The sequence below is a fragment of the Amborella trichopoda genome, chromosome 13 (genome assembly GCF_054954075.1).
Source record: "Amborella trichopoda isolate Santa Cruz 75 chromosome 13, AtrichopodaSantaCruz75HAP2 v2.0, whole genome shotgun sequence".
Classification (NCBI taxonomy): domain Eukaryota; kingdom Viridiplantae; phylum Streptophyta; class Magnoliopsida; order Amborellales; family Amborellaceae; genus Amborella; species Amborella trichopoda.
In genome coordinates, this window is record NC_142348.1 from 13,807,137 (window position 1) to 13,879,225 (window position 72,089).

General features: G+C 34.9%; 2 protein-coding genes across 6 annotated transcripts; one reads left to right on the top strand and one right to left on the bottom strand.

The window, feature by feature from the left end:
- Positions 1 to 12,337: 12,337 nt before the first annotated feature.
- Positions 12,338 to 26,414, top strand: LOC18435166 (uncharacterized). Of its 5 annotated transcripts, none has more exons than XR_002281035.2 (11): positions 12,338 to 12,627; positions 12,692 to 12,826; positions 13,297 to 13,413; positions 14,306 to 14,434; positions 22,829 to 23,005; positions 23,136 to 23,276; positions 23,406 to 23,591; positions 23,850 to 23,921; positions 24,017 to 24,199; positions 25,804 to 25,920; positions 26,015 to 26,414. XR_002281035.2 is itself a non-coding variant. In XM_006845217.4 (9 exons), the coding sequence occupies exons 1-9, from the start codon at positions 12,499 to 12,501 to the stop codon at positions 24,170 to 24,172; spliced, it is 1,242 nt and encodes a 413-aa protein (XP_006845280.1). In that variant the 5' UTR covers positions 12,338 to 12,498; the 3' UTR covers positions 24,173 to 24,547. The 5 variants fall into 5 exon arrangements, 1 of the variants encoding a protein (XP_006845280.1); XR_002281034.2 differs by having other exon boundaries at positions 25,804 to 25,900; XR_016047016.1 differs by having other exon boundaries at positions 22,829 to 22,899; positions 25,804 to 25,900.
- A 1,840-nt stretch (positions 26,415 to 28,254) lies between these two features.
- Positions 28,255 to 32,516, bottom strand: LOC18435165 (beta-glucosidase 44). The gene is made up of 11 exons (XM_006845216.4): positions 31,963 to 32,516; positions 31,677 to 31,735; positions 31,458 to 31,533; positions 31,243 to 31,314; positions 31,033 to 31,120; positions 30,397 to 30,661; positions 30,194 to 30,309; positions 29,729 to 29,946; positions 29,497 to 29,528; positions 29,034 to 29,136; positions 28,255 to 28,780 (listed from the first exon to the last, which is right to left on the bottom strand). Exons 1-11 carry the CDS (start codon positions 32,309 to 32,311, stop codon positions 28,503 to 28,505), a joined length of 1,656 nt encoding a protein of 551 aa, XP_006845279.2. The 5' UTR covers positions 32,312 to 32,516; the 3' UTR covers positions 28,255 to 28,502.
- Between the last annotated feature and the right edge of the window lie 39,573 nt (positions 32,517 to 72,089).

Sequence of the window (72,089 nt, forward strand, 5' to 3'; positions counted from 1 at the left end):
ACATAACTTTCATCTATAATTTTTGACAATCTTTGTTTTCTTACTTTCCTATAATTGGAAAAATATACGATCTGGTTATTTACTTTTTAATTTTTAATTTCAAAAGGTCACAATCGAATGCAATCATTAGATGTGAAATTAGGCCGTTGGGAATATGCAATTAACCATATGCTCAAATTTCAACATGTCTTTCCTTAGACATTATGAACTCTAGCCACCTGTTTTCAAAATCTGATGGCTTGGAGGGATTATAACCTTGATGTATGATGATAAATGATCTTACAGTGTACAATTGTTTTATAAATATTGTTTCACTTTCCCTCTATCATCAAATAAATAAGGGTCCGGTTTGTATAGACCCAAGCTCTAAACAATCAAAATAAAAAGTACTTTCAAATAGTATTGAGAAATGTAGTTTCAATACTGGGAATCTTTGTGATAGCTTTAAAATTTTTTTTCATATTTAATTATAAAATTTAAAGGTTAAAAAATATTCTACATCTAACATATCTATGAAAATCTTGAAAACTGACGATCCAAAAATACGTTACAAAATACACTATTTTCAAAACTTGAAATCTATTTTTTTTCCTCATGTCTATGCATCTTGATGTCGAGATAATCAATTTTCGGATATTTGGGCATCAAAATGTGAAAGTTTTGAGGTGGGTTCTAATTGGATTGTTTAGAGCCTCGGCTCTATATTAACTTTCCAATAAATAATCTTCCTCAAAAAAAAAAAAATCCAATAAATAATGAGCAAGTGCTAACAATTAACAAATCACTTGTAATAACTCTTCCCTCTCAACCTACGTAGTGATTAGTTCTAGCAATCAGATCACTTGTAATAACTCTTACCTGTCATCTGACATGGTGATTTCCTCACTACAAACCAGCCCAAAAATGTATTTGATTCCAAGCATTTCTGCCCAAAGAAGCAACGTATTTCTCTTGGTAGTTTCAGACCCCTTCTCCTCCTCCTATTCCCCGCGATTCGACCTCCTCTGCTTTCTTGAATGCCAAGTTTGATTAGAAATAGGCCAAATAATCCTCATGTTATCATAGCCGATCTCCCTAGTTACAACAAATAGGATGTGAAGATTGAGTTAGATGATGGCAAAGGTGTTCAATTGCAGCGAGAAAGGAGGTGGAAAGGGAAAACAATAAGAGGGCAAAGGGTAGAGTGAAGCCAAGGCAAGTCCATGGGGCAACTTGGACCCTTGAATATGTTGATGAAGTGAAGGCAGATCTAGAGAATGGGGTTTTCACTGTAGCGGTTCCTAAATTGAAGCTCCAAAACTTGATGTTAAATCCATTGAAATTTCAGGTTGGGTTTCTGAGTTTTCTACTATAGAGGGTTGGGATCTAGAGTTTGTAAACTGAGAAATAATACTTTAGTGCTGACAAGGGGGTCTGGGATATGAATGTGGTTAGAACATCAGCAATCATGGGATATAGAAAAGGCAAAAGTGGATCTCCATGTTAATCCATCTTCATGCTTTTTAAAAAACCCCTAGGCTACTTCTTGATCATAACAAAGAAATGGGCATTAAAAATACAACCTTTGATCCAACTGTACGATTTCTGTCCAAACCCCCTAGTTGCCTCCTCAAAAAAAATAGGAAAATTAAAAATTTTCTAAATTGTCATTGTTAAGGGTTGGGACGGATGACTAATGAAAGAATATTTAAGTAATTTAACCCCTAAGATGCTCCAATCGAATAACGAAAATACTCCTATTTGTTCAAGTTTACAAATAAAGAATATACTATTTAAGGTTACAAATAAAAAGCACACTATTCAAGATTAGTAATAAGAAACAACTAGACATATTTTTGTCATTTGGTACCCAAATGCCTTGTGTGTATTAAACAATATGATACCCCTAATGGTTCCCCATTAGCAACCTTGAACAATGTATTCTTTTTTATAATCTTGAAAAAGCTGGAGTGTTTTTTATTTAGTTGGGTTTCTTGGGAAGTCAAATTACTATATCCCTAATTGTTGATCCTGCAAGAGCAATTTGAAATTTTTTAGTTTTTTTTATTGAAGAGATACCTAGAGATAAAATAAAAAGGTAACCCAGATAAAATAAAAAGGTAACCCCTCAAATGTTAATTTGAATCACTTTATGGATGACCTCTATGATGATTTTGTAAGGGTTTCAACCCCGTTTGGAAATCATTTGATCGTTTGATGTTGAAATCATTGGGTCCTGTTATATGGTACTTTTCACACACTTGTATCCCGACTACGAATAAGGAATGAGCCAGTTACAACCTGGTCCCGTGGGTACCAAAAACGCCTGCAGACCACGGAAGTACTGTATAAATAAGCCTATTTTTGGGGTGAACTCGAAAAGGTGTCAGATCAGCCTAAAAAAGTATGCGAGGGTAGCATTTGACCCCTTAAAAACACCCACAAAGTTTCATCTTGATTGGATAAAGCAAAAACAGATCAGAATGGAATTTACTTGGCAAAGCCAATTCCTATCATGCTTAAAATATACTTTATAATTAGATCCCTATTACTGAGGCCTCTGACGATCGTCAGACCACCGCCATTGGATCCAGAATGTCTGAAAAGCCCAGATACCAATTTTCAGCTCATTTGGACCTTCTAGGACCACTCTAGGCCTAACTTACCATAAATGGGTAGATTTTATACTATTTCGATGTAGCCTCGGTGAATCAGTTTCCATTTATGAGAACTGTGATATTCAATTTCAAGATTGTCTTACGATGACCATAACTTTCTCGTTTAAGGCCAATTGATATCAAAATTTGGTATGTTAAAGAGTTCGTCGAGCCACTTGTTTTGGTATATGGCACACCTCGTGACAATACCTGAAATGGGAGAATTTCGAGAGATAAGTTGAGTTTTGAAACTCATGTGTTGTAGATTTTTGAAGAGAGACATCACATTATTCAAGAAGCCATATCTTGAAGCTCTGACACCGGATCATCGCAAATGTGGGTTCGTTGCGACTGCATTTCAGAGAGTTTTGTTTTGAAGTAAAATTTTCACATGATCGGATATTGAAAGAAATCTAATTTAGAGTTTAAAAAAGGTAAGTTTTCCATTCGTCAGAATCCCATTTTCCAGCAACCTCCCCAATTTGGAAAATGCTTAAATGGTAACCAAATCATATGATTTTAGTCGCAAAACAATCTTGACAGATTTCCTTTCGATTTATGATAAAAAAGAAGACCGAAGACATGGTGAATCATCCTACATCGATGCTCGAAATCAAAAGTTCATGAGTTTGGCTGGATTTTGGAATCGACATCGAAACTCTGATTCAAGCTCAATAATGGGTATCAAAACAAGAGTGATGATACAAGCATCGGTGCTGTTTGATCACCCGAATTGTCGACAAAAGAGTCCCGAAATTGCCCTGAGGCATGGCAATGGTATGATGCCCCTCAAAGAGGGATGTTGTTTATTTTCCAAAATGTACTTGGGAGTAAAATGATCATGTTTGCCAAAAACAGGATTTTATTTCTAATTCATTAAATATATATTTTTAAATAATTTTGCTATGTTTTGGACATCCCCCTTTGTTTCAAGGGTGCCCTATATAATTTCTCTACAAAATTTTTGTAATCTAGTTTTGGAAGATTAATCAAAATTTTAGCTATTACCTTTCAAGCTCTTGCTTGTGGCTTACTTCCAAACTCAAGAGTTAAGAGAGAGGAGAGAAAAACATTTTGCAAGGGCGAGAATACCCTTGGTACCCTCAACTCCCAAACCCTTAATTTCTAAACCTCTTACTCCCTACTCCCTAGATCACCATAGCCTAAACTATTCCCTACTCTCTAGACCACCCTAGCCTAAATCATTCCCTACTCCCTAAACCATTCCCTACTCCCTAGACTATCCAAGCCTATACCACTTCCTACTTCCTAGACCACTCTAGCCTAAACCATAATATAATCTCATACATCAACTTGAACCATACACCCAACTTACTCTAATCTTATACATTACCTTGAACCATACACCTAACCTAGACCACCAAAACCTAACCTTCACCTCTCTTAAGGACTATCAAGAAGCATTGGACCGAGCCTAACGCCTGGACTCAAGCCCTTGGCTTGACTCTAGGTACCTAGTCCACTCTCTCTCCTCTTCTCTTTTTTTCTCTATTATCTCTCTCTTATCTTCTCTTCTCTCTCTCCTCTCTCTCTCTCTCGGGACAATGATAGGGCCACTACTCTTTTCTTTCTCTTGTCTTCTCTTCCTCTTTCTCTCTCTCCCCTCCCTCATGGGACAGCAGCAGGTCCGCTGCCCCCTTCTCTCTCCCACTCTCTTCCTCTCCTTCTCTCTCTCTCCCCTCCCTCACAAGACATCGGCAGAGTTGCTGCCCGCTTTTCTCTCTTCCTCTCCTTCTGTCTCTCTCCCCTCGCTCACAAGACATCGGCAGAGTTGCTGCCCGCTTTTCTCTCTTCCTCTCTGTCTCTCCCCCCGCTCTCTCTTTTTCTCTTCTCTCTCTCCCTCTCTCTCTTTCTCTCTCCCCTCCCTCATGGGTTACGGGACAACGACAGGGCTGCTGCTCCCTTTTGTCTCTCTTGTCTTATCCCTCTCTCTCTCTCTCTCTTTCTCTCTCTCTCTTCTCTCTTTCACTCTCCCCTCCATCTACATGGGACAGTGGCACAATCGCTGCCCCCTTCTTTCTCTCTCGTCTTCGCTTCTTCTCTCTCTCTCTCACTCTCTCTCTCTCTCTCGGTCCCCTACTCTTTCTTCCTCTCTTATCTTCTTCTCTTCTCCTTCTCTTCTTTCTATCTCTCTCTTTAACTCCCCCATTTCTTATCTTCTTCTTCCTTCTCTTTTCCCTTCCTCACTTTCTTTTCTCACACATCATTCTTCTCTCTTATTTTCTATAAATCTACTCCACTCATAGTTTATCAATCTCTCTAAACTTGGACAACTTGTGAGGTTCCTAGGAGGTGAGTTTTGATAGTCTAGAGCTACAGACCGCACTCTCCCTTTTGCAAAAGTGAGTTCTCGATAGCCAGGTCTATAAACTTCACTATCGTAGAATTCTCCGGGTTGTTCTTCTCTTCATTCTCTTCTCTGCTCATCTTCTTATCAGTAACTCATTAGGGGATATATACAGAAGTGAGCTTCTGATAGGCTACATCTACAGACTGCTCTCTCCCTTTGCGGAAGTGAGTTCTCGATAGACTAGTACTACATACCGCACTCTCCTGAACCCCTGGGATACTTGTAGCCTCTAACCCAATATCTTTATTGTTTCTGGTTATACTGCTTGTAAGTGGTGACGTCGGAAGGTTGCCTATTTTTTCTAGTCAAACTTCTTCTTGTTTTCTGTTGTCTTTCCCCTCTATCCCTTTGAACCTGTCAACCCATAACTCGATCCCTACCCCTCAAAATCTCCCATATTTGATTACCAACAAGTCAAGGTGAATCTCTTAGAAGCCATAAACAAGCGTGATTACAGTGTTGTGCAACTAAGCTAGGGAGCCGAATTCAAACTACATTGTAAAGACAGTCGGAGGGCTTTTTAAGTGATCTAAGAGGGCGAATCGCCTGGACACATCCCCAGAACCCAAAACAGCAAGATAGGTTCTCGAACCCTCATTTGTCGATTAAAATCTCTCTCTTTGTTGGTTCCTATCTTCACTTCACACACACGCACACACACATGTGTGTTGGGCACATGGTTGTTCGAGAGAGAATTCCTCCGACCGGTTCACCCAAATCCGGCCAACTCGGAACAATAAGAACTCAGGCTCAACCAAATCCCTTTGATGATTTCGTAGGGGTTTCAATCCCTTCAATGATATTCTTCCTTAGTATAAACCAATGTTTCGGGTCTCCAGAGCAGTGGGGTGGATCATGCATCCTACAAATTTGTGATCAACTGTTGCATTAGCGATTTAGATCGTCCGAATTGGTGATTTAAAAAAATATTAAAAACAAATAAAAAGTAAAAAATAGGACTTCATGGGGTGGGGATCAAGAGGAAATTAAGAAAGGGAAAAGTTCATATAAGCTTGCAACCTTAAATGTAGAATTAAAGGTGCACCGCAAAAAAAGGTTGTTTGGATGTTAGAAAACCCTCTAATTGATCATCTTGATATCAAGATGTATGACTGTGAAAAGAAAAAAAGATTTAGAGTCTGCCAAATAATGTATTTTGCAACACATCATCTAGACTAATCATTTTCAAGATTTTTATGTATTTATAGATCTACTTGATTTGAACTATTTTTAGAGTTTAAAATTTTGCAATTAGAGGTGAAAATAGATTATCAAGCCATCTTAAGAATTTTTTATATTAAAATTATATTTTTGATAAAATTGAGGATACGACTTAATTTGATTGTTTAAGGTTATAACCTTATACAAATCACATCCTCAAAGAATTTTGTATATTAAAATTACATTTATGATAAAATTGAGGATACGACTTAATTTGACTGTTTAAGGTTGCAACCTTATATAAACCACACCCATTAAGAAAAAGGTGTGGTTTTTATAAGGTTGCAATATTAAACAATCCAATTAATGCGTGCCTTCAAATTTTATCATAACATGTAATTTTGATATAAAAAAATTTTAGGATTATCTAAAAATCCATTTTTACATCTAATTATAAAATTTTAGAGTTAAAAAATGGTTAAAATCAAGTAGATCTATAAACATATGAAAATCTTAAAAATAGGCGGTCTAGATAATGTGTTGCAAGATGTACTAGTTTTGGGACTCAAAATCTTTTTGTTTTTCATATTCATGCATCTCAATGTTGAGATGATCAATTAGAAGGTTTTTCAACGTTAAAACAACTTTCTATGATGGATTTTTGAGACGCATATGTAATTCTACATTTTAAGATTGCAACCAGTGGTTTAAAAAGCCGATTGGTGACCCAGATCGGGCACCTCAGAAACCCATCCGGATCTGTGAATCTGCGATCCGGATCTGGAATAAGCCGAATCGGTCGGATTAAGCCTTAAAAAAAATCTAAAAAAATTATTAAAATTCATTATAAATGCTATTTTTTAGGAATTCGATAAGAAATGAGAGTACTCCATTAAGAATTTTCATTTCTTTGCATGAATATGAGATTATTGATATGTTCTTTCCCTACATGAACTACTATTTACCATTTAATTTACATCACACAAAAGGATAAACACAGAATTATCATGGATTAAGTATATCATCATACATGGATTACAATAAAGCATACAATTCGTAACAAACGATCTAAAAATAAATGACAAACGATGTCGTTCTTCATCTTGGTCACGCTGGTGCCATTGATTGAATTCGCATGACAATTCATTGACTCGTTCTAAAAACGAATCATCCAAATTAGTGGGCACCTGACTATACCCAAATCCCTGAGTGTTAGTGTTTTGTTGTGGTCCTAATCCAAAATCCTCGAAGCTTGTCCATCCTTCATGCTCACCTACACTGTCGTACTCATCCCTACCATCTTGCTATTGGGATTCGATATGTGAATAATTTGGCTGGGATTGGGTGGCCTCAAAATCATCATCTCCCTCATTTTCCCTTAGACCCCTTCCCACTCTCCCTCATTAGGTGCAATATCACCGACATCTCCGCTAAATTGTGGATATGTTGGTGGGCTGCTTCCTCTTTCATGCTGCTCATCACCTTCTTCAAGATCTTCCTCACCGATAGCCTCGTTCTCTTGTGCAACACTGGCTCCTTTTCTTCTACTACCCATTGTTCTACTGTGTCTGTGACAAATATTGTGTTTAAGTCTATCGGTCTATAGTCTTCAAGCTTCATTTTTATTTATTGCTCTCGGAGGTTTAAGTTGTAATTAACATAGACTAGTTTATGAAGCTTCTCTGAAGCGAGTTGATTCTTCCTAGTAGTGTGCAACCATTAGAACATACTCCAATTTCGCTCACACCTAGTAGCAGAAGTTGTCTGGGAGAGCACCTTGATTGCTATCCTCTTTAGGTGAGGTGCATCACTACCATATATCTCCCACCATTCAGCTGGATTAAAATGCAAAAAGCATTGTAAGGGTAAGAACAATTCATAAGATTAAATATATGAATGAACAAAATATTAGTTTGGGGATAACCTGGATCTATCTTAGTTCGAGACTTCCTGGCAAGTCTAGTTTCGAAGGATCCTATAACATCCTTTTACATAACAAGATAAAACAAAATATTTCGTTTTAATGTATTATTCCTCACAAATATAACAACTTAATCAAGTTCTTACCCAAATATTAAATAATACCTCTTGTATTGTTGCTACCTGGTTTCGATGGCTTTTCTTCAACTTGGCAATAATGTATCTAACCTCTTCTATAACCTTTGTGGGGATGTTCAGGTGTCAAATAGAAAAATTTTGGGTTAAAGTAATAACCTAGAAAATATATAGATAGAGAAAGGTCATTTAAAATTTCATAAAAAAATAATTTAAAATTAAACATTCTAATGATACAAATATATATTTACCTGCATAATGAATTGGACGTCCAAATTTGGTGTTCCACCTTCTTTCTATAATCTCGATCACTTTACTAGCAAAACTACACTTCTCCCCAATAGCTGATTTAGCCCTCTCGATACCTTCGTAAAGGATGCCTATGGTAGCTTTCTTGTTAGCATCCACTATTCTTAACACCGTGACCAAAGGGGCAGTGACCTCAACGACAGTGGAACATCGATAACAGAACCTCCTATTTGAGACTATGCCGTCCACTTTTAGCCTGGTACTGGACTTCGAGAGGCAGTCATTTAACTACTTTTCATTGGTAAATAATCTCTTTAATGCACCTTCAGATTCCCGAATGGAGTTCACATCCAAGTAATCTGTCGCAAAGCGGGTTATGGCAGGCTTGATTATCTCTTTTTTCTTAGACTGTTATCTGAACAAAAATAAAATTTTAGAGTGGTTATATATAAATCTTGACACCAACTCCGCTTCCTGTAGAGTCTCCTTCACAATTTTGATTTCATCGATCTCCTCTAACATAAGATCGATGTTGTGTGTAGCACACGGGGTCTATACTAGATGATTCCTCTTATTCATCAACTTGCTGCCTGCAGAAACACATGCACGCGCATTGTCTGTAATAAACTGGACTACATGCTTATCTCCTGCGTCCTCCACTATCCGATCATATAGTCGTACCAAGAAGTTTGTATCATTCTTTATCCTTGATACATTTTTGCTAGACAAAAAAGCTGTACCTTTTGGGGAATAGGCCAAGAAGTTAAAAAACTCCTTTTCACTAACTTTATTCAACCAATCATCACTCATGAGAGTAATGCATGTTCTTGACCAACTCTGTTTATATTCTTCAATCCACTTTTTAACTTCCTCCACATCTTCATCCAAGATTGGCCCATTGAGCTCATATGCCGTCGGGGGTTTTATCTTGGACCTGACTCTCTGGATTGCATTGACTATAGGTAAAAAATATGGGCTATTGACTGCATCAAAGGGGATCCCTTTGTCGTAGAACTATTTACCAACATATCTGCCCAACATGTTATTCGTACCTTTCACCATGCCTTTAAGGGTTATCTGTTGCGACTTAGGCTTTGAGAGAAATATGTCTATACGACTATGACCTGCAATATTGACACTCTTAGATAAGTTAGAAACAAACGTGTAATTCCTCTTGATACATATTACCACCAACCCCTCCATACATATTTGAGCTGGGCCCGCCATGCATGTTCGAGTTGGGCCCGCCATGCATGTTTGAGCTAGGCCCACCATGCATGCCCATGTCATAACCACCAGGTATTCTAAACCCGCGTTCCCTCTAGTATGTTTCCTGTAAACTCATTCTTGTAGCCATCTCCAAGTTATTATTATATTGCTCTTATGGATCATTCCTGCTTGATGGCGTATATAAACTAGCTATCTCCTCATCCATCCTCTGCTTTGTAATTTTTTTACCTTTGGTATCTTTGAAAAATGCCACCATCTGCTTTCTTACATTACTAGGGACACTATTGCACGTAGAAACATCTTCCTTAACCCTTGCCAAGTGTTGCTTGAACCTATGTACCCCATTACTTATCACTCTTTGGCAGTAATTACAAGTAATTTTGTCTTTTTTGTTGGGATCAAGTCTGACCCCATGTTGCCATGCAGGGTCTTCCACAGATCTTGTCATGGTTCAACTGTTTTAATATGTAAAGGGTTAAAAATTAACCTGACAGTTCAACATGAAAAATAATCACCATGTATAGTGATAATATGTAAGGGTAGTTCATGAAGTTATATTTGTTGTTAATGCAAAATACTTTTATTGACAAAAATATTTTAGTTCCTACTAGAAAAAAAAATTTACTTTGATATAGTATCAATAAAAAATATATTTACAATGTTATAGTAATTCACAATGCCAGTACATATGGACTTGTCACAAATCTTCATTTCGGCAAATATGAATTAGTTCCTATTGAGAAAAAAAGTATTTATGCAATATTATAGATAAAAAAAAATCTGTATAAGTCACACTTAGAATAAAGAAAAAAATTACAATAATATAGTCATCCATAATGCCACTACACGTATATTTGACACAAAAAACATTTACAATGATATAGTCATTCACAATGCCACATATAAAATTTACATTGATATAGTGGGCACAATCCCAACTCAATTGAAATGACCACAAATAGTCGTACATCTCAATTACAAATATGCAAGATAATATAATAAAAAATGCAAGCTCTAAATATGGCTACAACTCAATTATCAAGAATATATATACATTTATGTATCAACATACATTTTTTGTATTAAAAATTTAATAATAAAATTGAAAAATGCAAGATAATATAATTATTATACATGCCACGATTTTTTGACTTTAATTCCTCATGATAATACAGTTTAACAAGATGTATTTTTTGCATTAAAAATTTAAAAATTTAAAACTACATTTTTAATGCAAAACTGCATTAAAAATATAATACAGTTTAACAACATGTTAATGTATTTTTTTGCATTAACAACAGATTAAAAAATGCAGTTTTGCATTAAAAATATAATAACATGTATTTTTTTGCATAAATAATCTATCAACATGTAATTTTTTGCACTAAAAATTTAACAATAAAAATTAAAAATACTGTTTAATTCCTCATGATAATCAAAACCTGGTCACGATTTTCACAATTTTTTGGAAAATCATGATTTTTCAAAAAATTGATAATGAATTTTTTTTTTTTTTAAAAAAACGCAGTTCTTCACAGACCCACCTAACATCAGTCATTACAACTCAAAAGTCGGCCTCAAATCAAATAAATTATATCAAATTGAATACATGTTTTGATAAACAACACTATAAGGAATCAAAGCCCTATAATATTAACACATTATTATCAAAAAATTAAATAAAATCGACTGAATTGGGGACAAAAAAAAAAAAACACAGTTCTTCATAGACATCAGTCGTTCAATTTAAAAAATAAGCTCAAATTGAACAAATTAGATCAAATTGAATACATGTGATGATAAACAACACTATAAGGAATCAAAACGCTATAAATTTAACACATTATTTATAAAATATTAAGTAAAATTGATAGAATGACGGAAAAAAAAAAAAAAAACCGCAATCCATTTTTTCTTAATAGACATCAGTCTTTTTTTCTCAACAGACATCAGTCTTTTTTTCTCAAAAATCAGTCGCAAATTGAATAAATAAAATCAAATTGAATACATGTGATGACAAACAACACTATAAGGAATCAAAACCCTATAAATTTAACACATTATTTGTAAAATATTGAGTAAATTTGATAGAATGGACGGAAAAAAAAAAAAAAACGCAGTTCTTACCTGTTTTCCGTACACCCGTGGCTTCAAATTCAAATTTGTTATGTAATCGTCCAAAATACTCACAAATTATGAACAAAAACTTCTGAACAACACTCTTACGATCAATAACCCTTAGATTATACAAAAAATAATGCTCTCTTTTGTTTGAAATTAGAGAAATGGCGAAACCCTAAAACTCACGTTTCGTTCTTCACATATCCAAAATTTTGTGATTAAAATTGGTGATTTTTACTGCCTTTTATTGACTTGAATGGCTGAAATATTTAAATTAAAACCTACAAGATTCGATTTTAAAGCTGAAAAAGATAAAAAATGATAAGAAAATGACAAAAAACCATGAAAATCGTTAAAAACACTGTGTAGCGCGTATTCTTGGGTGAATTACTATTGAGAACCGGCCTGCAACGGCGATTCACTATTGAAAATCGCCCAACTCTCTCAAGTTACGCCGAGGTTTTCAAACCCTCAATGTAACCTTATTTAATGAAAATATTGTTTAATCTTACAAAAGAGAGAAAAAAAACTTGAGTAAAGGGTGGTTCCTAAGGGAAACCATTGGTGGATGCAGGACCATGCCGTCCTACTTCCAGTTCAATCTCGACCGATGGCACATCCGGATTGGGAATCGCCTACTTTTAAAACACACCATGAACTCAAGATTACCCTCTAATGGCGGCTGTATCCTTGAGCTGCCCCTTCCTTCCCTCTGCAACTTCTTTACTCTCACATTGTAAGAGGAGGAATGTATTACCGACAAAACCAATTGTTCAATCCTACTTGCCCCCTTCGCCTTCAAAGGTCTGTCTTGAGTCTCTTCTTGAAAGTCTCTCTCGCTTTGCTAATGAGTTTGTGCAATGTGCAGTTTTACAGGCCTTACGCAAGCGTGCTGATAGTTCCCACTGGGGTTGGTGCCTCCATCGGTGGCTATGCTGGAGATGCTTTGCCTGTTGCTCGAGCTCTCTCTTCCATTGTCGACACTCTCATCTCACACCCCAATGTTAGTGATCGCTTTTATTGATCACATGTCTCATCTGTGTTTTCGCCCCCCCACACCCTCTCTCTATTATCTCGTCTCAAACCTCATTTTTCAGTCATTTCTTTCTCTCTTCTCATTTCTCACCCCCCATTCCCCAATTTAGTTCTCTGCCATAAATTTAAGGACCAAGCTTTAGTTTCCCAAAATTTCAGCACAAGTTCATTCAAATTCATCTTTTTTTAATAATTTCAAATGTTGGGTTACTTCTCTAAAACATTAACAAGGGAAACTCAGCTGTTTTTGTTTGAGTTTTTGTTTTCTTAGGAGCCAACGCTATGCATCACAGGGGCGATCTTGCATAAGAGAATAACAAAAGTCATAGTTTTTGGTTTTCCATTTCCTTTTGGCTTTTGGGTTAAACATTCGAATTTGTTGAACTTTTTTAGAGAGATTAATCAAATTAATTAGTTATTTTATTATTTGAAAATCAGGTGTTAAATGCTGCGATGCTGTACTGGCCAATGCCAAACACTCTGTATGTTGAAGGGTATGCACTCGACAGATTTGCAGAAGGGATCTGGGCACTTCAACCTGTTCTTCAAAACAAGGTAAGGATAATAATATTAATATTAAATATAAAGGCAGTAGTATTAGCGTCAGTGGCACTAGGCTTGTCAATGGGCCAGGCGTCTTTTCATTTTTTTTCCTGTGTTGTATTTGGCCCGGCTTGGCTAGGCCCGACCCCAGCCTTGGCTCTGCCCTGACAGGGCTAGGGCTGGGATTGCGCTATGGCCTTTTCAACTAGGTTTGGGTGGGGTCAGGCAGGCCCTATTAAGATAAGGACCCTGCTAGGTTCGAGGTTGGCCCGACCCAGCCCTAGTAACTCCTATTGTAAATTTTAATGTGTAATAGTGCAATTACTATTCCCAAAAGATATTCTATTCCGCGGGAGTAGAATTAATTTTAGGACTCTAGTTTTGGGGATGTTACCTCTTCAACCTATAGATTATTAACTAATAAGAAAAGATTTCCTAATTTTACCCTATATGCACATGAAAAAAATAATGTCTCGAGATTGAATAGAGACCATCCAATTTATAAATGGTACGATTTAAGTGTTAGAAAAACTCAAATTTCAAATTTTTTTTTTCAGAATCATCATCGAGTAATTCTTGTGGTTTCAAAAATTTTGGATTGAAAAAAATCCTCCCAAGTAGTTCTTCTGACCGAGGAGTAGAAGTAAACTACGCTCCCGAGGGAGCTTAGTATAGGTGCTCATTACTATTTTACTGTTGTCGCTGGTTATATGTCTTTGAATGGCTGTTGAATTTGTTTAGTTGGTCATTCCTTTTGATTGAACATTTTATTTTAATATTTTTACTCCCAAAAGATTTTCTTTTTTTGTTTTCTTCAATTTGGTATTTTTTTTGTTTGAAGAAAGAGATATTTTTGATTTTCAAAGTCCAAATATTCATTCTTTCGTTGGGTTTCCGCGTACAGGTGGGTCTGGTTTTGGATAGTGGAATAGAGGAGGAGTTGAGAATTCGCCATTTGCAGGTGGCCGATGCAGCAAGGGCTTCCCTTGGCCTTCCTCTTTGGGATTACATTGTTACAGACACCCCTCTTGAGGTTCATGAACTGCATAATCCATCTATAACTTGTTGCTCTGTTTTTCTATTCAAACTACAAAAATGAATTGCTAGTTCATGTACGTAGCTTTTTGCGTTTATTTTTAGTTCTTAATTGTAGCCTATTTGAGAAATCTGGGTTTCCATAGGTTGAGAATGGGAGATTTGCAATTTAGAAGAAATGGTAATGCTAGAGAATAATTTCTACCTTTATATTTGGGTGCAGTTTGCACAAGGTTGCAATCATAGACGATTAAAGTAAGGTGCACCTCCAAACTTTGTAATGAGATGCTATTTTGGTGTCAAAAATTCTTAGGATGGTGCGAGAATATAAAATTTTAAACTTAAAGACAGTTCAAATCAAGTATATCTATAAACACATGAAAATCTTGAAAATGAACGGTTTAGATGATATGTTGCAAGATGTACTATTTTTAGGACTTAAAATCTCATTTTTTCTCCATATCTATACATCTCGATGTCGAGATGATTAATTAAGTATTTTTCCAATATCAAAACAACCTTTTTTGACGGATTTTAGAGGTGCACCTTAATTCTACATTTTAAGGTGTCAACCTTGTATACCCTTTCTCTGTTATATTTAATGTGATGAAAGGTACTGCTTTTTTTTCTTGGTCTAGCGATTTTGTCTGTTGGCCTTGTTAATTTGGGTAGTTAATTGGCTTAACTAAGTGATGAATACGAATGGTTCTATGCTGCACTCTGGTTTCTATGTTTGCTAGATTTGGTCGGGTGTGGCAAATGTACAACAATGAGAAAATGTACTATGAATTCTCTAATAAATTGGTTAGATATTTAATAAATTTCCGTCTTGTTGCAAATTTGAAAAATGTAAGATCAAGGTGCCTGATTCTACGACTAGAATATCACATAAAGCTTGATTTGGATGAATTCACTATGTGCAAATCATGCTTTCACATGTTTGATATGATTATGTAATGTTTCTTTCCTAGGGAAGACTGTGTTCTGGTTCCCAATTTGTGGATCTACTGGGTTTTGAAGAGCTAGCATCTTTATGATATTGGCTTTAGGGTGCCATTTGCTAGAGCTCTTTGGCATTAAGAGTCTAAAACCTAGAGCTATCAAATACAAGTGCAATGTTTTCTGCATGTATACCCCTTCCCTATAATATACACATGCAGTAGAAGGGCTGACACAATCACTCAGATAACGGCTGGCAACCAAACCTCTGACCAGTCTCTTCAGGTTCAAAGGGTCATCGTCAAATACTTCTAAAAGTTATTTACAGCCAACTCTGGTCTGCGGCCTCAGATGACTGACCGACCTTGTAAAAGCAATTTACAGTCAAGTCTGGCTCATGGCCTGGGATGACTGACCTTTGCTTCTTGTTCCTTCCTAGTGAAAAGCTGATTGGCTAGAAATGCCTTTCTCAAAACAAGGCAGTTGTCACTTCCCTAGGCCAGGACAAGACATAGGGACCCAGCTCGTTACCAATCCTCCTCTTCAATAGGTTTTGGGATACTATGGGCCGTGATCTCCTGGCCTTTTTGGTTAATGAATTTTTTCACAGAGACTACATACATAGGGGAATGACTGCTACCTTCTTGGCCTTGGTCCCAAAATAGAAAGAGGCATAACATATCAAATATTTCCATTCAATTAGCCTCCTAGCAGTACATACAAAATCATAAGTAGTACATACAAAATCCTAACCAAGTTACTCGCGTCAAGTCTCAAAGAGGTTCTTAACCTTGTGATCTTCCCTACTCAGTAGGCCTTTGTGGACAATGGACAAATTCTAGTTGGGCCTTGATTATCCACAAGGCTAGTTGCTCTAGGAAACTTTTGGGTGAGCTCCTCTCAAGAATGGCCCTTCGTCGACGATGGAGGTCCTGGATTTAGGGTTGTATCTCTTCACTCTTCTTTCTTCACCTCAATGGTCTGCCAGAGGCACTCTTTGCTGCTTTCTGTGACCTTGAATAGGGACACCCCTTATACCATATAGGCATCCTTAAAGGCTTTCACTCGTGCAACAGATATGGCGACGATACACTCATTTTCTGTAATGCGCGCCTAGAATGGCTAGACACTCTTTGCTTTTTCCTATGGTGCTTTGAGGAGTCGACCTGCATGAAAGTAAACATGAGCAAGACGAAAATCATGGGCATAGGTTTGAGGCCTAGTGAAAGCACCAAACTCTCACAGAGTCAGATGTGGTGTCAAACCACTGCCTTGGAAATATTTAGGACTACCTACATGCATCGGTAAACCTGGGAAGCACTTAAGGAATCTACTTGTAGAAAAATTCCATCTCTCAGGCTTGCAGCATTAAGGGAAGATTTCTCTCTTTAGGGGTCCCTAACACTATGACAAAAGCTACTCTTGCAAACATACCTTCTTCCAAATATCCCTATTTCGTATGCCTGATTCTGCCAAAAATGAGAAACTCATGAGGGGTTTCCTATGGTCTTGGACTAGTGCCACCCTTCAAAATTCATCAAATTGCATGGGACACTGTTTGCCTACCAAAAATGGGGGGTTGCATCAGCATTAGAAAATTGGGGGAATGTAACATTGCCCTTTTGAGCAAATGGTGGTGGCACTTTGCATCACAAGATAACCAACTGTGGCAGCAGGTGATCCGTGACAAACATGACCCTGACGATTGGGTCGGTTCCCTAGATTTTCTCCTCATTGTGCTTTGGGGGTTTGGTTTGGAAAAGCGTAGGCCATATTTCTTCGCTTTTCATGAGATTAATTACATACAGGGACGATTTGAGGGACAAAATTCAGTTTTGGAAAAATATATGGTTCGAGAACATTTCTTTATGCCCTCTATGGCCAACTCTTTTATGGTGCAATTGATTTATAGAACTTCTACCTCTGGGATCCAAAAGTTCTAGGTTTCTGTAGCATTTTCGTGCTACAGTGAGAGGCCCATTTGGAACTTCTAATTTCCACAAAAATGTGGGTGCCACCAGTTCCAACCGCCTCCCCCCATGGAAGACTGAAGTTTGGAAATGGTTGATGGACTAAAAAATCCTTTCAAATATATTTCCTACGAATTTTTTATTTTTATTGTAAAATGCAAATCTAAACTGATTTTGGAGGGTTTGTGCACCTCATTGGGACACATTTAAAAATATAACAAAAGACTAAGAGAAAATTAAAATGAGTAAATACCCTTCAAATATTCAGTGTATTTTTTTCATTTTACTTTTTTGAAATATTTATTTTCAATGTTTTAGAGGTTTGTGAGGGATACAAGAACAGATGCCCCCAATTTCAGCTTATTATCATGCATGTAAAAAAAAGATAAAATGCTCATTTTACTTTTTTGAAATATTTATTTTATATTTTTTGGAGATTTGTGAGGGATACAAGAATGGATACCCCAAATTTCAGCTTTTATCATATATATATATATATATAAAAGATGAAATGCAAATAGTAAGACATGCTATCAGCCATCCAATCAAGATCAGATGTTTGAGATTGATAGCCTTTTAGGTGAACTACAATGTGGACTAGTTGGTCATTTTAAAAAAGTTGCTCATATTCATCCATTTTTAGTTTTTCCCAATATCGGTTCGAGATGAAATTTGGAGCATCATTACAAAAAATGTTGCTTTTTTGGGAGAGAGGAAGGAGAGCGTTTTGTTTGGTGGTGGTTGGGGGGGGCGGGGGCTAGGGTGCCCAACACCTAGGTGGGTGCCTAGGCAGCTGCCTAGAACCTCATGCACCCTGAGATGCCCATATTTACACATATATGCATATATGTGTTGTCCGAACGCACATATATGCGTATGTGTCAAAAATAAATATTTATGATATTTATGCATTTATATGTATTCTAACTAATTTTTTAAATGGAAATACATGTGTATGAATGTTGAAACACGTTCAAATCATTGAAAATTTTGATTCTTTGATTAACTGAAAGTCTGAAATAGATAGTGAAAAGTAAAAACAAGTCATAGTTTGTTAGTGATTTATTGTCCATACACCATACTCCTAGTGTTCAAAAAGGCATAGGCAGTCTAGGTGTTTTAGGGGCCAGATCGCCTAGGCGGCAGGGTCCCCTCCTAGGCGGGCACCCATGAATAGGGAGGGGTAGGGACTATTAATTAAGATAAAAGTTATAATATAATTATTATTTATCAATTTATATCCATAATATTTGGTTTTGGATATCAAATATTTACAAAATATTAATTTCATCCAAAGTTTGCCACTATCCACAAAATAGAAGGCCAAATCAGTAAATGTTCCATCTACAAATGTGTAAAAATATAAAAAAAGAAAAACAAAACTAATAGATGTCACGGATTTGGTTTGGGGTTTAGAATGTCCCCCAAAACTCTTTTTCCCACTTTTTAGGTGGGGAGAAATTATTATTTTGACTGTAGCCAAATGCATTTTTCCGCCCTTGTCAACTTGTGTTGAGGCGGCGCCTAGGCGGCCGCCTTGACTGTAGTGCCTAGGCAGTGCCTTGCTCGCCTAGGTAGGCGCCTAGACACAAGCCGCGTCGGTGCTCTGCCTAGGTATTTTAGGCCGCTAGGCGGCCAAATTTTCGAACTCTACATACTCCATGCTGCATAGTCCATACTTCATAAAATCTTACTCATAAACTGCAAGTCTCCAACAAGACCAAATGGCCAATACAAAATGATATCATAGAAAAGACACAGGAGATCTTCAAATTTCAATCATCATCTTCATTCTTCAGAATCTTCTTCCCTGGAACGTCCATCTGAGTCATGGCCATCATCATATGAATCATTACCCTCTTCAATATATTGTTTCTCCTCAGTTTCTTCTGAATCTGCCTCCTACTACCCTTTCTTCCTCTTCTATGAAGCACCGATGGTAGTTGTTGATCTAGTGGTTCTTAGGGTCAGAACCCGGACTTGAGGCCTCCTCAACCACATCCCATGTCAAATCCTCCCTATGGAAAACCTCTTTAGTCCTAGGGTCTTCCACCAACCACTCACTACCATTCTCCATATCCTTAGAAGCGATGGGATTCCTCTTCTCATGTTGATTAAACTTCTCCTTAAACCTCTGATTATATCTGATGAGTACTAAATCATGAGCTGCCTTTGCTTCAGCCTTTTCCTTCTCTTCATATGCACCTATAAGAAAAAAAAGGTTCATGAAGTTCTACATGAGCCATCCATCTAGAATTTAAAAGTTCGACTTAAATAGAACTAAAAAGTTAAAGTATAATTAATACTATACCTTCTATAATAGAAGAATAATGTAACTTGTTAACAAGGAAACAATTAAACATACCATCTCAAATGAATTTCGTACACAACCAGAAGAGCTAGTAGTTAAACTCAAGATCCAAATAGCCATTATTTGGAGGTTTGGAGCACTCCCATACTTGGTCTACCACTGAGTTGCAAATAAGATGCAATCTCTATAGTTAGTTTCGGATATAAATTTGTGAAATTTGAAGACTTGTAAGGTTAGTAATTTGAAAATCTTAAAAGAAAATTTTTAAATGAAATATCACCTGATCAGATTTGGCCCTTTGCCTCACTGCCATTTCTTTCCCAAATGACTTCAATGCACACTTTTACAAGATCAATTCCTTAGCAGATATCTTATCTTGGATATCTGGCCTAAGAACAAGTCTCTGTAGGACTCTTTAAATCTGTCCATAATTGAAGGCTTACTCTCAATTTCTAGGTCAGCATAAGAAAACTTTGGGTTTAAATAGTACCTAGCTGCATGCGATGGCCTATGAAGCTGTCTATCCCACATTCCATCTAGAATCTCCCAAATTGGGCCATATTTGTCACTATCATCCAAGCATAGCACCTTGACTAAGGGTATAAATACTCTCAGTGAGTACTCCACCCTATGCTAAAAAAACGTTAAAAAGAATGATATCATGGGCCCTCTTTGCTTTGGAGTCTTTAAACCGCTTGCATCTGCTGCAATCCTCAGAAGTGAACATAGATTTGGGGTCCTCCTTGCCCATATGCTATGTAGCCTCAAGTATGCTGTAGCAAATCTGGTCACTCCCGGCCTCACTAGATCACTCTTTTTTGTAACTTGCACATCATGCTAAGAGTAATGGTATGACTATATATTAAAATTGTAACTTCTTTGCCTTAGTGTCCCTTTTTACACTAGGAATTTTGACCAATAGCCTCAAGATGTTTTTTGAACTTATTTATCCTGGCATTTGAAATATGACCACAAAAATTGCACATTATTTTATTTTCGTCATTTTTATCTGGATTAATACAATATTTCCATCCCTGATCTCCATTCCTACTAGAGACCCCAAGGAAGACATTTCGAACTGAGGAAATAAATCTCAAATACACCAACCTTTTTGCTCGATCTCTAAGCTTCAAAGTTTTGGGTGTATACCGAGTTCAATATCACCCCAAAAATCTTCTAATAACCTCACTTGGACCTTAAAACGTTTCTAATAAGATATGGTAAGGTTTGGGATGATTCTACAAACTTTCCAAAAATTTCTTGATACTAAAAGAAAATACAAAATCGATGGATTTTGTTCTTTTTGTAGGTTTGAGAAGAGTATTTTTCACTTTGAGGGTGTTAGAACCACCCCCCCTTTCTTTCTCTTTCTTCTCTCTTCCCCCCTTTCATGGGTCAAAATGACTCAAAATGCCCCCCCAAAAGGGGGTTTTCCGCCGTTTTTGTAGCCAATCGTAGGTCCCTGCCCAAGATTGGTGGGTGCCCAGGGTGGCCTCCCAACCCTAGCCTAGGAGGCCTTAGCCTCTTGGGAGTGGCACCTAGGCACTGGGCGGGCCGTTTTTTGAAACTTTGATTTGAAGTGTGTGTGCACTTCACTCGGAAATAGTTGTAAAAATAATTTAAACAAAAATAAAATGACCTAAATACCCCTCAAAATTTAAGGGGTACTTTTTATTTTTCAAGATATTTCTTCATACGTTTTACAAGTGTATGAGGGTGATAAGTATCGATGCCTAAAATTTTAGCTCAGTCCAATGGATAGAAAATAAAATTAAATTGAGAAAATCAAACATGCTCTCAATCATCCATTTTATGGTGATCTGCAACCACATTATTTCTTTTTTATGTGATCTAGACCACAGATTTTTTTAGACATATTATGGATGGCCTATTGTTTTAAATTCTCTATCGTGGAATGAATATAACTCTCTCATGATAAAAACTTTGATGAAAGGTTAAACTGGCTAACTTCAAATATCCGTTTTCTCAAAACCCCAGATTCAATCAAACACAGGTTATCAAACATAATCTTTGTCAGTTCTAGATACAAAATATCTATCTTACAAAAGTTCAGAACTTTCATTCCCTAGAGAACTGCCAATTTCCTGTTATCAAACAGGACCTTAAGGATTGCTATGGACTCTGGCATCAGCATTGAAGGTGCAATGGGTTGGAACCCTACTTTTGAAAGGGACCTCGCTGATGACAAGTTCAAGGAGTTGGCGACCATGTTGTCCAAATTTACAAGGTTCTTTCCTACCCCGGAGAGGCAGGGACTCTCTAATATGGTCACCCTCTGCAAGCGGAGTCTTCTTAGTCTCCTTCTTTGTAGTCCTCGGACCTAACCAATCCGCACCATCCATTACAAACAAGGTTTGGAGCATCCTTGTCCCCTGCAAGATTCAAGCCTTTAGCTTGATAGTGCTTTCCGACCGGATCCTTGTCATCAACCAGCTACATCAGAGAGGCTTCCTTATGCTCAATAGATGTGTCATGTTCTTGCAAGTGGAAGTGAACATTGACCGTTATTCTTATACTGCAAGGTGCTCCAGCTTGTGGTCCTCAAATCTGCAATGTATTGGTGGCCTTGGTCAACACTATGGTCAATCAAACAGCTATGTTAATTCTAATTCGCCCCCAGTTCTCGAATGCTGGCTTCTTTATGTCGAGAGCTGCCACACTCGCCACCTTGTGGTCCATCTGGAGAGAGGAACTCCAAGATCTTTGAAGGAAGTTAAACTAGCATCCAATCCATCCATGACCACATAAAAGCCTCCACAATATCCTGGGTTAGGGGATACAATGTTCTATGCACCTTTTGTCAGACTTTGTTAATAATTGGAGGGACATTTGGTTTCCAGTCCTTCACCAACTGCTAGATTTATTGTGTGGAACCCTTCCGACCAAGGCTAGCTTAACCTTAATATGGATGTTTGCTCGTTTGGCAACCCTAGCTCTGATGGGTATGTGGGCATTTTGAAGGACCACCAAGGAAATTCTTCTCTCTTTCTCCAGCTTTATAAGCATTTGACTCTACAATGGCCAAAATCATAGCACTTCTTGAAGGTCTAGGCTCTTTCTATCACGGTTACATGATTTGAAATCTGTGACACATCCTTACCCAAAACATCCTTACCCAAAACAGACTAATATTTATATCTTTTTGTTACAGGTTGAGAAATGGGTCAATCCTGTGTCTGGCCAATCAACAGGACGAATCAGGCATCCAGATTCATTACTAAGGTCAGTAGACTCTTTAGTTAGATATTCTCAAGTTAATGCTGTGGCAGTTGTGGGGCGGTTTCCTGATGATGGTCTGGAAGACATAGATGATTATCGTCATGGAAAGGTAGAGATATCATGAGCAAATGCTAATATATTAATGTGTATTTCTTTCTGTTTACTTGGTGATCAGTACATTTTACTTTTATTCTATTATGCTCCTTAAGAGATATTCTTCCTCTAATTGATGTTTGCAGGGTATAGATTTGTTGGCAGGAGTGGAGGCTGTTATAAGCCATCTAGTTGTTCAGAAATTTCAGATCCCCTGTGCTCATGCTCCTGCTCTGTCTCCTGTCCCACTAGATCCAACTTTATGCCCAAAATCGGCAGCTGAAGAGGTTATTAAGTTATTTATATTTTCTTTGTTTTCAAGGGCACTGCATCTCTCTCTCTCTTCACACACACACACACACGCACACAGCCACACCCTCACACTCTCACACAGGCTCTTGATCTGTGTGGTGCAGATCGGATACACCTTTTTACCATGTATCCTTGCTGGGTTAAGCAGAGCACCCCAATATGTGGTGAGAGGTGCAGGTTCCTCAGAGAGTGGTTGCCTTTTGTCAAGTGATGTGGATAGTGTGATTGTGCCCATCGATGCTTGTGGTGGGGAAGGTACTCTGGCATTTGCAAAACAAGCTAAAAAGAAGGTATGGCATCTGTTTTGTGGCCTATTGTCCCCAATAAATGTCGTCGTTATTACTCTACGCCTACTCCTGTTAAAAGAGTAGATTCCAACTTAATTTTAAGGACCCATTTTCAATATCATTTGAGACAACGTAGTTTTAAGGACCCACTTTCAATATCATTTGAGAATATCAAAGTTTAGAGAGAATGGAAATTGTTGGAATTACAGCAATTGAAAAGGTTAATAGTAGTTTTCTTCTTATACGTCTTTATTGTTGCAGCCTCTGATCATTGCTGTCGAGGAGAATGAAACCGTACTGAATGAAACACCTGACAAACTTGGGATTGAGGCAGTATGTTCTACCTTAAATTTTACTCTTTTTCTTCATGAATGGTTTTTCTATTTGTAGGACTAGTCATAAAAGCAATGGGATTTGGAAAACTGCAGGTTAAAGTCTCAAATTATTGGGAAGCTTTAGGGATCATTGCAGCCCACAAAGCTGGAATAAATCCCCATTCTCTGAGAAGAAATGGCATTGATAGGACCAAATGCTTTATGGAAATGTCTTCATCTAATGGCTGTGTGGCTTCTAGCCCTTTATAGCGGCGTTCCTCAACCATGTTGATATTTGTAAGATCAGTCTTATGGAATACGTTGAACCAAACTTCACTTTTTTGTTTTTTACTTCATATTGATTTGGGAAAGTAAAAGGAATGCCAAGGATGGTGGATTTTGAGTCATCCTTTGCATATTTGGCATCAAGAATTGAAAGTTGTGGTGCTCTTGCTATGTATCCAGAAATCTGTGTCTCCTGGAACAAAAAGAAAAAGAATCTGCATACCTCCAATGTAAATCCACCTGTTGGCTTGTCTATGAAGAATTTGCAGCACGCTTCTAAATGCTTCATTTATATGTAAAAATCACCTATGCAACTATTAGACTGAGCATGCATTCATAAATATATCCTTTTGGCCTAAATGTTCTTCATCGTCTCCTATCTCCTATCTTCTTCTATACCTGTATTTCTATTCTTGTGAATTGCATTTTTAATGGCATTTTGTTCTTTTTTAATAGGGAAAAGTTTATATAGAGCCGAGGCTCTAAATAATCAAATTTGAGCCTACCTCAAAAATTTCACTAGAAGAGGTTGTTTTGATGTCCAAATATCTTCAAATTGATCATCTCGACATCAAGATGTATAGACATGAGAAAAAATTGGATTGCAAGTTTTGGAAATAGTGTATTTTGTAACACATTTTTGGACCGTCAATTTTCAAGATTTTCAAGTTTTCATAGATAAGTTGATCTACACTATTTTTGAAACTTGAAACTTTATAAATAAAGATTTTCAATATTGAAACCACATTTCTCAACAGCATTTGAAGGTAGGCTCTAATTTGATTGTTTAGAGCCTAGGCTCTATACAAAACGCACCTTTTTTAATATTCTATTTGTTTTCGTTTTTTTTTTCATTTTTTTATTTTGGTTTTGGTTTTGCTTTGTTTGTCTAGTAACTTCATACTCCCTTACATTGTTCTTCTATTTCTTTATTCTCTTATGTTTCCATAATCTTTGGTTTTACTGTATCATCTTTGGTTCTACTTTATTCTCCATTACTTCTTTCTTTTACCTTCCTCACTTTTGAGATTCATTTCCTAAATATTTATTCTCTTTTGTTTACTATTCTACTTTGTCGTTATGGTTGCCTTTATTATTGTATTCGCATGGGGTATGTGTGTTAATTTTCCTTTTCCGATGTCATTTTTGTTTTCTGTTTGTGAATATTTTTCTATTCTTAATTTGTGTTGTTTATTGCACATCTTCTACTTCTTCTTGCTCCTTCTTTAAGTTTTGACGAAATGAGTATTTTAAAAAATGCCGAGCCAGCTTGGAAGCTCAAAACCAATGGTGTGTTAGTCCAAGTCCCTGCTCCCTGTTTTCTACTAGTTCCCACCGGTTTTTTATTTTTATTTCTATTCTCACTAGGAAAGAACCCCGGAGAATCAATGAGCCGGTTTGGGCAGTTCCATGGTTCCGACTAGGCTCGGAACTAGCATGGACCAGTTCGACCACTGCTCTAGTCTTCTTTTCATTTTGGAAGTTCAATGAATCTGTTTTTCCCTAATGTGGATAGTATCAGAAAATTGTTGTTCTCTTGTTCACATTAATTTGCTGCATGGCTTATTTGAGACTTGAGGTTCATTCACTGATGAATTCCCTTTGAAACTACTTAGTACTTACCCATGGAAGGCTGAAAGGTGGCAACAAATCTTTAAATGGACGTGGGAAGTTGGACAACTTTTAAGATTATGACACAGTGATTTAGTACAGGTTATATGCTAACTTTGATGGTAATCTTCAATGCTTCATTCTTTTAAGCTAGTAAATATTGAGATATTTTAGTATGGCTTTGGATGAGTTGCAAATGTATCTCCTTGTCTGCAGATGCCAAAGGGTACTGTTGTGGAGGTTCCTAGTTAACATGAAAATTTCATATGAGATGATTGGTCGGGGTGGGCTGTCTCTCATCTGCCATTGATTTGCTGGCTGACCATCCCCACCGTTCATTGGGCATTTACCTGGCCTGTCATCTCATGAGATAGGTTTACTAGCTGTTTTTTGAGGGTTACAATAAATTTTCACAGTGGCTCTTTCAAGAGATCTGGGATGGGGCCCTTCATCTATGGTTTTATTGGAGAATGCATGGTCGTCAACATCTTTGCCCTCACAACTCTACCTCAACTTGGCTGACAATGGATGATTTGTATTCCATGGGAAAGCTAGCCACCCATGAACTCGGTTGATTGTTTCTGTCACTAAAAATATTAGCAGAGATTATTGCCAACATGTTTCTATCTGGGCTCTTTATAATAAATCTTGACCTCATGTATACTTTTTTTTTTTTTTCTCAATTAAAAAATCTACCTATCTTGTTAAAATGTTGTGAAAGAGAAATGAATCTTTCCACGAAGAAGACATTGAGAGGAACATAAAATGAGATGGAAGCACAAAAGGCTTTTATTGTACAATAGCCATTCTATTATCCAAATTCCAAAGTTCATAAATAAAAGGGCTTCAGGATGCTTCTATTACAGGTGGTAAACCAGCTAAGGAACCCATCATTGCGAAACCATATGCTACTGTGTGTTTGTTGTGAATCAGTCTTCTTATGACCGACGTGAGGGCTTGGGGCCTTGGCAGTGGTACTGCCACGCCCTAAGTTAAAGTCTCCGACTCCATTGTCACCAAGGGTAAGGGCCTAAATTCTCACTAACTAACCCTTTATGACTGATGTCCAAGAAAGTCACGTCAATGAATATTTAGCTAATCAAGCACAAAAGTTGTATGTCATTATTGCAAAATACTGAAGCCAAGTTGTATGTCATTATTGCAAAATGCTAAAGCCAATACTTGTAAACTGTCGAAATATAATAATATATTAAGGATCCAGTTTCTATGCGGCCTAGCCCCGTATATGTAAAAATGCGGGCCTATTAATAAATCTATTTGAGATGGATTTTTGGACTTAATTTTTAGAGATGTAATTTCTAACATGGAGATCATGAATATGATAAAATAAATAAATTTTAAAAACTAGAAATAATAATTTTAATACAAAAACATTTGGATCATTAGTTTCTATTGTTTTTAGATATAACACCAATTTGCATCATCTTTAAGATGGATGCTTTACACTTTTTGGACTGCAAATGTAGTCATGCGGTCCAGCCCACATGAGACAATTTCCATATATTAATTCCAAGTGGCAAAATCTTGTTGCTGTTGTCTCCAATGATGGATATCTAATTCTCTTATGATGCAAACAGCAACTACCATGCCTGCTTTGCTCAATGTGCACTATTCAAGAGCTTCTCCAATCTCTCCAAGTATCACTAAGATAAGGTAATACCACAAGTGCTTCATTAATTGATTTGAAAATCTTAATAAATCTTTTAAGCAGTCCAAAATGTCAGGTGTTATTTTTTTTAAAAATAAAAAATAAAAAAATTGTCAGCTGTTATTTTTTTTAAAAAATAAAATAAAATTAAATTGTCAGCTGTTATTCTTTAATTTCAAGGTTGGTAATTATAGACACCCCATTTTGGCTGGCTGAGTTTCTCTGTGTCCCAAAACCTAGGACTTGAGCTTTAAAGCTTAAATGCCCTTTTTGAATTATGGCAGACCCATCTTTGCGGAATTCCCTAAGGAGACTACCTTGTATATCAGTCCGACACCCATGGAACCTTGAAATGGGAGACAGTTGTTATGAAACCACAAACATATCATCTAAATTAGGCTAAATTTGTCATTTAGCCTGTAGATGATTTTATACGCCTTCAAATAATACAAGAATCACTCAACCCGATGCACGATTTGAAAGTTATGACCCAAATATGACATGTTTGCAAACATTTCAAACATTTCATTGTAGTCCCTGACAACGCCACATGACACTTCACCGGCGACATGGAATACATCTTTTGCAGGGGATGAGGAGGCCCCATAAGGTCCCAGTCCCGTTTCAATCTGGAAGGCATTTCAATCTGGAAGGCTTTATACAATGCCTGGAGATATAGAATGTCTAAAACCTTCAAAAACTAATGCTATGCCTCACCATATATTGAGAGAGAGAGAGAGAGAGAGAGAGAGAGAGAGAGAGAGAGAGAGAGAGATTTCTCCCATTACCCAAGGCAACAAAAATAAACTGTATTCTTAACCTAAATAGAGCAAATCATATAAATTGTACTCATAATCCAAATAAGAGCAAATCATGACCTAGCAAAAAAACTGTCCTAATAGTAAATCATATGCTACTAGATGCTGTTCAATTTCCTACTCTAATGATCTAACCAGATCCAAGTTTCTCAATCCCTCAAATAAGGAACTACATTACTAATCCTGTCATCAAACCCTGAAAAAACAAACTCGTTGCTTAATGCGACTTCCGTTGGATGAGGCCCCTGAACCATGAAGCCGACATCTTGGGGTACCTTTTAAGAGTCTGGTAATCGACATAGACCAAGCCAAACCTCGAGGTGTAACCCAAACGCCACTCAAAATTGTCAACCAACGACCAAGCAAAGTAGCCAATAACGTTTGCACCATCATCAATGGCCTTCTTTAGATTGATTAAGTATGACCTATAGTAGCTAATTCTTTTTGTATCATGCAATGCAGCAGGAAGGGTAATATTGGCAGCATAATCCATCCCTAAACACCAAAGATAAACAAACAAATAATTTAGCAACAGTAAATACCCAACAAGCAAAACACAAAGATTTGTTGTTCAATCCAAACTATAAGTAAATAAACAACATATTGAACCACTTCCATGAATCAGCAAATCCCAAAAGTGTTTCATGAAGAGGACTATAAGTTGTTTTTTGTAATCTGTTTAACTATTAAAACAAAGCTATTTCTAAAAGGAAAATAAGCAAAACCACAACATAAGTAGCATTGTTACCATTTTCAGAGAGAATCATGGTGGGATTTCTGTAGTTCTCCTTGATGTAAGTCACAGCTTTGTACATTCCCCATGGAACCATATAAAGCCAGTAAGAGTTTGCCTGCAGATCATTCACGGTATTGTCGTGTGAATCCTAAAGCTCTGAGATTCATGTTGCATCTAGTGTTTTAAAAATTCATTTACAAAAGTGAATATAAATTTAACATCCACTGCTGAAACGAAGTGGAGTCTTGGACATCATTTCCTCCTAAATTAGGGTCCTTTTGTTAAAAAAAGGGTAACCCTAGCAATAATAATAATAATAATAATAATAATAAAGTGCGCAGAAGGGCTAGGGTGTACAACATTTTTTGAAAGATTACATCAAAACTATCAGAAAACAAAAGATGCTACCCTTTATCTCGATGTGTAATGCACTGTATAATGTATAGAAGAAATTAGATCTGATAAAAGAACTCACCTGAGGTCCAATAAGTTTCCCATCACGAGAATCTGGACATGACCAGAGCCAAACTCAGTAGGAGGATTAAAATGGAGAACCAGTAGGGACAATCAAAGCAAACTATGCATGTTTAAAGTGCTTTTAAATGCAGAGAAATAAATGTTTAAGCTGTGGATGGCTGTCCATTGATCAAATCATACAATATGATAGCTGTTCTTCCTTTCAGTTTTTTTTTGGAGGGAAAACTTACATTCGAATCCAGCATGCCAATCCATCTGGTAATCAGTGACAGTGCCGTTTTTAATATGTTGATCTGTTATATAATACGAGGTATATTGGTTGATCCCAACAAAATCTATAGACCCCTTCACCATCTCAACTTCTTCATTCGTGAACTTTGGAAGTCTGTCACCCACAACCCTCACCATTGATCTTGGGTATGTGCCGAATACAATTGGGTGCAGAAACCTATAAAAAACAGAGACAAATTAGTGCTTGTATAAGGTGTAAAGTTTGTGTTGTATACTACATTGAATTCGGTTTAATCTAGAAAATGGTAGAAAGGAAGAGCAAGGTAAACCAAAAATATTGCATAGTACCAAATTATTATATTCATATAAAGAGAAAATAGCCAGAAGTAACATATATGCATTATTCATATAAAGAGGAAAATTGCCAGAGGAAGCCATATATGCATCATGGGAAACATTCTTACCACCCAATATGAAAATCTCTTGACCTCTGAGCTGCTCGAACATCAGCCTTAGCATTAGAAAAAGGCTCATACCACACAAAATCTAAAAGAATTCCAATTCTTCCCTTCTGGGTAGCCTGTATGTTTTCCCAAGGGCAACAATTCAGTAACAAAATCAACAGAGGCAAAGTCTTATCTCACCAATAGTTGGAGGAATCTTTTACCTGATATTTCTCTCTGTATCTTTTCACTGCTGATGCATGAGATAGAATAAGATTATGAGCAACAATGTAAGGCTCAGTTGAGGAATCCCCAGCCGTGCAGTTCATCCCATCATTCCCAAAAGGATTTGAGCATCTCCCAGGAGCATGGAAGCCATTATCATAGCCAAGTGCAGCAATAACCCTAGGCTCATTGAAAGTCATCCAGTTCTTGACTCTGTCTCCAAAAGTTTTGAAACAAAAGTCTGCATAAGCTGCGAAATCATCCCTGCAAATTCATGAAAATTAAAGTTTTAAGCTGACCTAACAACAAAAATAAAAGGAATGAGATCTGTCCTGAGAGGATGAACTGAAAGATGATAAATAACTAAGCACTGAATCTTTTTTACAAATAATTTGAAGCTGAAACAGGACAAATAAATTCATATTGATGCCGAAAGAAACAACGGAAATGGGTAGCAATGTAGCATTCCAGTTATTGGAGTGGACCAAGGTCTTCTTAAACTATAAGATGATTGAGAAGCTCGGCATGTTTAAAAAACAACAAATAAAATTAAAGCACAAGATATATACTAATGAAAAGAAAAAAATAACTTATCAAGCTCAACCCAGAAAATAGGAAAAGAACATCAAACTTACACAACTCTGCGGTTTAGCAGCCCATTGTAAGAATCCTCAAGGGCCTGTGGCAAATCATAGTGATAGAGATTTGCATAAGGAGTAATGCCTGTAAGATGCAATTCAGTATAAGGCCACTATCAATTAAATAAGCAAGTTCAACAACTAAAAAATGATCCAAAACCCAAATTTTAAAGTTAAAACAAATATGAATAATAAGCATTTAAATACCCTTTTCAAGCAAGTAATCAATCAATCTGTTGTAATAATCCACGCCTTTCTGATTAACTCGTCCTGCACCTTCTGCATGATGAAAGAGTGATTCAACTATTAGAGACAAACTATAAATAAGAATTTATAATATAGCTATCGGATGTAAATATAAATAAAAAATCTACATACTAACCAATTTTAAAGAAAATCAAAATCTTAATACTAGTTTTTACCCGGAAAGATTCGAGACCAAGAGATAGAAAATCTGTAAGCATCCATGTTCATATCTGCCATGATATCGACATCTTCCTGCATCAAAAAAAAAACACCCATAAAAATTAATTTTAAAAAATATCAAAATAAAATATCCAGTCAAAATCTTAATGATAATATACATTGTCCTGTTTAACAAAAAAGCAATTTTTTTTTTAAGATTTAAATACGTTAAATACCTTATAACGATGGTACTCATCAGCAGAAACCTCTCCTGTAGCACCATTTGGTATTATACCTGTAAAAAACAAAATAGTTAATTATATAATCATATGAATTCAGTGACATAAATAAACCAAATTCGGTAAAAAAAAAAAAAAAGGAGAGATAAAAAATCAAAAAAGAAAAAAACAAACTTCAAAGAACAAAAGAAGGATACCAGATTCAAAAGGAAAGAAAACCGAAATTCACATAAAGAAAGACATCAAGGACTGAATTATGAATTTGATTGTTCTTAAGATTTACCGGGTTGTTGAATAAACACATCCCATATACTAGGTCCTCTGCCATCTTCATGTGCAGCTCCTTCGACTTGATAAGCAGAAGTCGCGGTTCCGAAGACAAAACCAGGAGGAAATCGCTCTCGACTCAGGCCACCGGTGCTCATAGACCCTGCGTTGGGCCAAACCAGATGCTCACCTAAGCAGCATTGGTGAACTAAGCTCGAGAAGAGCAGAAAAACTAAAAAAGAAGAAGGAAACTTCATCTTCTCTCTCAAAACTGTAAGTACAGAGAAAAATGGGTTCTGAAAAGTCGATGGGGGAGGAGGGCATTTATAACAGAGCAAGGCCCAAAAAAACAGGAGTTCTTTCATTAAATCTTAATCTTTTCAGCAATAACGAGGATAGAGAAGCCGGGAATCCGAATGAAAACGATAAGAAGAACACGTTAGAGAGGGAAAGAAGGATGTTCCTTCACACATCTCGAAAGAAAGCAATATTGTGCGATATTCGTTAAGATAATGAAGATTTTCTTTTGATCCTCTTATCCGGCATAGGAATGGAGCATTATCCAGCGTTGCCAACTCATCACCCAACATGGTAACAATTTATCCCAGGTTTGTTTTCTAAAAGGGCTATTTTTTAGCAGAGAGAAAGGAGCATGAAACGTGTGGGTTGCTAAAAACTCATTATAGTGTGATTTGTTAGGAATTTTTTAAAATAATTAAGGATAATGTTAGGGTACTCGTAATCAATATTTTTAAACATTTATTACCTTTGTTTTGTAATAAATTTTTTTTAATAAGTATATTTTTTGTCGTGAGTTTTATAGATATTTTTATAGAAAACTAGTGGTAATTAATTCCATATGTGGGAGATGTCACGTCTCATGAAGATGATGTCATTCTCCACTTAGCTAATAAATATTTTTTGTACAAAATTTTTATTTTACTCTTGATTAATTATCTAAAATACCGTAGATAAAAATATTATTACATTATAGATATTTTTATAGAAAATTAGTGGTAATTAATTCTATATGTGGGAGATGTCACGTCTCATGAAGATGATGTCATTCTCCACTTAGCTAATAAATATTTTTTGTACACAATTTTTATTTTACTCTTGATTAATTATCTAAAATACCGTAGATAAAAATATTATTACATTATAGAGTGAGGGTATCAAGTTCCAAAAATGTTAAGTACAATAAAAAAAGGGATTGTATATAATGAAGCCATTTACTTTTTATACAAAAAAGTCACAATTATTTATAACTATCCGATATGAAATCTGATAACTTGGGTGTGTTATAAAGTTCAAGAAAAATTCTTTCGAAGTTTGCACTTGATCAATGGAATAAATGCAACCATTCTATTTCACATCTAACGGTCAAGATTAATTGTGACCACCTTTTACCAAAGGTAAATAGTCTCGTTGTATATTTTTCTTTTAAAATATACTCAATGTGTAGGAGTACCCTAACATAACTCAATAATTAAAGAACAAATATATATTAATTTTACAATTTAGTAGGGTAAAATCGCTTGTGAAATTATCTCAAAATATTTGAAAATTTGAAAAGGTGCTCAAATGCCCATGAGAAAACTATTATTTTTGCATTGAAAAAATTCTAATGGTTTCAAAATAATATTCTTTAACGGGAAAGGTTTCTATGTTTCCCTTACATAATTCTATGTTTCCCTTACATAAAAAATTCTATTGAGTGGCTGTAATTTTGGTATAAATTTTCTTTAGGATGGCTTTATAATCTATTTTCATAACTAATTATGAAGTTTTAAATTCCAAAAATAGCCCAAATCAAGTAGATCTAGAAACCTAAAACTTTTTTGAAAATAGGCAATCTAGATAATATGTTGTAAGATGCATTATTTTTGAGATTTAAAATATTTATTTATCTGTATATTCATACATGTCAATGTTGAGATGATTAATTAGAGGGTTTTCGAACATCAAAACATTTTTTTTCGATAGATTTTTTTGGTGCACCTTAATTCTACATTTTAAGGTTGCGACCTTACATTAAGTTTTCCTTCCTTATATTTTAATCTTTAATATCTCATTTGGAGAGATGATGTTTGACTTATTTTTTCACAAAAAATAATCGTTTGCCTACTACTTGTCTATAGGAAATGCTACTCTGATCTCTAGTTCTTGTACTAATGTACTTGTACATGCAAGATATGTTGCATCTTCTGTTCCATGTTTCTGGGGACCAAAATTTGCCTCGAGAATTTAGATGCAGATATTACTAGTAATTTTTGTTTGAAAAATGCTTTAGTGTATTTCAAAACAACACTTTGGTTTTATTGTTTTTTACTAAAATGCTTTTATAGAGAGAGGAAGATGTGAGTTTGAGTCCCACATTGAAGAGGAGAGAGTTTGTTGAGCTGTATTTAAGAGCACACATTCTCATGAAATGTACTCTAAGCATAAAGGAGATAGATAGTGCATGTGCAGAGCATGCAAACTGTGCCACGCCACCCACATGACTCTTTATAGAGTTATGAGGTACAAGGGAGGTTGTAGTAGTTATAACGGACTGCATGTAACTTGTAGCTGTTGGAGGAGAGTTATAAATGGGCTGCATGTAACTTGTAGCTGTTGGAGGAGAGTTATAAGGGGCATGTAACTTGTAGCTGTTGGAGGAGAGTTATAAGGGGCTGCATGTAACTTGTAGCCCTAGTTATAAGGGGTTGCATTAGTTATCAAGTGAGTTATAAGGGGCTGCATGTAACTTGTAGCCATAAGGGGCTGCATGTAAGTAAGAGTTATAAGGGGATGCAATCTAACTTGTGCTGTTGGAGATCATTCTTTACAATTCCGGCAAGTAAACTAGTGGTCTAAACTCTCTCTCTTTACTCGATTTTGTTTCTTCTTCTTTCGCTCTCTAAACTATCACGACTTTGGTGTCTATTTTGTGAGTTCCAAGCTCGGGTGCATAGAGGACTGAAAAATACCTCTTTGTTTTCCTGTATCCTGAAGACGAATTGCCCTTTTCATGCACATCAAATAATCTATCGAAAGGGGACAAATATCGTATTGAGATAATGCTCATGCGTGCCCAAAAACAAAAAGAGTTCAAGATCCTATTTTTACAAATTGTACTTTTTTTTGCCCCATTTCACCCAACCAATCTCCAACAATTTAAGACAATTTTTCATGGGTGAAAGAAAGAAGACAGCCACCTGCCATGACTTCTTTGAAGGTCATGAATCACAACTTTGCTCGATTCGAATGCTTCAACGGGCGGAACTTCAAGAGATGACAACATATGTTCTCTTTTTGCTTACCACTCTCAAAGTGGCTTACATAGTCGTTGAGTCAAGGCTTGCACTGCCGCCACCATCGGATGACTCCACTAAAGAGCAAACTCAATCATACAAGAGATGGATTGAGGATGACTATATATGCAATGGTTATATTCTAAATGCCTTGGCAGACCCGATCTATGACATGTATGCCTCCATTGGCATGGCGAGATAGTTATGGAAACTACTTGAAACCAAGTGCCTCACGAAAGAGTTTGGTAACAAAAGATTTATGATCTCTAGCTTTTTAGATTTTAAATTCATTAAAGAAAAGCTTATAATCTATCCAGTAAATGAGTTGTAGCTTGTAGTCAATGAACTTAAATATTATGGTATTTTTAAGGATGAATATTTCCTAGTAAGCTCCATAATTTATAAGTTACCCCCCATCTTGGAGAGAGTACCAAAAGAAGATGAAACACAAGAAAGTTGATATTGATTTGGTTCAACTTCAAAGATCTATTCGTATTGAAGATGAGAATAGATTTAGGGAAAAGAAAGATGAATCAATTAATTTTCACTCTAAGGCAAACTTTGTTGAGCTAAAATCAAATGCTCATTTTAATAAGAAGCATTTCTTTGCTAAGATCCATAATAAAAATTATAATGACCAAAAGTCTTGCCAACAAAAATAAAAAGAAAACCACTTGTTATGTATGTGGAAAACTGGGGCACTTTTTAAGCGAGTGCCAACATCGTAAAGAGCTCAAATGGCCAAGAGGCCAAGTGAGCTTGACCATTGAAGAAAAATTTATAGCAATAGTAACCGAAGTAAACATGATCAATAACGACAATGGATGGTGGGTCAATATCGGCTCTAACATTCATGTGTTTAATAATCGAGATATGTTTAAGACTTTTGAACTAGTGGACGATGGTAATTTTAATTCAACTTGGAACCCAACCTATGAAAAATATGCTTGGAAATGGTATGGTAGAACTAAAGTTTAGTTTGAGAAAAGTACTCCCTTTAGGAAATATGTACTATGTACTGAACACGAGAAGAAACCTTGTTTCATGATATATATTGAATAAGAAGGGCTTTAAAATGGTCATTGGGTCTGACAAACTCATCTTCACAAAAAATGGTGTATTTGTTGGCAATGGATACTCATGTGACGGAATGTTTAAATTTGATTTGTTAATGAAATGCATAAGTCTTCTACGTATGTTGTGACTTCATGTAATGTATGACATGGTAGATTAAGACATGTTAATTATGCTCCCATTAAATCTTTGGTTAAAATAGGATTAATTTCTAATTGTAAAAAATTAACTAAAGAAAAATGTGAAGTATGTGTACAAGCTAAAATTGCTAGAAAATCATTTCCTTCAATTGAAAGAAAAAGTGAATTATTAGGACTTATACATAGTGATGTATGTGATTTAAATAATGTTCTAACTAAATGTGGTAAAAGATATTTTTATCTTTATTGATGATTTTTCTAGATTTTCTTATGTTTATTTGCTTAGACATAAAGATGAGGTTTTTGTAAAATTTAAAGTTTTCAAAGCGGAAGTTAAAAATCAATTTAGTAAGAAAATAAAAATTATTAGAAGTAATAGAGAAGGAGAATATTTATCAGATAACTTTAATGAATTTTGTGAAAACAATGACATTATTCATCAAGTGACTACTCCTTATACCCTTAAACAAAATGGACTGGCGGAAAGGAAAAATAGAACTATAGCTGAAATGGTAAATGCAATGTTTATTTATTCCTCCTTGACATTGAATTTGTGGGGTGAAGCTTTATTAAGTGTATGCTTCATTTTGAATAGAATTCCATATAAAAAAAGCTATAAGACCCCTTATGAGCTTCAATTTGATAAAAAACCTTCTTTGAATTTTTTTTCAAAGTATGGGGTTGTTTTGCATATGCTAGACTTTCAGATCATAAAATAAACAAATTGTATCCTAGAACATCTAAATGTGTTTTTGTGGGATATTCTTATAATAGTAAAGCATATAGATTTTTAGATCTAATTTCTAACACAATTTTGGAATCTAGAGATGCTGAATTTTTTTAAAATCTCACTTGTTAAAATGAAGTTAATGAATCAAACATCATGCAAAATGAAAATAATCATGAAAATGATCATAATATTGATGAAGAACATGTAGAAAATAATGATGATGAAATAATAGAACCAAGAAGAAGTAAGGGAATCAGAGGTGATCCTTTTTACAATTTTGGACTTGACTTTTATATTTATTTTGTTGAGGCTAATCAAAATAAAATTTTGAATTCATTTATAATCTCAAATGTGGAGGAAGATTTTACATCTCTATATGATGCTTTGGCATCTCAAGATGCAATTTTTTGGAGAGAAGTTATAAATATCGAAATGGATTCCATTACAGCTAGTAAAACTTGGAAATTAATAGATCTTTGACCTAGTTCTAAAATCATCGGTTGTAAATGGTTTTTTAAAAGAAAAATGAATTTTGATGGTGCTATTAATAAATTTAAAGCAAGATTAGTTGCTAATTTAAACAAAAAGAATGCATTGATTATTTTTACATATATGCAATTGCGGCAAGAATTGCAACCAGTAGAATGCTCTTCACAATAGCCTCTACTAATCATATTGTCATACGTCAAATTGATGTAAAACTGCTTTATTAAATGGTGACTTAGATGAAGAAATATAAGGTTTTAAACAAAAAGAATGCATTGATTATTTTTACACATATGAACCTGTGGAAAGAATTGCTACCAGTAGAATGCTCTTAGCAATAGCCTCTAATCATATTTTCATACGTTAAATTGATGTAAAAACTGCTTTCTTAAATGGTGACTTAGAAGAAGAAATATAAATGGAACAACCCGAAAGGTGTGTAAAGCCAGGTCATGAGAATAAAATTTGTAAATTGGTTAAATTTCTTTATGGACTAAAACAAACAGCTAAACAATGGCATAAGAAATTTGACAATGTGTTGATATCAAATGGTTTTAAGAGAAATGAGGATGATAAATTTGTTTATAATGAGAAAATAAATTCTTTATGCATCATTATTTGTTTATGTGTGGATGACGTACTTATCTTTGGCCCTAATCTAAAAATTGTGGAGGAAACTAAAAAGTTCATCGCATCTAACTTTGATATGAAAGACTTAAGAGAGGGTGATGTGAGACTTAGTATCAAAGTAGTGAGAAAAAAAAATATTAATCTTGACTCAACTCATTACATTAAGAAAATGCGTAATAAATTTGAGCATATTGATGGTAAGCCAGTCTCTAACCATATAGATCCTCATATTAAGTTAAAGAAAAATGATGGGAGATGTATATCTCAACGTGAATATGCTAAGGTAATTGGTAGTTTAATGTATGCAATGACTAGGAAAAGGCCTGACATTGCTTATATTGTTCGCAAACTTATTAGATATACAAATTGCCCAAGTAAAGAGCATTGAGATGCTATATCTCCAGTATTAAGATATTTGATAGTAACTATCAATTATGGCATAAAATATATGGGTTGTTGAAAAGGTGATGCTAATTGGAATAATGGAATCCAAGATTCACTATCAACATCCAGATGGATATTTACATTAGCAAGTGGTGCAATATCATGGGGGTCAAATAAACAAGTGTGTATTTCATGCTCTGTTATGGAGTCTAATTGCTTTTGACTTTGCCAACAAAGAGGCTGAATGGTTAAATAGTTTGTTATATGACATTCCCATATGGCCAAAACCAATACCTGTAATAATAATATATTGTGATAATCAAGCTACTATTGTGAGAGCTTGTAATGATGTATATAATGAAACATCTACACATATTGCGAGAAGGCATAACTCCATTAAAATGTTAACTGGGGATGAAGTGATTAGTGTAGAATATGTAAGGTCAAAGGAAAATTTGGTTGATCATTTGACTAAAGGTCTTGCAAGGGATGGCATTAATAAGATGTCAAAATGAATGGGGCTAGAGTCCATTGAGTAATCATCTACAGTGGAAACTCAACTTAGTTTTTTGTAACCTCAAAATTTTAAGTTCAATGTGGTAAAAACAATTATACGTATGGTTAGTTTGGTCACTAGACGACAAAATATAATAAGCATCTATTCTAAGAAATTCCATACGGTGGATAAGTTTAGTGATGACCTGCATGTTAATAGGATGAGCAATGCTCTTAATATTGTCTATCGACTATATAAGTTGGGGTGTTTTATACACATGGGCACTCTTGATAGATACATCTATATAAGTGTGGAAGTGATACTGCTTCCTACGAGATGGACTCGTCTCTAGAGCATTTATTAAATCGGTATATAAGCACAAGGCCTAAAACGTGCTGGTAGTTAAAAAGACATCAAAATTGAATATAATTTGTGAGTTATACTACCGGTCTTTTCGATAAGCAACCTGGTTCAAAGCTATATACTACCATAGTATTTGATAGACTTTGTAGTATACACTCTATGCGAAAGTTCAAATTGAAAGATACTTTCTTGGTATGCAAATAAAATATTTCCTATATTTTGAAATAATGGATGAAATTATTAGTATTTTTTGTTCAAAACAACACTTTGATTTTATTGTTCTTTCCTAAAATGCTTTTGTAGAGAGAAAAAGATGTGGGTTTTAGTCTCTACGTTGAAGATGAGAGAGTTTGTTGAGTTGTACTTAAGAGTACGCATTCACATGCAATGTACTCTATGTACAAAGGAGAGAGAAGGTGCATGTGAGGAGCACGTGAAGCGTGTGACGCGTACGCGCATGTGCATGTGCATAGGTACAAGGGCGCTTGATGGTGCACTTTGCACTTCGCCAGCCGTTAAGTGAGTTAAGGGGCTGCATGTAACTTGTAGCTGTTGGTGGTGCAAGCAACCACCACTACAGTAAATATGCAGCCACCTTGTGACTCTATATTTAAGGGGTCATTTTACTACACGAGATCGACTTTTTTTTACGACCTTAGCATCTCTCTCAATAAATCATTTTCTGCAATTTCAGCAAGTAAACCAGTGGACTAAACTCTCTCTCTCTCTATTCGATTTTGTTTCTTTTTCTCTAAACTATCAAGACTCTAGTGTCTATTGTGTTCGTTCCAAGTTCGGGTGCATAGAGCTTAGGAAATTGCAAAAAGACCGCACTGGTTTCCTGTATCCCAAAGACGAATTGCCCTTCTTATGCACATCAAATAATTTATTGAAGGGAGGAAAATATTGTCTTGAGAAAGCACTCATGTGTGCCAAAAAACAAGAAGAGTTCGAGATTCTAGTTTTGCTAATTGTACCATTTTCTGCCTCCATTTTACCCAACCAATCTTCAACAAATTTTATCAATAAAGAGGAAATATTGTCTTAAAATGCAACAAATATGTGCCTGGAAATAGGGAATCTTTTGTCCACCCGTGAGTTCACAAGCATTGGTTGAACCATTGTACTAACCACTGTTTAAAAGATCGGCCAATTTTTTAAAAATCGGCCAACTAACTTGGGATCAGTTACTGGCTGATCTTTATCTGGCCCGATTCCAATGGTCATGTATGCAGGAAATTTTTTTTTCGATGCACTAATCGGCTTATTAATAGGATTAATTGGCGCTAATCGGCACTAATCGACGATTAGTTCTAAAAATCGTCTAATAAGTGCATTGTCCCAAGGTAGAGTCTGCAAAGCTGTCCCTATAACATTTTTTATATATTGCACATTTTTTTTCTTTTTCATATTCTCCTATGGACATTGTTTCTATGCTGCCAGCCTGCATATTGTAGAAATGCGGACTTGGTAAATATATTTTTTAAATATAATTTGCTCCTAATTTTGTATGGAGATCATGAATATGAAAAAAATAAAAAATTGAAAACCAGAAATAATAATCATATTAAGAAAACGTGATTGTTAGTTACACTTGTTTTTAGATGAACTACCTATTTGCATCTATTTTTTTGACAAATGCTTTATATCTCTAGACCACATATTGAAGAGATGCAGTCCAGCCGGCATAAAATAAATTTCCTTTCTCTATTTCTCTACTTAAAAATTTATATATTATTAAATTTTTTTTTTTTGCTAACTACAGGGTTTGCTGCTTTGGGCGAATAGACTCAGACGCACCAAAGTTGGTCAGGCCTGACAAGGTGCCAAGCCCGTAGATCCCTCAACTCGGGGGAATAAAAAATTATTTGTTGTTCATCTGATTTGATCTTCAATCTAATACGTACACCACCAACCCCTCGAGGGGCACATAGACATACAAATGGACACATACATGAGTGAGAGATGGAAATTTATCAAAATTGTTACAAAGAGACGAACAATTTTATAATTTTACCTACATTTTTAAGTTAATTCCAAAATACCCAAAAAACAAACATGGTCTTGAGTTGAAATATTATAATATTTTATATTATTATATTATATCATATTATGTTATTATATTATATCATATTATATTATATATTATATATTATAGATTTACATTTATTTTATTAATGTAATTTATAGTATATAGTATATATTGATTACACATCATATATAATATATATTTATTATATATTGATCACTAAAAAAGTATTGCTTCAAGTGCCTAATCATTTTCTTCGAATCCCAATAATGCTTCTAATATTTATTTTTTTGCTTTTTTATGTAAAAAAATAAAAAAACAATACATGTAAATTTTAAACATTTTTTTACAATTTTTTGGGATTGTTTTGGGATTTTTTGAGTTTTTTGGGATTCTTTTTATCAAAATTACATTTTTTCAGAAAAAATCGGGGCACTAATCGGATGATTTAGTTGGAATCATTCGGACTAATCGGATCAGGACAGGACCGACTAGTCGGCCCAGCCCGTTGTTTTGAACATTGTTTCTAACTACTTTATTTCCCATTCTTCCAACTACTTTTCACCCACTCTATTCCCAATAACAACTAGATCATAACTCCATTGTCCGATCTTGATCGGATGATTGAAAATGCACAATAACATATAAAATTTCTTTTGCTGATTTAAAAAATCCGTTTGAGTTGAACTTTTAAAGTTAATCATATCCATTGGATGAGTGTAGCCAATATGATGATGTTAAAATGGATGAGTGGCAAGACAATAAAAGATAAAAGTCGAAATAAATATATACAGGAGAACTCGGGGGTTGGCTCCAATAGGTGATAAGATAATGGAAGGTAAACTTTGGTAGGTTGGTCATATGCAATGTAGATCTAATACAAAACTGATTAAGAATGATTTGATTTAAGTGGAAGGCTCTAAAAGAGTAAGGAGAAGGCCCAAAAGGACATAAATGAAAATAATAAAAATATATCGATGATGACTTATGGTATGACCTTGGATAGACCAGAATGACATAATATGTTTTTTATAGCTGAACTCAAATAGTTGGGATAAGGCTTAGATGATGACAATGATATCCATCTAAATTTAATTTATAAAGTTAAATCCAACTGAATACTAACAGGTTTGCCCAGATGGGCGGATGACAACATATAAGCAAATTCCAAACTAGTATCCCGTAGGCGAACTTGACCTTTATGAAAATTTGAATAAGGATAAGGCCATGGTAATTGAGAAATTTGGGTTCTTGGAGAGTCTATGATAAACTAGATGCTTAAAAAATAGCAAACTCAGGCTGGAAGCTGAGAACACTTGTTTGGTAACTTAAATTTGAAATTCGAAAAAAGCTCGGGCAGATTGAAGAGATCGTGAGGGCAATTAAATAAAAGGGGGACGAGGGGATGTTACTTTTTTGCCATTTTCTTGAGAAGTCGGTACCTCACCCCTTGAGGTGTGGTACAATTTCCCGCAAAATTGGGGAAAATAGTGGAAACGTGAAGAATGCAGTGCTCCACATTTACATGCTTTTCCCTATTCTCAAACAGGAGAAAATATTGCAATTGATTAAATGGATAATTTTCTCGTATATTTGAATTACAAAACTTGGCATAAAAGGCATCAAGAATTCGTGGAAAACTAGAACCCTTTATCTCCCCATCCGAACCCATGGTGCGTTCCGGTTATATCTAACCACGAGTTGGTTGATTTTATCTCTCTAAGTTCATTTGTTTATATTTCTATCTCAGCCTCTTTGCTCACTTTTTTGCTTCCAAAAACTGGTAATGGAAAGAATAGGCAGTTGTAAAGATATCCCACATCGCTCCTTTACAAACAATATGTTCCTTTATAGGACCATCCCACGTCCTATAGGGTTACGTCTGGGTGGGTTTCGCCTGTATGCCAACCCTAAACCCCTCTCTTTCATAAGAGTTACCAAAGCTGGGGTTGGCTTGTCTGGTGTTTTTCCCCCTCTCTTTCAAATGAAAATGCTAATGCCTTGTTGCCTTGTTGTTTGGTCCTCTCAACGTGAGGGGTTTGTAGGGGTAAGGTGCGCTACACCCAAGCCGATGGTTCCTCACTCTCTCTAATCTCCCCAATTTTTGTCAGCCCAAAAACAAAGTTCTTTTCTTCAAAGATAAAAAAATAAAATAAATTTTTTTTTTATCCAACCCAACTCAAGCATTGTGTTCATCCATCTGAGCATATTCATTTGCCAGGCCTATGTACTTCAAATCATCAGAGCAGTTATGCAAACTTTTTGGGATGTGTTTCTTATCTCCTTCATCTTTTCGACCTCCCTACCATGATTTTTTTCTTTCCTTTCAGTTTTTTCAGAGGATTCTTGCAGTGAATGGATGGAGATGTTCAGTGTGTATTACCTTTTTTTTTGTTTTTTTTGTTTTTACATTTTATCTCTTCCTTTCCTCCCTCTCTACTTTTATTTTCTCTCCTTGTGCATATTTATATTGAAAATATGATAGAGTTGGTGTAAATGGTTGTCACGGTTTCTTGATACTGAGTCTGTGCTTTTCTTCCGAGATATCTTTAATCTTTCCAACCTCCCTACTGTAAAAGGTTGGGGATCTTTTTTTTTCCTTCTTATATCTGTGGATTATTGTGACTTTTTTTTTCTTTAATGGATGTTACGGATTTAAAGAACCCTCCTAAGTGTGGAAAAAGGTTGGATTTTGTCTGGATCATTTACCGAGCTTATTAGAAACAAACTAGGTAGAACTATGAACTTTGATACGAGAAATAAAGGATAAAACACAACCTACAGGAACACAATGATGTACATGGTTAACCTCAAAGGACTTCATCCATGTGCATAGAAAGCTGGAATCTACTATAATTATGAGAGTTACATCGCATATTTTAGAACATAGAATTACCTCTTCAACGCTCTACAAAATCCTGTGGAGCAATTGCTTTAGAGCCACCCTCCCGACCGATATCACCCGTCGATCTCTCGTCTATATTTCATAGCGAAACTGCTATCCAAGAATAGAATTTCGAGTTCAAGGATATTTTCTCTCATTATAGGAAAACTACCAAAAATCTCTATGAGAGCCACTTCCCAAGCGAAATAAACCTTTTATTCTACAGGTGGCACTATCGCAGAGTTTCTCTCCATTTGAAACTCACTTCTTTCTATATGAAGTTTAAGCTTCGCATTCGCAGGAGGCCCCCGCCTCTCTCTAGAGAATGCCATATTTCTCATATGGTGACCCCAATAAGGCATACATATTCTTTCATCTCTCATGCTATATATATATATATATATATATATATATATATATATATATATATATATATATATATATATATATATATATATATATAGAGAGAGAGAGAGAGAGATAAAAGGTTAGGAATCAACACCAAATAGAAAATTTCCCATGGATCTCACGTATATCTCAAAAGCCAAGAGACACGATTGAAATACTTATATTTTCTTTAGGAATCTTATCAATATCAATTTCAATATGAATCCATATAATATGAGATTTTCTTATTGGGGTGATTTTGGATATCATTATATTCAACAATCTCCACCTTCATGTCAAAATCACCTGCCAGGCTGCCACAATGCCAACATCCATAGGATAACTCTATGGATTCTTCCTTGCCAAATAAATTCCTTCATCATTCTTGCTGAAAAGTTTGTGCTTTATATTATATTTCTCTGCCTCAAACAAACTGTGTGCATATTTTTTCATATGCATTTCTTTAACCGGATGCAAGAAACCTTAGCCTTGTATTGAACCATAGATCTGATACCACTTGGTAGGGTTTTGAAGATCCCTCCTAGATGCATAAACATGAACCTCAAATATCAGTACCTATTAGAATTGTGTACTTAGCTGACTAAAAACAAAATTAACGAGACTATGAAGCATAATATGAGAAATAACGCTAAGCCATACGCACCACAAGAATACTCTATGTGGAGGCATTTCCTCTTGTTCGCAAGAGGTCATTGCCTCTCTTTCTCTCTCTAGAGGAATAAATTTTTTCTATATGGTGACCTAAATAATCCTACATATTATTTTGTCTCTCATTTCATATATATATATATATATATATATATATATATATATATATATATAGGGAAAATATGGGATTAACCGACTAGCTCATATGAACATATGAGCCCAACGGCTCAGATTGAATCAGGGCCGATCAGGCGATCACGGATATTCGATAGTCCTTTAATTTTATTTTATTTTTAGTGTGTGTTCTACTCATCAAAGCACACCTAATAAAAAAATAAAAAAAAATTATTCGCCAAAAAAAGGATCAAAATACCCCCCGAAGATTTTTAAGAGTATTTTGGTCAATTTATTTATTGTAAAATAGTTTTTTGATGATTTTCAAAGATTCACCTATTTTTGAAGAACATACGTCTAAAATTTCAAGTGATTTGGATTTATAGGAAAAAAACTAAAATTCAAATCCTACAAAAAATCCGTGATCGTCAGATCGGCCCAGAATCAATCTGGGACGTTGGATTCATATGTTCATATGAGCTAGTCGGCTAATCCCATCTTTTTCCATATATATATATATATATATATATATATATATATATATAAAAGGTACGAATCCATGCAAAATTGAAAACTTCCCATGCATGCTATATATATCTCAAAAACCGAAAAATACCATCACGAGTCCTGATCTTTTTTAACTTCTATTTTCTTTCTAAAACTTATTAATATCAATTTCAATTTCATAGATTCCTTGTTGGGGTGATTTTGGATATTACTATTGCGACAATGGGTTCCTATTGTAAATGGATGGGGATGTTCGTTGCGCATTACCCTAATTTTCCATTTCTATGTTTGTCATTTTATCTCTATGATTCTTCCCTCTATCTACTAATCTTTTTCTCTCTGTATATATCTCTGTTGAAAATATAGTTGAGTAATACAGTTTCTGGATAGCTAGTAACATGGTTTCTTGATACTGAGATTGTGTTTTTCGCCATGGATTGCCTTCATCTCCAATTTCCCTGCTATAAAAGGCTAGGGATATTCTTTTTCTACCTACTTATATCTGTGCACTGTTGTGATTTTTTTTTCTTTGACGGATTTCTTTGAATGGGGATGTTAGTTGAGGGTTACCCTAATGTTTTATTTTTTGTTTTTACAATTTATCTCTCTATTTCTCCCCCCTTAGGGTGAGGTAGGAGTTTATGGGAGCTATCTTCCATGGAGGATATCAATCTTCCCTCGTTTGAGCCCATACATGGATTTATCTAATAGTATTGGCAAAGTTGGCTTGTGAATTTCCATTTGGAGAATATGCTGAACCAAAGTAAGTTTAGATATTATTATAAAAAAAAAAAAAAAGAGTAAGTTGTGGATAATCCCCAATCATTACATTTTAAGAAAGCACGAACTTGGGTTTTAATAGAGCTAGAGTGGAAAAGGAAAACTCTTATTTTGGAATGGTTTTTCTGGAATCCGCATAGATTTTGGAAATGGTCAAGTGAGGTTTTTTGGGATTTTAGATTGGAAAAAGTCTATATAAGGGTGAGGCTGTAAACAATCAAATTAAGGTGCACCTCGAAAAATCACTAGAAGAGCTTGTTTCGATGCTCAGAAATACTCAAATCGATCATCTCGACCTCAAGATGTATGAACATGAGAAACAATAGATTTCGAGTCTTGGAAATAGTGCATCTTGTGATACATTTTCCAGATTGTCAATATTTTCAAGATTATCAAGTGTTCATATATCTACTCTATCAGTACCATTTTTTAATCTTTAAATTTTATAATTAGAGATGAAAATAAACTTTCAGGGTATTACAAAGATTTCTCTTCATCAGAAGTTGAGGAAGCATACCGGTCGTGGGTTTGATTGAGGATAGGTTGGCTGGTATCAAGGAAACTGGTGAAGAAAGAAGTGAACTCCTTCACAATATCTTCTTTATCTTTCGGGAAAGCCTGTTATCCACCATTTGGGTGAAGCGTATACAAGTACGAGAGATACTCTTATGCACCATAGAGCTGTGGTCACATTAGGTCCTTTGTGACCTTGACTCGTCTCTAGGGGAGGACTTGTACTCTACAGATAGGGGATTGCGACCCCTTGACTCATCGGGCATACTTTGGTGTCCCGCTAATGAGCCCCTGCTTGGACTGTGGGTCATGAGAAACGCTGGGTCGGTTCGATAAAGCAAGTATAGTCTGTAGCCCACAATTGAAGGTGGAGTACCCCATAATTACAAATTGAATTCCTAAAACCATATGGATCTTTTTCCAATCAAATTAATTTAATTGTATTCATTTTATTTTTGAAATGATTTTAGTTTTACATTTGAATTTTTATGAATATCTGAATATTTTATTTATGATTTTTGGACTTATAAAAATACAATTATTGATTTTACAAAGTTAAAAAAATTCAAAAATATATATATTAAATTGTTTTATTTAATTTTAAAAAAATATTTATAAAATTCCATAGGGGCCCATCTTGCACATAGACCCACCACATGGCAAGTGGGAGGGGGCTCACATGTGCCACATAGGGGTGGCACGCCCCACCCTTTTGGATTCCTTTTGATAGCTTTGTGTTCAAGTTATTTAAATATGGAAAGTGTATCTTATGACATATGGTGAATTTGTAATATAGTAAATATTGATCATATCTTATCTATTTAAGATAGTAAATATTAACTTGATATTTCTTGATATATTCTTATGAAATATATGAGATAAGTAATGCCATTTTGTAGAATGCATGATATCTTTAATGGATTTATTATATTTAAATATATTGATGAGAAAATGGTTTAAGGAAAGGGGGATAATGGTTCATGCACATTCCATTATGTTGATGGCCCATCTATGGAATGGATGGCTCAGATCTCTCATCCCACAAGTCACCTTGATCAACAGTCCATATTCAATCTCAAGAAACAAGCAAACTATGGGAAACCTTACAGAAACCCTAGACCTAAATTTCACTATAAATAGGGGTGCTCTCCCCCTATCTCTACACACCTCTCTCTCTCCCACAAACTCTCTCTCTCTCTCCTCTGTAGGGGCCACACCCCTCTCTCTCCTCTAAGATTTTCTTTCACTAACTTTCTCTCTCTAAAAGTTCCATTGGGGGACACGCCCCAATCCTAGGTGTACTACTCTCTCTCTCTTGACCTAAAGATACTAAGGGTTTGGAAAATCAAGGTTAAAGCTTTAGTTAATTTTAGGGTTAGGGTTTTGTAGAGATTTAAGGGTGGTTACCTAATTTTGCCGAATTAGCTTTCTTGGTTCGAGATTGAAGCTAGACTGCTTATCCTGCGCCATTGGATGTGTTGACTCGATGTGGGTTGTAGTAATCCCGGTTGAGGTAATCTCCGACATCGTCTCTTTTACTTACTTGCTCTCTTTTATTTTTATATTCTCAAGCATAGTATTAGGTTGAATAAATGGCATCAAGTGGTTGAGTTTTTTTTTTGTTGTGCTGTTTTATTTTGAAATATTTATTGATTGTAATAAGACCATCTGTAAGTTCCAAAATAAAAAAGGGTGATTATTATTATTTTTTTTTTAAAAAAGGGGTGATTATTATCTTTAAAAAAAAAAAAAAATTGTATTCCCTAGCAAAATATCACATAGGTCTTTTTTTGAATTGTAGCTGAGCTAGTTTTACTTGATTACCTTAAAGAGTCTTTTCTTATTTTTGCTTGAGAATAGAAATATATGGCTTCTCGTAGCTTCATCTCAGAGATCCTGAAAATCGAAAGGTTTGATGGGACCAAATTTGCTTCATGGAAAAGAAAAACCAAATTTGTGCTCTATGAAGAAAACTTGTATGAGGTACTATTTGAGGATTGACCTCGTCGTCCAATTGACGATTCATCTCAAGCCATTAAAGATGAGTACGCCAATTCGAAGAGGAGTAATCGGATATGCAAACGCATTCTTTTATTTGCCATGACTAACTCATAGGTTTTTTAGTATGAATTAATCTATACTGCAAGTGAAATTTATGATAAACTTGAGAGAGAGAGTATGTTGAACCCTTTCTTATGAAGCAAACCATGGCTATGAAGAGGTATAATGAGTTAAATATGGCAGAAGCTATCAAGTTTGCAGATTATGTATAAGTGTTTTGTGCGCTAGTCAGGGAGCTAGAAGACACGGACGTGAAACCTAATGAATCTATGCAAGTGATTCATCTTATGAATTCACTTCCTAATTCCTGGGAGACCTTCATATCTTTCATCTCAGCTAGAAGGAAAGCACAAAAACTAGTGGAGCTCATCACTACATTCAAAGCAGAAGATGAGAAGAAAAATTCAAGGCAACTACTGACAACAACTCCAAGGGAAGCCGTGCATATGGTAAAATCTCCATCTTCTTTTAAATTTAAGAAAGAAACGGGAAGAAATAATTTTGTAAAAAAAAAAGATTTCACAATAAGAGATTTTAGAAATAAGGGAGCAAGGAGAGAGACTCGAACTGGCTTAATCTTCCCACTTTTAACACCGTCCCACTAATATTTTTAAAAAAGTTAATTCCTAATCTACTTGGAAAAATAGAAAGGTATGTCTCATAAGCTTGAATAAAGAATATAAGATGCAAGTAATAAGGATTATTGGACTCAATCTTTACATACTTTTTTCTTAAGGAAAAGCTTTCTATGTTCCTTCTACAACGTCGAAATTCTATCATCCCCTTTATCCAACCGTCCATTTTTTAATGGAGGGCTAAGATTGTCCCAATCACAATGTCACGTCTCTATACTATTTTATTTTTAATTTTTTTCTATAAACTATTTTGACACGAAATTTTAGACGTACAATCCGCTATTAAACTAGCACTAGCAAAAAATATTTTCAATAAAATAAAATAACCAAAATACCCTTGAAAGTTTCAAGGGGTATTTTGGTCATTATATTTTATCGAAAAATTATTTTTAATATTATATTTAGGTGCGTCTCAATGAGAAGATGATACGTACCAAATTTCATATTCATACAATTTGTATAAAAAATTTAAAAATAAAATACTTTGAGATGTCGGATCTAAGATCAAACGGTGAGTGGCTCTCTTGATCAAAATTGGACGGCTGGATGGTAGGAGACGTATAGATCATCTATGTTGTAGAGGAAGTATAAAAACCTTTCCCCTTTATATAATTGTGCGGCCTAGATGTCTCATTTTAAGAGGCATGAAATTAAAAATTAAACATACTTTTTTCTCAAATGCAAATAACTGTGACATGGGGAGTCATATGAATTTTTACATAATTCAATATATTTCTTAAATTGCACTTCCTTATAATTGTGGAAAAACACGTGCATATTTGGATTTGAACAAGTGCACTTTTACCGCGTGAGGGTAAATTGTTTTCTCGTCCTCCATTTTCGACACAAACATACAACTTTAGACGACAAGAAGCGGCGCTCGCGAACCAGTGGATTTGACCCCACATAAACCAATTCACATAACCAAATCTAACGTAATTAACTCAACTCATATAATATAATAATCTATAGTTCAACAGGCATGGCCCACTGCAGTCAACAAAGGTTTGCTTTCAACATCTTGGCTATCCTTGTGGGACCACCAATTGCATCTTTCCACATTCGCGTTTCCCATGTCCTTGTGGGACCACCAACTTCATCATTTCTACCGCTCTTTTCTTTTGGGATTTTTTTTTGAAAAACTATGTCCGTATTAAAAAATATTAAAATATTTTTGGTATTAGTAGCGGGATAACTTTTTCCGATACGATGTGTTTTGCTCCTCGGTCGGATATTAGTGACATCAGACTCGTTTTTTTTAGTTTTTAATGGTTTTGAAGTGTATGGATGCCGGGGAGTTTAGAGGACATTTAAGTGTCCGTAAGAAAATTGAAACATCGGACTACCCTAATTTAGATTAGTTCAATGATTGAAACATCATACTTACAATTACACCATCCAATATTTCAAACATTGAACTTTCTTTGGATCTATTTGATATTTGAAACCAAAGCTTGAAAAGGTATTACATCGAAATCCCCAGGCTCAGAATTGGATTGTCAATTATCTAGGCTATAGGATTGCCTTAGAGTTAAAAAAAAAAAAAGCTTTGATTTTTTTTTAAAACCTTCCTTTTTCTACATATATACTATAGAGAAAAGTTTCTATGTGACCCCAACATCATATAATTTATATGTGACCCCATTTTTTAGTTGTTTGATCTGAATCAAACGGCTATTGATTGTTCATACCACAATGTGGCCCGTCTGTCTCGCACCTACAATATGCTGATGATACCTTCCTCTTTTGTGAGGTTAAGATTGAGCAGGTGGCTTACATGGTCACCGAGTCAAAGCCTGCGCCGCCGCCATCATCGGATGACTCCACTGAGCAAACTTAATCATATAAGAGATGGATAGATGATGACTATATATGCAATGGTCATAGTCTAAATGCCTTGGCAGACTCGATCTACGACATGTATGTCTCGATTGGCACGACGAGATAGCTATGGAAACTACTTGAAACCAAGTGCCTCACGAAAGAGTTTGGTAACAAAAGATTTCTGATATCTAACTTTTTAGATTTTAAATTCATTAAAAAAAAGCTTATAATCCCTCAAGTATATGAGTGGTAGTGTAACAATCCTAAAAATTTTTTTTAAAAAAAGAAAAAATAAAATAAACTAAAGTAAAAAAAAAAAAGGAAAAGAGAAAAGATACTTTTAAATAGGTGATGGTTCGTATGAGCATGATGGTCCTTAGGGACCATCACTATTTTCAAAAGTTTTTACCTGGTTGAAGCTGTTGCTTGCTGCTTTGCCACGTCCTTTAGTGGACATGGTTTTCATATGTTCAAAACGGACTTTTAACGCGACACCTCAGGTATGAGGTGGAGCCTAATAAAATAATATAATAATATGTTATAAGAACTTAAATAGGGGAGGTGAGGACTCCCACTATAGAAAAATTTGAGATCTCTCTCTCTGGTCGAAACACAGTGAACTCCTTTCTCGAGCCGAATTTTTATCGGAAGGTCCCTCTCAATCATTTGTGTGTAAGTGACATCATCTCCCTGAAAAATAGTCTGTTTTTAATAAATAGTGATATTTCCGTCCAGGATCTTTATTTTATAAGCTTTGTGTGTAAGTGACCTCATTGTCTCGAAAAAAAATCCATTCTTTTTAAAAATAAAATGAAATAATTATTTCTACTTATTATCATGAATTTTAGGCGACCTCATTATCTTGAAAAATAATCTTTTTAATAAAAATTGTGATATTTTATCTATGTTAGAAATTTTAAATGCTGTAAATTCTTAGAAAAATAAATTTATTTAATTTTCTTGTCTATTGTTAGAAAATTTTAGATATTGTAAAATTATTAAAAATAAATGTGATATTTCTGCTGTAAGTAAAATTGTGAGAATTTTTTCTACTGTTTTTGAATATTTAGACATTGTAAATTACACGTACAAATGACTGCCTTATTATTTGAAAATTGATATTTTTGCATTTGATTATAGCATTGTCTGTGAAATGTTTATTTGTCAATTGATATCCCATAAATTGTGATAATTTCGTATTCTTGAATTTCTGTAAGAGTTTTTCTATACATATTAAATTGGCAATTATGCTAGAATGTATTTACGAACTGCTACCTTTCTAAATTTGAGCCCAAAATATTTGATTGGTTATTTTTGAAATGTTATTGAAAGTGAATGTTATTAATGGTTTCAGTGAGATTCATATTAATGATTTCAGTGATATGTTGAGTACATGATATTGCTGCTTTCGAATGTTTAAAGAGATTTAGAAATACTTTAAGTGTGCAAGTGGACTCATCCGGTTCGTTGGTGAGGTATAAGTGGACCTATCCGGGACGCGGGTAGGGATTAAGTGGACTCATCCGGTATGCCGGTGAGGTATAAGTGGACCTGCAGGGATTAAGTGGATCTATTTGGGACGCCGATAGGGATTAAGTGGATCCATCAGGACGCTGATGGGATACATAGGTGACCTACTTGGGACGCCAGTAGGGTATTTTGTGAAATCTTTTTAATTATACATTGATGTTAAAATGTGATATGTATTTCAATTATTCGGATTATACTTAATTATGCATTTTTGAAAGTGAAACTGTTAATGCATTCCTGTTAATAGATCTCTTTTTTTAAAATATTGATATCTTTCAATCATGATTATTTTTAAGATTATGATGATCACTTACTGAGTAGCCAAACTTATCAAATTATGGTAAACATTTTTTTCAGGATAAATGCGGATTCATTTTGAGTGCTAGTCAAGATCAACCTTGGAAGATATTGTTGTTGTGCTAACTTTCTTTTGTTACCTTGTAAAAATTCGCCACTATAAATTTTTCTTATCAAGAAATATATATATGTTTTGACTGTCACATCTCAGGAATATCAGTATTGTAAATTCTTGGGGTGTGACAATTATGGTATCAGAGCAATAGGTTTAAGATTATTAGGGATGGAAATTTAAAAAGAATGTACTTAAAATCACATTTATTGTGTGTACACACCGAGACAAAGTCAAGATTCAGAATAGCTGAGGCTAATATGGAAGGAATTCACAAAGCCTTGGAAAATATGGTTACTCTAATGCAACATCAGATAGAAAATAACAATCCACCCAAGCAGTCAGTTACAGGAAATGGTGGGAGTAATATCGAACAATTTAAAAAATTGAACCCACCTTCTTTTAAGGGTGTCGTAAACCCACTGGAAGCCGAGGGATGAATTATGCAATTGAAAAAAATATTCGAGGTTATGGAATGTCCTGATGATAGGAAGGTGACCTTGACAGTTTTTATGTTAGAAGGTGAGGCACAACACTGGTGGCGAATGGCAAAAGGAGTATTGGTCAAAGAAAATAAACCCTTGACTTGGAAAGTATTTCTAGAGGCATTTAATGAAAAGTATTTTCCAGATTTTATTCGAGACCAAAAAGAAACGGAATTTCTAAAATTAATCCAAGGAAATAAGACAGTAGCACAGTACTACGCCAAGTTTACTGAATTGGCCAGGTTTGCACCACATATGATTAATAATGAGGCAAGAAAGGTGAAGAAATTTGAAAGGGGTCTCAGGCCAGCTATTAGAAGCAGAATATCAATCTTGAAATTGAGAACTTATGCTGAAATAGTGGATCGAGTCCAAATTGTCGAAAAATATTTTGAAGATTACCAAAAGACGAAAATCAGAAAAGTCATGTTAGACCTACAACATCTAATCGACAATAGTTTGAAAGGCCAAACAAGAAGCCAAGGCCCTCGCCATTTCAAAGCCCAATAGAACCATGTAGAAAATGTGGGAAAAACCATGGATCAAGCCATTGTTATTGGAATACCGAAACCTGTTTTAAATGTGGAAAATTGGGATACCAGATTAGACAATGTCCTAGCTTACAAACACAACAGCTTCCAAAGCAGGGAGAGATAGCTCCAAAGCCTCAGATGAAGGGAAGAGTATTTACGATTACCTAGCAAGATGCTCAAGCCTCAAAATCAGTGATCCAAGGTACTCTTACTATATTCCAAAAAGTAGCTCATGTTTTGATTGATCCTGGAATCTACTCATTCATTTGTGTCACAACACTTTGCATGCCACTTAAAGGTATAACCAGAACAATTATAATACATTCTAGAGGTAGCCACACCGATGGGAAATTCAATTAACGCCAATATAGTGTACAAATCATGTGTAATAAAGATAGAAGAAAAGGAACTGTTGATTGATTTAATACTCCTGAAAATTCAAGACTTTGATGTAATCTTAGGCATGGATTGGCTTTCTGCATACCATGCAAGTATTGATTGTTATAAGAAAATTGTTACTTTTAGTATTCATAATCAACCAGTATTTTACTTAAATGGTGTCAAAGAAGACTCTCCATCATATTTAATCTCTTGTATTCGAGCTAATCGCTTCCTTCGAAAAGGGTGTCAAGGCTTTCTTGCCTATATCAAAGAAGATAGGAAGGAAGAAATAAATTTGGATACCACTCCGGTTATCCAAGAATTTCTCGACGTTTTTTCAGAAGAATTGCTAAGATTAACGCCTGACAGGGAAATTGAATTCTCCATTGAATTATTGCCAGGGGTAGCACCAATTTCTAAGGCACCTTATATAATGGCACCTGCAGAACTCAAGGAACTGAAACAACAATTGGAAGAATTATTAGATAATGTTATATTAGGCTCAGTGTATCAAAGAAGATAGGAAGGAAGAAATAAATTTGGATACCATTCCGGTTATCCGAGAATTTCCGGACGTTTTTTCAAAAGAATTGCTAAGATTAACGCCTGACAGGGAATTTGAATTCTCCATTGAATTATTGCCAGGGGTAGCACCAATTTCTAAGGCACCTTACAGAATGGCACCTGCAGAACTCAAGGAACTGAAACAACAATTGGAAGAATTATTAGATAAATGTTATATTAGGCCCAGTGTATCACCTTGGGGTGCTCCAATACTGTTTGTCAAAAAGAAAGATGGGACTATGAGATTGTGTATTGATTATAGACAGTTGAACCAAGTGACAGTGAAAAACAAGTATCCACTACCTAGAATTGATGATTTATTTGATCAATTACAAGGATCACAAGTGTTTTAAAAAATTGATCTTAGATCTGGATACCATCAGCTTAAGATTAAAAGTGAAGATGTTCCCAAGACAGCTTTCAGAACAAGGTATGGCCATTATGAATTTTTAGTCATGCCTTTTTGATTAACCAATACACCGGCTGCATTTATGGATTTGATGAATCGGATCTTTAGGCCCTTTTTAGATAAATTTATTGTGGTATTCATCGATGATATTTTAATTTATTCCAAAAATCAGAAGGAACATGAGCAGCATGTAAGAATGGTATTGCAAATATTAAGAGAAAAGAAATTGTATGCCAAACTTAGTAAATGTGAATTTTGGCTTGAACAAGTGACATTTTTAGGACATGTTATATCAAAGGAAGGTCTATCAGTTGATCCTTCAAAGGTTGAAGCCGTTGTTAATTGAAAACAACCAAGTAATGTGACTGAAGCTCGAAGCTTTTTGGGATTGGCAGGATATTACAGAAAATTTATAGAAGGATTTTCTCGAATCGCAACCCCATTGACACAAAAAAATGTCAAATTTGAATGGACAAGTGAATGTGAGAAGAGTTTTCAAGAACTAAAAGTTCGATTAACTTCAACACCTATTTTAATTATTCCTGAGGGGAGTGGGGGATTTGTGATTTATAGTGATGCTTCACATAAAGGCTTGGGATGTGTATTAATGCAATATGAGAAAGTAGTGGCATATGCATCTAGATAGTTGAAAGAATATGAGAAAAAATATCCAATTCATGACTTGGAGCTAGTTGCAATAGTATTCGCTTTGAAAATATGGAGGCATTATCTATATGGTGAGCAATTCGAAATATATACGGATCATAAGAGTTTGAAATACCTCTTCTCTCAGAAGGATTTAAAAATGCGACAGATAAGATGGATGAATTTATTAAAAGATTATGATTGTACAATTCATTATCATTCAGGAAAAGCTAACGTTGTGGTCGACGCTCTAAGTAGAAAATCTACGGGAGTCTTAGCTCATCTAATGATCCAAGAAATGAGATTGCTAGAGGAAATAGTGGATTGGCATCCAACTCCGTCCATTAATGGTGTGGTAAGTATGATTGCCAACATTAAGGCAGAACCCCAATTAATCCAACAGATTCGATTGGCACAAAAGAAAGACCCTCAGCTTATAACAATTATAGAAGAGGTGAAGCAAGGAAAGAGGGATGAATTCTCTATATGTAGTGAGGATTTGCTAATATTCAAATGTCGGGTTTGTGTCCTGAATGATGAGAGTGTGAAGAAAGCTATCTTAGAAGAAGCACATCATTCTCGTTATACGATACATCCCGGAAGTATTAAAATGTATCAAGACCTGAAGAAAACCTTTTGGTGGAATAATAAGAAAAAAGAGGTAGCACTATTTGTGTCTAAATGCCTAACATGCCAGCAAGTAAAAACTGAACATCAAAGGCCTGCTGGGTTGTTGCAGCCTTTACCCGTGTCAGAATAGAAGTGGGAGCACATCTCTATGGATTTTGTCTCTGACTTGCCTAGAACAAATTCAGGACATGACAGCATTTGGGTCATTATGGACTGGTTGACCAAAGCTGTCCACTTTCTACCGATTCGCACGACGTACCATTTGGATCGATTGGCCCAGTTGTACATTAAGGAAATAGTGCGGTTGCATGGAGTTCTTGTCAGTATTGTATCGGACAGGGATACTCGGTTTACTTCTAAATTTTGGGCTAGAGTACAGTCAGCCATGGGGACAAGACTCACATTTAATACTGCCTTTCACCCCCAAACTGATGGACAATCGGAGAGGACCATCCAAACCTTGGAAGATATGCTGAGGGTCTGTGTTATTGACTTTACAGAAAGCTGGGATGACCATTTACCCCTGATTGAGTTTGCTTATAATAATAGCTTCCAAGCCAGTATCCAGATGGCACCATATGAAGCCCCGTATGGAAAGAAATGCAGGTCACCCATATGTTGGGACGAGGTTGGTGAAAGAAAGCTTTTGGGCCCAGAAATTGTCCAGATAACCACATATAAAGTAGCATTAATTCGTGAAAGGCTCAGGACAGCTCAGTGTCGGCAAAAGAGTTATGCCGATAACCGAAGGAGAGATCTTGAATTTGAGGAAGGTGATCGAGTTTTCCTAAAAGTCTCACCAATAAAGGGCATTATGAGATTCGACAAGAAAGGAAAGTTGAGCCCACGTTACATCGGACCATTTGAAATCCTGGAAAGAATTGGAGGTGTCGCTTATAGATTTGCCTTATCACCCGAATTGGGAAACGTCCATAATGTCTTTCATGTATCTTCACTACGAAAATATCAGCCCGACCCATCCCATATCTTGAAATATGAACCTTTACCGATCAGGAAGGACTTATCCTTCCTTGAGCAGCCAATTTTGATACTGGATAGAAGGGTGCAAGTGTTGCGCAAGAACGAGATTCCTTTGGTCCGTGTATTATGGCAGTACCATTCAAGAGAGGAGTCGACTTGGGAACGAGAAGACGATATCAGAGAAAAATACCCCTATCTTTTTTAGTAATTAGGTACACAAATTTAGAGGACTAAATTTCTTTAAAAAGGGAAGAATGTAACAATCCAAAAATTTCAAAAAAAAAAAAAAAAAAAAAACAAAAAAGAAGAAGAGAAAAGATACTTTTAAATAGGTGATGGTTCGTATGAGCATGATGGTCCTTAGGGACCATCACTATTTTCAAAAGTTTTTACCTGGTTTAAGCTGTTGCTTGCTACTTTGCCACGTCCTTTAGTGGACGTGGTTTTCACATGTTAAAAACGGACTTTTAACGCGACACCTCAGGTATGAGGTGGAGCCTAATAAAATAATATGTTATAAGAACTTAAATAGGGGAGGTGAGGACTCCCACCATAGAAAATTTTGAGATCTCTCTCTTTGGTCGAAACACAGTGAACTCCTCCCTCGAGCCGAATTTTTATCGGAAGCTCCCTCTCAAATATTTGTGTGTAAGTGACATCATCTTCCTGAAAAATAGTCTGTTTTTAATAAATAGTGATATTTCCGTCCAGGATCTTTATTTTATAAGCTTTGTGTGTAAGTGACCTCATTGTCTCGAAAAATAATCCAATCTTTTTAAAAATAAAATGAAATAATTATTTCTACTTATTATCATGAATTTTAGGCGCGATAAATTTTATGCGCAAGCGACCTCATTATCTTGAAAAATAATCTTTTTAATAAAAATTGTGATATTTTATCTATGTTAGAAATTTTAAATGCTGTAAATTCTTAGAAAAATAAATTTATTTATTTTTCTTGTCTATTGTTAGAAAATTTTAGATACTGTAAAATTATTAAAAATAAATGTGATATTTCTGCTGTTAGTAAAATTGTGAGAATTCTTTCTACTGTTTTTGAATATTTAGACATTGTAAATTTCACGTACAAATGACTGCCTTATTATTTGAAAACTGATATTTTTGTATTTGATTATAGCATTGTCTGTGAAATGTTCATTTGTCAATTGATATCCCATAAATTATGATAATTCCGTATTATTGAATTTCTATGAGAGTTTTTCTATACATATTAAATTGGCAATTATGTTAGAATGTCTTTACAAACTGCTACCTTTCTAAATTTGAGCCCAAAATATTTGATTGGTTATTTTTGAAATGTTATTGAAAGTGAATGTTATTAATGGTTTCAGCGAGATTCATATTAATAATTTCAGTGATATGTTGAGTACATGATATTGCTGCTTTCGAATGTTTAAAGAGATTTAGAAATACTTTAAGTGTGCAAGTGGACTCATCTGGTTCGTCGGTGAGGTATAAGTGGACCTATCCGGGACGCCGGTAGGGATTAAGTGGACTCATCCGGTATGCCGGTGAGGTATAAGTGGACCTGCAGGGATTAAGTGGACCTATCTGGGACGCCGATAGGGATTAAGTGGACCCATCAGAACGCTGATGAGATATATAAGTGACCTACTTGGGACGCCAGTAGGGTATTTTGTGAAATCTTTTTAATTATACATTGATGTTAAAATGTGATATGTATTTCAATTATTCGGATTATACTTAATTATGCATTTTTTAAAGTGAAACTGTTAATGCATTCCTGTTAATAGATCTCTTTTTTGAAAATATTGATTTCTTTCAACCATGATTATTTTTAGGATTATAATGATCACTTACTGAGTAGCCAAACTCATCAAATTATGGTAAACATTTTTTTCAAGATAAATGCGGATTCATTTTGAGTGCTAGTCAAGATCAACCTTGAAAGATATTGTTGTTGTGCTAACTTTCTTTTGTTACCTTGTAAAAATTTGCCACTCTAAATTTTTCCTATCAAGAAATATATATATGTTTTGACTGTCACATCTCAGGAATATCAGTATTGTAAATTCTTGGGGTGTGACAGGTAGCTTGTAGTCAATGAACTTAAATATTATGGTATTTTTTTGGATGAATATTTCCTAGTAAGCTTCATAATTTATAAGTTAACCCCCATCTTGGAGAGAGTACCAAAAGAAGTTGAAACACAAGAAAGTTGATCTTGATTTGGTTCAACTTCAAAGATCTATTCGTATTGAAGATGAGAATGGACTTTGGGAAAAGAAAGATGAATCAATTAATTTTCACTCTAAGGCAAACCTTATTGAGCTAAAATCAAATGTTCATTTTAATAAGAAGCCTTTCTTTGGTAAGATCCATAATAAAAATTATAAAGACCAAAAGTCTTGCCAACAAAAATAAAAAGAAAGCCACTTGTTATGTATGTGGAAAACTCGGGCACTTTTTAAGAGAGTGCCAACATCGAAAAGGGCTCAAATGGGCATGAGACCAAGTGAACTTGACCACTGAAGAAAAATTTGTAGCAATAGTAACCGAAGTAAACATGATCAATAAAGACAATGGATGGTGGGTCATTATCAGCACTACCATTCATGTGGTTAATAATCGAGATATGTTTAAGACTTTTGAACCAGTGGATGATGGTAATTTAATTAAACTTGGAACCCAACCTATGACAAATATGCTTGGAAATGGTACGATGGAACTAAAGTTTAGTTTGAGAAAGGTACTCACTTTAGGGAATATGTACTATGTACTGGACATGAGAATAAACCTTGTTTCATGATGTATATTGAACAAGAAGGGCTTTAAAATGGTCATCGGGTCCGACAAACTCATCTTGATAAAAAATGGTGTATTTGTTGGTAATGGATACTCATGTGATGGACTGTTTAAATTTGATTTTGTAAATAAAACGAATAAGTCTTCTGCGTATGTTGTGACTTCATGTAGTGTATGATATGATATATTAAGACATGTTAATTATGCTTCCATTAAATCTTTTGTTAAATTTGGATTAATTTCTAATTGTAATAAATTAACTAAAGAAAAATGTGAAGTATGTGTACCAGCTAAAATTACTAGAAAATCATTTCCTTCAATTGAAAGAAAAATTGAATTACTAGGACTTATACATAGTGATGTATGTGATTTAAATAATGTTCTAACTAAATGTGGTAAACGATATTTTATTACCTTTATTATTGATTTTTCTAGATTTTCTTATGTTTATTTGCTTAGACATAAAGATGAGGTTTTTGAAAATTTTAAAGTTTTCAAAGCGGAAGTTGAAAATCAATTTAGTAAGAAAATCAAAATTATTAGAAGTAATAGAGGAGGAGAATATTTATCAAATAACTTTAATGAATTTTGTAAAAGCAATGACATTATTTGTCAAGTGACTGCTCCATATACCCTTAAAGAAAATGGACTGGCAAAAAAGAAAAATAGAGCTATAGCTGAAATGGTAAATGCAATGCTTATTTCTTCTTCCTTGACATTGAATTTGTGGGTGAAGCTTTATTAAGTGCAGGCTTCATTTTGAATAGAATTCCATATAAAAAAAGCGGTAAGGCCCCTTATGAGCTTCAATTTGATAAAAAACCTTCTTTGATTTTTTTCAAAGTAGGGGATTGTTTTGTATATGTTAGACTTTCAGATACTAAAATAAACAAATTGGATCCTAGAGCATCTAAATGTGTTTTTGTGGGATATTCTTATAATAGTAAAGCTTATAGATTTTTAGATATAAATTCTAACACAATTTTGGAATCTAGAGATGCTGATTTTTTTTAAAATCTCCCTTGTAAAAGTGAAGTGAACGAATCAAACATCATGCAAAACGAAAATAATAATGAAAATGATCATAATATTGATGAAAAACATGTAGAAAATAATGATGATGAAATAATAGAACCAAGAATCAATAAGAGAATTAGAGGTGATCATTTTTAGAACTTTGGGCCTGACTTTTATATTTATTTGGTTGAGGCTAATCAAAATAAAATTTTAAATTCATTTATAATCTCAAATGTGGAGGAAGATCCTACATCTCTAAATGATTCTTTGCATCTCAAGATGCAATTTTTTGGAGAGAAGTTATAAATAATGAAGTGGATTCCAATACAGCTAATAAGACTTGAAAATTAGTAGATCTTCCACCTAGTTTTCAACTCATTGGTTGTAAATGGTTTTTTAAATGAAAAATAAATTCTGATGGTTCTATTAATAAATTTAAAGCAAGATTAGTTGTTAAAGGTTTTAAACGAAAACAATGCATTGATTATTTTTACAGATATGCACCTGTGACAAGAATTGCTACTAGTAGAATGCTCATTACAATATCCTCTACTAATCATATTGTCATACATCAAATTGATGTAAAAACTGCGTTCTTAAATGGTGACTTAGATGAAGAATATAACGTTTTAAACAAAAAGAATGCATTGATTTTTTTTCACATATGCACATGTGGGAAGAATTGCTACTAGTAGACTGCTCTTAGCGATAGCCTCTACTAATCATACTGTCATACTTTAAATTGATGTAAAAACTGCTTTCTTAAATGGTGACTTAGATGAAGAAATATAAGTGGAACAACTCGAAAGGTGCGCAATGCCAAGTCATGAGAATAAAATTTTTAAATTGGTTAAATTTCTTTATGGACTAAAACAAACGGTTAAACAATAGCATAAGAAATTTGATAATGTGTTGATATCAAATGGTTTAAATAGAAATGAGGATGATAAATTTGTTTATAACAAGAAAATAAATTCTTTATGTGTCATTATTTGTTTATGTGTGGAAGACGTACTTATCTTTGCTTTAATCTAAAAATTGTGGAGGAAACTGAAAAGTTCATCGCATCTAACTTTGATATGAAAGACTTAGGAGAGGGTGACGTGAGACTTAGTATCAAAATAATAAGAAAAAAAAATATTAATCTTGACTCAATCTCATTACATTAAGAAAATGCTTAATAAATTTGAGCATACTGATGGTAAGCCAGTCTCTAACCATATAGATCATCATATTAAGTTAAAGAAAAATGATGGGAGATGTATATCTTAACTTGAATATGTTAAGGTAATTGGTAGTTTAATGTATGCAATGACTAGGAAAAGGCCTGACATTGCTTATGCCATTCGCAAACTTATTAGATATACAAGTTGCCCAAGTAAAGCGCATTGAAATGCTATATCTCGAGTATTAAGATATTTGAAAGTAACTATCAATTATGGCATAAAATATATGGGTTGTTGGAAGGATGATGCTAATTGGAATAATGAAATCCAAGATTCACTATCACCATCCAGATGGATATTTATATTAGCAGGTGGTACAGTATTATGGGGGTCAAATAAACAAATGTATATTTCATGCTCTATTATGGAGTCTAAAATTATTGCTTTAGACTTTGCCGGCAAAGAGGCTGAATGGTTAAAGAATTTGTTATATAACATTCCCATATGGCCAAATCCAATACCTGCAATAACAATATACTGTGATAATCAATCTACTATTGTGAGAGCTTGTAATGATATATATAATGAAACATCTGCACATATTGAGAGAATGCATTACTCCATTAAAATGTTAATTGGGGATGAAGTGATTAGTGTAGAATATGTAAGGTCAAAGGAAAATTTGGTTGATCATTTGACTGAAGGTTTTACAAGGGATGACATTAGTAATATGTCAAAATGAATGGGGCTAGAGTCCATTGAGTAATTATCTACAGTGGGAACTCAACTTAGTTTTTTGTAACCTCAAAATTCTAAGTTCAATGCGGTAAAAACAAATTGTATGCATGGTTAGTTTGGTCACTAGACGACCAAATATAATGAGCACACATTCTAAGAAAATCCATACGGTGGATAAGTCTAGCGATGACCTGTATATTTGTAGGATGAGCTATGCTCTTAATATTGTCTATGGACTATATATAAGTTACGGTGTTTTATACACATGGGCACTCTTGATAGACACATCTATATAAGTGTGGAAGTGATATTGCTTCCTAAGAGATGGACTTGTCTCTAGAGCATTTATTAAATCGGTATATAAGCACAAGGTCCAAAATGTGCTGGTAGCTAAAAAGACACCAAAATTGAATATTGTTTGTGAGTTATACTACCGGTCTGTTAGGTAAGCAACCTGGTTAAAAACCATATGCTACCATAATACTTGATGGACTTTGTAGTATACACTCTATGTGAAAGTTCAAATCGAAAGATACTTTCATGGAATGCAAATAATATGTTTCCTATATTTTGAAATAATGGATGAAATTGTTAGTATTTTTTGTTCAAAACAACACTTTGATTTTATTGTTCTTTTCTAAAATGCTTTTGTAGTGAGGGAAAGATGCGGGTTTGAGTCTCCACATTGAAGATGAGAGAGTTTATTGAGTTGTATTTAAGAGTGCTCATTCACATGCAATGTACTATAAGTACAAAGGGGAGAGAAGGTGCATGTGAGGAGCACGTGAAGTGTGTGTCACGTATGCACTTGTGCATGTGCGTGTGCGTGTGCATAGGCACAAGGGCGCTTGATGGTGCACTTTGCACTTCGCTAGCCGTTAAGTGAGTTAAGGGGCTGCATGTAACTTGTAGCTGTTGATGGTGCAAGCACCCACCACTACAGTAAATATGCAGCCACCTTGTGACTATATATTTAAGGGGTCCTTTTGCTATAGGAGATCGACCTTTTTTTACAACCTTAGCATCTCTCTCAATAGATCATTCTCTGCAATTACAGCAAGCAAACCAGTGGGCTAAACTCTCTTTTTCTTTATTCGATTTTGTTTCTTTCTCTCAAGACTCTGGTGTCTATTGTGTGCGTTCCAAGTTCGGGTGCATAGAGCTTAGGAAATTGAAAAAGGCCCCTCTGTTTTCCTGTATCCTGAGGACGAATTCCCTTCTTATACACATCAAATAATCTATTGAAGGGGAAAAAATATCGTCTTGAGATAGCACTCATGCGTGCCAAAAAACAAGAAGAGTTCGAGATTCTATTTTTGCAAATTGTACCATTTTCTGCCTCTATTTTACCCAACCAATCTCCAACAAATTTTTTCTATAAAGAGCAAATATTATCTTAAAATGCAACAAATATGTGCCTGGAAATAGGGAATCTTTTGTCCACCCGCGAGTTCACAAGCATTGGTTGAACCATTGTACTAACCACTGTTTAAAAGATCGGCCAATTTTTTTAAAATCGGCCAACTAACTGGGGATCAGTTACTGGTTGATCTTGATCTGGCCTGATTCCAACGGTCATGTATGCAGGAAATTTTTTTTTCAATGCACTAATCGGCTTATCAATAGGATTAATTGGCGCTAATTGGCACTAATCGGCGATTAGTTCTAAAAATCGACCAATAAGTGCACTGTCCCAAGGGAGAGTCTGCAAAGCTGTCATTATAACATTAATTATATATTTCACATTTTTTTTCTTTTTCATATTCTTTTTTGGACACAGTTTCTATGCTGCCAGCCCACATATTGTAGAAATGCGGACTTCATAAATATATTTTTTAAATATAATTTGATCCTAATTTTATATAGAGATCATGAATAAGAAAAAAAATGAAAAATTGAAAAGTAGAAATAATATTGATATTAAGAAAACATTTGGATTGTTAGTTACACTTGTTTTTAGATGAACTACCTATTTGCATCTATTTTTAAGACAAATGCTTTATATCTCTAGACCACATTTTGTAGAAATGTTGTCCAGCCCGCATAAAACAAATTTCCTTCCTCTAGTTCTCTACTTAAAAATTTATATATTATTAAAAAAAATTTATTTGCTAGCTACAGGGTTTGCTGCTTTGGGCGAATAGACTCGAACGCACTAGAGCTGGTCAGGCCCGACAAGGTGGCAAGCTCGTAGATCCCTCAACTCGGGGGAATAAAAAAGTTATTTGTTGTTCATCGGATTTGATCTTCAATCTAATAAGTACACCACCTACCCCTCGAGGGGCACATAGACATACAAATGGACACATATATGAGAGAGAGAGAGAAAGAGAGAGATGGAAATTTATCAAAATTGTCACAAAGAGACGATATTTTTACCTACATTTTTAATTGAATTTCATAATACCTAAGAAACAAACGTGGTCTTGAGTTGAAATATTATAATATTTTATATTATTATATTATATCATATTATATTATATATTTATATTTATTTTATTAATGTAATTTATATTATATAATATATATTGATTACACATCATATATAATATATATTTATTATATATTGATCACTAAAAAAGTATTGCTTCAAGTGCCTAATCATTTTCTCCGAATCCCAATTATGCTTCTAATATTTATTTTTTTGCTTTTTTATGTAACAAAATAAAAAAACCATACATGTAAATTTTAAGCATTTTTTACAATTTTTTGGGATTGTTTTGGGATTCTTTGAGTTTTTTGCAGTTTTTTTTATCAAAATTACAGTTTTTAAGAAAAAATCGGGGCACTAATCGGATGATTTAGTTGGAATCAATCGGACAAATAGGATCAGGCCAGGACCGACTAGTCGGCTTGGTTCGTTGTTTTGAAAAATGTTTCTAACTACTTTATTCTCATTCTTCTAACTACTTTTCACCCACTGTATTCCCAACAACAACTAGATCATAACTCCATTATCAGATCTTGATCGGATGATTGAAAATGCCCAATAACATATAAAATTTCTTTTGCTGATTTAAAAAATCCATTTGAGTTGAACTTTTAAAGTTAATCATATCCATCAGATGAGTGTAGACCGAGATGACGACGTTGAAATGGATAAGTAGCATGACAATAAAAGGTAGAAGTTGAAATGAATATATACAAGAGAACTCGAGGGTTGGCTTCAATAGGTGATAAGATAATGGAAGGTAGATTTAGGCAGGTTGGTCATATGCAATGTAGATCTAATACAAAACTAGTTAAGAATGATGATTTGATTCAAGTGGAAGGCTCTAAAAGAGTAAGGGGAAGACCCAGAAGGACATAACTGGAACTAGTAAAAAGATATCAATGATGACTTATGGTATGACCTTTGATAGACCAGAATGGCATAATAGGATTTTTATAATTGAACTCAAATAGTTGGGGTAAGGCTCAGATGATGACGATGATATCCAACTAAATTTAATTTATAAAGTTGAATCCAACTTAATACTAACAGGTTTGCCCAGATGGGTGGATGACAGCATATAAGCAAATTCCAAACTAGTATCCCGTAGGCGAACTTGACCATTATGAAAATTTGAATATGGATAAGGCCATGGTAATTGAGAAATTTGGGTTCTTGGAGAGTAAGATAAACTGGAAGCCCAAAAAATAGGAAACTTAAGGCAGGAAGCTGAGAACACTTGTTTGGTAACTTATATTTGAAATTCGAAAAAAGCTCGGGCAGATTGAAGAGATCGTGAGGGTAGTTAAATAAAAGGGGGACGAGGGGACGTCGACTTTTTTCCATTTTCTTGAGAAATCGGCAGCTCACCCCTTGAGGTGTGCTAATATTTCCTGCAAAATTGGGGAAAATAGTGGAAATGTGAAGAATGCCGTGCTCCACATTTACATGCTTTTCCCTATTCTCAAATAAGAGAAAATATGGCAACTGATTAAATAGATTATTTTCCCATATTTTTGAATTACAAAACATGGCATAAAAGTCATCAAGAATTCGTGGAAAACTAGAACCCTTTATCTCCCCATCCGAACCCATTGTGCGTTCCGGTTGTCTCTAACCACGAGTTGGTTGATTTTGTCTTTCTAAGTTCATTTGTTAATATTTCTATCTAAGCCTAATTGCTCACTTTTATGGCTTCCAAAAACTTGTAATGGAAAGAAAAGGCAATCGTAAAGAAATCCCACATCGCTTCTATACAAAAAATATGTTTCCTTTATAGGACCATTGTTTCCTTTATAGGACCATCCCACGTACTACCCGGTTACATCCCGGTGGGTTTTTCTTGTATGCCAACCCAAAACCCCTCTCTTTCATAAGAGTTACTAAAGCTGGGGGTGCTTTGTCTAGTGTTCTCCCACTCTCTTTCAAATGAAAACGCTAATGCCTTGTTGTTTGGTCTCTCAACGAGAGGGTCTGTAATGAGTAAGGTGCGATACACCCAAATTTGGGGTTCCAACACCCAAGCCAATGGTTCCTCACTCTCTCTAATCTCCCCAAACTTTTTCAGCCCAGCCCAAAAACAAAGATTTTTTCTTCAAAGGCAAAAAAATAAAATAAATTTTTTTTTTATGCGACCCATCTCAAGCACTGCGTTCATCCATCTGAACACATTCATTTGCCAGGCCTATGTACTTCAAATCATCAGAGCAGTTATGCAAACTTTTTGGGATGTGTTTCCTATCTCCTTCATCTTTTCAACTTCCCTACCATGATTTTTTTCTTTTCTTTCAGCTTTTTCAGTGTATTCCTGCAGTGAATGGATAGAGATGTGTGTGTTACCTTTTTTTTTGCTTTTTTTTTTTAACATGTTATGTCTTCCATTCCTCCCCTCTCTACTTTTATTTTCTCTCCTTGTGCATATTTATATTGAAAATATGATAGAGTTGGTGGAATTGGTTGTCACAGTTTCTTTATACTGAGTTTGTGCTTTTCTTCCTAGATATCTTTAATCTGTCGAACTTCCCTACTGTAAAAGGCTGGGGATCTGCTTTTTTTTTCCTTATTATATCTGTGGATTTTTGTGCCTTTTTTTTTCTTTAATGGATGTTACGGATTTAAAGAACCCTCCTAAGTGTGAAAAAACGTTGGATTTTGTCTGGATCATTTACCGAGCTTATTAGAATCAAACTAGGAAGAACTATGAACTGTGATATGAGAAATAAAAGATAAAACACAACCTACAGGAACACAATGATGTACGTGGTTAACCTCAAAGGACTCCATCAATGTGCATAGAAAGCGGGAATCTACTATAATTATGAGAGTTACATCGTATATTTTGAAACATAGAATTACCTCTTCAACCCTCTACAAAATCCTGTGGAGCAATTGCTTTAGAGCCACCCTCCCGACCGATGTCACCCGTCAATCTCTCGTCTATATTTCATAACGAAACTACTATCCAAGAAAAGAATTTCGAGTAGGATACTTTCTCTCACTGTAGGAAAACTACCCAAAATCTCTATGATAACCACTTCCCAAGAGAAATCAGCCTCTTATTCTACAGGAGGCACTATCTCAGAGTTTCTCTCCATAGGAAACTCACTTCTTTCTATATGAAGTTTAAGCCTCCCATTCGCAGGAGGCCCCTGCCTCTCTCTAGAGGAAGCCATATTTCTCATATAGTGACCCCAATAAGGCATACAAATTCATTCATCTCTCATGCTATATATATATATATATAAATTTCCCATGGATCTCACATATATCTCAAAAACCAAGAGACACGATTGAAATACTTATATTTTCTTTAGGAATTTTATCAAAATCAATTTCAATATGAATCCATATAATATGGGATTTTTTTATTGGGGTGATTTTGGATATCATTATATTCAACAATCTCCACCTTCATGTCCCAATCACCTGCCAGGTTGCCACAATTCCAACATCCATAGGATAACTCTATGAATTCTTTCTTGCCAAATAAATTTTTTCATCATTCTTGCTAAAAAGTTTGTGCTTTATATTATATTTCTCTGCCTCAAAAAAAATGTGTGCATATTTTTTCATGTGCTTTTCTTTAACCGGATGCAAGAAACCTTAGCCTTGTATTGAACCATAGATCTGATACCATTGGCTAGGGATTCGAAGATCCCTCTTAGATGCATAAATATGAACATCAAATATCAGTACCTATTAGAATTGTGTACTTAGCTGACTAAAAACAAAATAAACGAGACGCATAATATGAGAAATAAGGATAAACCACACGCACTACAAGAGTACTCTATGTGGAGGCAATTCCTCTTGTTCACAAGAGGTCATTGCCTCTCTTTCTCTCTCTAGAGGAAGTCATTTTTTCTATATGGTGACCTAAATAGTCCTACATATTCTTTCCTCTCTCATTTCATATATATATATATATATATATATATATATATATATATATAGGAAAAAGATGGGATTAACCGACTAGCTCATATGAACATATGAGCCCAACGGCTCAGATAGAATCTGAGCCGATTAGACGATCACGGATATCCGGTAGTACTTTAATTTTATTTTATTTTTCTACAGATCCAAATTACATGAAATTTTCGATGTGTTTTCTTCTCATCAAGGCACACCTAATAAAAATATAGAAAAAAATTATTCGCAAAAAAAAGAAGATCAAAATAACCCCCGAAGATTTTAGAGAGTATTTTGGTCAATTTCTTTCATGTAAAAATTTTTTTTGATATTTTTCAAAGATTCACTTATTTTTTGTAAAAAAAAAATTTAAATTCAAACACTACTGGACATCCGTGATCGTCAGATCGGCCCAGAATCAATCTGGGATGTTGGGTTTATATGTTCATTTGAGCTAGTCCGCTAATCCCATCTTTTCCCATATATATATATATATATATATATATATTAAAAAGGTTACGAATCCATGCAAAATTGAAAGCTTCCCATGCATGCTACATATATCTCAAAAACCAAGAGATACCATCAAGAGTCCTGATCTTTTTTAACTTCTATTTTCTTTCTAAAACTTATTAATATCAATTTCAATTTCAATCCCATATAACATGATATTCCTTGTTGGGGTAATTTGGGATATCATTTATACAACAATGGGTTCCTTTTGTAAATGGATGGGGATGTTCGTTGAGCATTACCCTAATTTTCCATTTCTATTTTTGTCATTTTATCTCTCTGATTCTTCCCTCTATCTACTAATCTTTTTCTCTCTGTATATATCTGTGTTGAAAATATAGTTGAGTAATACAGTTTGTGGATAGCTAGTAACATGGTTTCTTGATATTTCGTCATGGATCGCCTTCATCTTTCCAATTTTCCTGCTATAAAGGCCAGGGATATTCTTTTTCTACCTACTTATATCTGTGCACTATTGTGATTTTTTTTTCTTTGACGGTTTTCTACGGTTAATGAATGGGGATGTTCGTTGAGGGTTACCCTAATGTTTTATTTTTTATTTTTACATTTTATCTTTCCCTTTCTCCCCCCTTCGTCTGAGGTAGGAGTTTATGGGAGCTATCTTCCGTGGAGGATATCAATCTTTCGTCCTTTGAGCCCATACATAGTATTTGGCTTGTGAATTTTCATTTGGAGAATATGCTAAACCAAAGTAAGTTTAGATATTATTATATAAAAAAAAAAGAGTAAGTTGTGGGTAATCCCAAATCATTACATTTTAAGAAAGCACGAACTTGGGTTTTAATAGAGCTGGAGTGGAAAAGAAAAACACTTATTTTGGAATGGTTTTTCTGGAATCCGCATAGGTTTTGGAAATGGTCAAATGAGGTTTTATGGGATTTTAGATTGGAAAGAGTCTATATAAGGGTGAGGCTGTAAACAATCAAATTAAGGTGCACCTCAAAATATCACTAGAAGAGCTTGTTTCGATGCTTAGAAATACTCAAATC

Coding starts and splice junctions, on each gene's coding strand:
- LOC18435166 (XM_006845217.4), top strand. CDS start 12,499: ATGGCGGCTGTATCCTTGAGCTGCCCCTTCCTTCCCTCTGCAACTTCT. Junction 14,435..22,828: donor TTACAGACACCCCTCTTGAG/GTTCATGAACTG, acceptor TTTTTGTTACAG/GTTGAGAAATGGGTCAATCC. Junction 23,922..24,016: donor ACAAACTTGGGATTGAGGCA/GTATGTTCTACC, acceptor GGAAAACTGCAG/GTTAAAGTCTCAAATTATTG.
- LOC18435165 (XM_006845216.4), bottom strand. CDS start 32,311: ATGAAAGAACTCCTGTTTTTTTGGGCCTTGCTCTGTTATAAATGCCCT. Junction 31,315..31,457: donor TTGGTCTCGAATCTTTCCGG/GTAAAAACTAGT, acceptor TTCATCATGCAG/AAGGTGCAGGACGAGTTAAT. Junction 29,529..29,728: donor TTGGCATGCTGGATTCGAAT/GTAAGTTTTCCC, acceptor GGTCATGTCCAG/ATTCTCGTGATGGGAAACTT.